The sequence below is a fragment of the Anopheles nili genome, chromosome 3, assembly GCF_943737925.1.
Source record: "Anopheles nili chromosome 3, idAnoNiliSN_F5_01, whole genome shotgun sequence".
In the NCBI taxonomy this organism is placed as follows: domain Eukaryota; kingdom Metazoa; phylum Arthropoda; class Insecta; order Diptera; family Culicidae; genus Anopheles; species Anopheles nili.
The window spans coordinates 45,369,282-45,433,234 of record NC_071292.1 but is presented as its reverse complement, the minus strand read 5'-3'; the positions used below and the strand labels follow the sequence as shown (position 1 = coordinate 45,433,234).

Here is a 63,953-nt window from a genome sequence, read left to right as displayed (position 1 = left end):
AGAGTGAAACAGAGCAAATGGTGCACATCCTTTGACATCCGCTCGTGCGTATGTCTGTTTGGTTTAACGTGCGTCTCCAGCTCGGCGTTCGTGCGCGTATGTGTGTGTGTGTGTGTGTTACGAAGGCACTCATGCCTCGAGGTAGTACAACATTTGTCTGTACTAGCCACCCCAACCACCCAAAGGGTAATGCTCCGTCAAATGCGTGACGGATGCTTGTTTACGTACCGTAGTTGAGTGCTCCCAATCGATCGAGGTCGCAATGGGACGGTTTATTCGGTGCAACGGGGTGTCCCGGTGGTGCATTTTGCCATCAATTCATATCACCCACCACCCCACCCCCTTCCACACCTTCAAAGGGAACGGTGAGTTGACATAAATAGTCCAAAATTCGAACCGTATGTCGGTCTGGGAGCCGCCCGAAGGCTCTCGGAGTTGGTTGGCCAGCTGAACATGTTCCGTGGCGCCAGTGACGTCGCGACCGGACCACATGGCCTGCCGGCATAATTGATGATAGATTTCTCACACTCGAAATGGTGCAACTGGCGCCTCGGCTTTGGCTGCAAATGTCACTGGCATCGAGATATGATCGTCATTGTGGCGGAGTTCGCTTAGCAAAATGGCCACCAAAGGGGGTCGCATAGGCTCGGTAGGCTGGATTCAGGTGCCGGGCAGCTTGGCATCCAACTACTGGCGGTGTGTCAACCACTATTCGCGTCGTGAACGCTTCTCGGACGTCAGCAGCAGAACCGTGCGGCCGTGTGGTTAATACACGTCCGGTAGGTACCAACGCGGTAGTGGTTTGTATATTTAGCGTGTGTACTGGCCCCCCATCAGACAGACCCGGGGGGGAGGGGGGGTAGAAGGGTGGCAGTGAGAGGCGGGCGGGAATTTCGCTATAAATAGAAATTACTCAATTTCATTAACATTTTTTTCCTACCACCCGGAGTGGGGTGTAGGGCGTTTTGCGTTCGAATGCTGCCCTCTTCTTTGGCTTCTTTTTCTCACTCCCCAAGACGGGCCATTTTTCCCGTACGTACGGGGTGGGATTTTCTCCCACAGTCGCGTTGCTTTTGAGGCACCATTTGATAACGCCGTTGCGCCACGTGGACCAAATCACGTGGTGGCTCGCGCAAGGTCTCCATCGGGGGGAAAAACGACTGGAAAATCGCCACGATCGGCATGATTGGAGACCACTGCCTCTTCCAGACGGGTCTATCCGACGGAAACGCACACCAGCACGCGGTAGGGAAAAAAACAACACACCACCGGAACGTGATGGCGGCTATTTTCGTCGTCAACGGCCAAATCGCGGTTTGGTGCAGTGGCAAACTGGCACCATTTCACCCGGCAGACGCTGGTTTCTCGCGACTCTGCCAGCCAGCGCGGCACTTGCTCCAAACGGCTGATGCTGCTGCTGTTGCGTTCATTGATAGAGCCCGAGGGGTGTTTCGGGAGATAAGCCGCTCGTAGGCTCAAAGCCACGCACACACACACGCAGCTCCGGGACAACCGGAAGCGGTGGTCGAACCGCAATTAGCGAGCGAACTTATCACACCCGCGGCCTGGAAACGTCACTCGCGGTTACACAACGTTACACACACACACACACACGCGTGCACGCGCTCGCGGGAATGAGTTGGCAGCGGAAGCGGACCTTTTTCGGGTTGGTGGGAAATTTCTATAAATAAGGCCGCAACACCGCACCGCATCTTGTGGAGTGGAGTGCAAATTGCGAACACCTTGAGGGGTGAAAGGAGGGGGGTTGGAAGAGTGGGGGAGGGGGAGGTGGATGGAGAAGTACCACCCACCCACCCACCCAAAAACGCGACCCTTACGCGTCCTTCCGGCGTGTCTCGTGAAAACCATCCAAACCGATCGCACAAACCAGACAGACAGAGGGTTGCTGGCAGACCGCGATCGCGCCCGTGTGTGTGTGTGTGTGTGTGTGAGTGTGTGTGTTATCAGTGCAGCAGGACTTCTCGTCTATCGCCATCTGGACGCGTAAATGCCGCCGGGAAGAATGAAACCATTGATTAGGGCTGCGATTTTCGAACTCAAAAACGTGTCAACACGCTACGGTGGACGCTCGATTTGGACGTGTACACTTCTGTTTGCATTTCCTTCAGCCGGCTTTTATTTTGTACCTTTTTCTTCTTCTACTGCTTTTCTTCAGCTTGACCCCCCCCCCCCCCCCGTCCCTCTGTCCCCAATCGCCTTAATGCCGGTTAGTTTGTTTATTTCGCTCGTACTTATTTTTCCTGCGCCTGCGTCTTGGCGTTTGTCGCGTGTTCCATTTGTCGCAGCTAGGGGTTTTGAAAAGGAACCCTTATTCTCCGGGGCCCTTTCGGTCAACGTGGGGCGTGCTGTTTGCCGTGGGTAAACGAGCAACAACCCCCTTCTGATTGTACGTTTCGAGATTGAGCCGTGACATTCGATGGGGAAGCTCGCCGAATAAATTGGGGATCGGCTGCGTAGTTTCCAGCGTTAATCGACGTCGAAGGCGTCGTCTTCAACTGGTTGATGAAAGGGAACGGTATCTACTGCTTCATGAGGTGGAGGCCTACTTTTGGGCAGCACGCGCAATAAGGAATGGGCAAGGAGCTCATGATCAGGCGCATCTGGCGCGATTTATTCTGCCCAAGAGCGAAGTCCATAAATACGATCTTTTGTGCGAAGTTTTTTTTTTATTTTGCAATGAAGTATCTTTCTGACGACAGACGACGGCGCTCGACCGCGAGCGGTTCCGGTTTCTCCTGGAGCAGGCCAAGACCGCCAAGCGGTTGTAGCGCCTGATAAGTAAGAAGTATCTTTCAATAATCTCAATAATGCTGTTTTTCCCATCCAAATAACGTCAAAATGTTTGGCTTTTCTTGCCCTAATCAGTTCATCGGGATCGTTAAAAAAATGCCATCAATTCCGTACCAATCACTAAAACTGTTAAAAAAGACGAACATTTCTATCAGCCAGTAGCTTTAAACCTGATCGTCCTACTCGCGATCGTTCTCCCTGAGACGATGTTACAATTTTGAATTACTTCGAGCCACAACCTCCTCCACGATGGGACAAATAAATCAAACTGCCCATGCTATTCCGGGCGGAAGTACAGGCGATAAAGCAAGATGTTCGCATGCCCGCGACAAACAGCGCCAGAAACCACGCGCAAAGTCTTGAATCATGCGGCATCCTCCACAATCAGCAACGAAACAAGCTCTCGGTCAAACGAGCACACGCATCTTTTTTTGGGTGCCTCATTTGTCTAACGGAGCTGTTTTGTTCCAAAATCAAAAAAAAAACAAGAACCTCGGTGAAAACCTCACCCGGATGGGTGTTTGGAGGTGTTGAACGTGCCTTTAATCTAACATCGTTAGTCTCCCTGGCGATGGAAACGCCAAGCGGCGTGGCATGGAAGCTGGAACCCCCGAAACTGGATTAACGGGTTGAACATTTTGTATTATTTTTCCCCCTCCCTTTCGTCGAAGGTTATCAGCGACTCATCGGGGTACTCGAGGTCGATCTTGAGTCTCGCGGTTTGAGACGCCCCGGGGGTACAGAGGTTCGTAAGGGTGGTGCATGTCTGGAGAACGACGGGAACCTGCGATTATGCGTGCGAGTTTTATTTTTGGTTCCAAACGCTGGCGCTCGCGGCTACGAGTTTGGTGAAAATTTGCCCTCCGCTTTTCCTCCACGAAAACCAAAATAGAAATGTGTAGCAAACCCCGGTGAGGTGTGGGGGAGCATAATTTCGTGCCCGTGTGTGCGTGTGTGTGTCCTTTTTTCTGTACCGATAAGAACCTCCCTTCCGGGGCGTCGCCTATTACCGATTATACCCTCTGATAGTGTGGCTCATTTTGGACATTTTAACTGGCCCAACTCTTGACAAAGATTGATTGACACACGCACCGGGGGTAGTGTAATAGATTCCCCAATCGCTCGTTTCCAGCATAAGTGTGTGTTTTCCGATAAGCAAAGAACGTGCCTAAGCCAGCGAGGGTTGTGATCAGCGCTACTCGGAATTCGAAATGAAGCCGGAAATTAATTTGGCGACAGTTTCCAGTTTCGTAAAAAAAAAAGAGGCCATTGATCGGTGGTGATGGGGCGATTCCTTAATCACAACCGCCCAAACTCAGTCCAAGTCCCGCAATCGACGGCCAGACGTTTGGCGTTTTGCTTTTGTTTTTTGGAGCACTTGCGTAGAGACACACTTCCTTTTCGGGACGTTTCCTGCGCGTCGTTCCAGCGTCGTGCATCACGCATATACGGTGCGCAACTCGTTCACGAGCTCAACCCTCGAGAGCTGGCACCTGCCATTTTCTCGAAAGTTTAAATTTAAACCGCGTACGCGTACGTTGTCCCTTCGCCGCGTTCACCGTCCTACGCCACGGGAGTTGAGCTGCGAAAAACGAAGCGGATCTGATGCGTAGTAGTGTTGCGCTTTCGCAGGAACTGAGCGGTTTTTGTGTTTTTTTGGGGGCGGAAGTGGGTGCAAGTGATGGTGATGAATTTTTGGCGTAATTTTCCACCACGAAGCGGTGAGTTTTGTTCGTTGCTCGTTGATCGAACGGGTGGGCTGGCTGCGTGTGCTGAAATGGGGCGTCAATTATTACGATCACAAATTCTAGGTCTTCGGGATGGTTCTGAAAATATTACGATTCGGGATGATGCATCGATGACGATTTACCTACAACATGGCTTATTTCGATTAAGCTCTTTATCTGCTTAGCTCGAACAATATTAATTAGATCAATTGATCAGTTAATTTAATCGCATGCAAGCAAAAATAATTATAAAGAATAGACACGATTTAGCTGGCGCCATTGACTGCTGAAGAAAATTAAAAATAAAACAATGAAATTACGTTACATCTAGAAAAAGAAAAAGATGTCTTATAAAAGATCTTATAAGTAATACATCATCCTTCTCACGTAACATAGTTGAATAACAAACCTTTGCTAACGAAGCAAAACTGTTGGATTAACACATGCGGCTCTCATTTATCAACAATTATATCATATGATTGCATAGGATAGGAGTTTTCCACCTATAACATTAATATAAAATATAAAAAACTGTGAACCACCTATAAATCTTAGTAGGTTTGTTGAGCATTAGAGTATTCCTGGAAAAGCTGGTACAACAAAGAAAGGTCCTTTTGGAAAAGTAAACATAATATCTAGCTCTAGACTGATTGAAATCAAACAATCCTTCTTTGCCCTGTCGCGACGCTTTCCCGCGCTAAACAAAAAAAGAGGGAATAATATAACAATCATTGAACACAAAAAAACACACACACACACGCCACCGGTTAGGAATTGTTTCCAAAACATTCGTCTACCTCGGCGTGCTCGTGAAACGATGCCGTAACATGAAAACGTGCCATTCACGGGAGGAAATGGGGGGTTGATTAATCTCCGGGCACGCCGGCGGTGATCGATTTCCCGCGATCACTTCACGACATGATCGAGTTCTCGAGTTCTCGAGCCGCACAATCGCGCATTCGTAGCTGCAGTTCGACCGCTCCGGTGCAATGAAAAACAGAATCGTCCATTGTGCCTTTGCCCCATCTCCCCACCCTCGTGGGAGAGAGGGGAGGGGAGGGGGGAGGGGGATCACTAACACGGAGCGCGTGCACTGACACGTCGACAGCCCGCGGGATACGTGGCGGAGTTCGCCTTGGAGCGGGGGCAAAGAAAAGAATTAGTTCGAACTCGAGAGGCTGCTGAGAGACAGAGAGAGTGAGAGAGAGAGTGAGAGATAGAGGGAGCTAGGGTAGTGTGGAGGATGAAGATCGAGGAAACGAAAGATGGGAGAGAGAGGGAGAGAGATCGTTGTGATCAGCAAAGAAATGAGCAAGCGAGATGCACGAAGCGACTTCCGACGGCAGCTTGAAATCGTTTTTCTTTTGCGCCACAACCCCCTCCCACCAAAACGAGGGTGGCTTTGTCCGCGGGGGGTGGGGGGGTGGGGAAGGGTGTCCTGATGGATGGGCAGGGGGTGAAGAAGAGCGGAGCAACGGTAGCGACGCCACCGGATCAGCAGCTACCGGGCTTCAAAAAACCCGATTCCCGAGTGACGCGACGATGGTTGCGATCGACTGCGATTGCGCCCCACATCGAGGGAGGTGAGGGAGGAGCGAGGAGGAGGGGAGAGGTGGAGGGTGTCGATGAGGGTTTACAGCCTCCTCCCCTTTCCCCCACCCCTTCTCTCCCCACCCCAACAACACGCACGAAATTATGATGGCCGATGGATCTGCGATGGTTGTTTTTGCTCCTGCTGTGGCTGATCGCTGCTGCGGCAAAACGGTTGTTGGCGATCGGGAGTGCGCCAATAATCTCGGAACAGCTCTCCATAGGACCTCTCTCTCTCTCTTTTGGCCTCTCTCTCTCTCTCTCATTCGTGGAAGCGTGCTTCGAGAGCGCCTTCCGTTGATAATCTTAATATTTCTCTCTTGGCGCGATCGTCAGGTACTCGGGAGTGATCTGCCTGATCTGTGCAAGGGTGTGCTCTACTGCCAACCGAAACATCCAGAGATCCATCCACTTTGTGCGGTTATCGATCATCAGTGGGAAAGCCTGTCTAGGGAAGATCATTTCGGTGTTGCGATCAAACATTGATCAAGCTTCTTAAAGAATTCAAAGATCCCAAACAGATTCGAAGATGCCTGCACGATCACATAAAAAAAGTAGAACACTCCCTTGCGATCGACGCTGGTAATCCACCGTACGATCAACCGTCCAGCTCTGAAACACCTTCTACAAAAACCAAACTCGACCGTCTCTCGGGAAAAAAAACGCCTAGACAAGGGCGATCGGTCGGTGTGGCGTTGGGCGTGTGAGTGCGCGGGGTCGTGCTTGTGTGCATACCTTGTATATATATACGTTTTTTTTTCTTTCTTTCGTTGTTGTTTTTTATCTCTCTCTCTCTCTTTCTTTCTCTCTAATCCGCTCCATCGAGTATTTTAGTTCGCTTCTCTCGCGCCCCACGCAGCATCCCAACAGGATCGCTCTGCTTGGCACACACACTCGCACCCCCCCCCCCACACACACACACACACACGTGGACGCACGGTGATCGTGTGCAGTGCACCATCCATTCACCAGCCACGATCGAAACCAGCCATCCAGCAGTGCCGGGTTTTTTTTTCCTTTTCGAGCCGCAAGGCGAAAACAAAACGCGTAACGCCGGTAGCCCGTGTATTTGATGTCGCGATCGCGAGCGCTGGTTTTGTTCGCGTCGCGCCCAAGCGGATGCGCGTGTGTGAGAGCGAGAGGGCTGCTGGTGGCTGCTGGTGAGTGAGAGAGCAGGACGGGTCACCAAACGACAGGAAGCATCGAAGATCGCGGGATGAGCGCTAGAACGGGATGGAGCACGCGATCGTTATACCCGGGGCATGCTGGGCAGAGATTTGGGGATTTTAAGCTCGCGTGGGTGTGTGCGTGTGTGTGCGTCGTTGATCGTGGATCGTGGATTTAAAGTACACGGCCCCAGACGCTCATGTCCTGTGTGTGTTTTTTCGGGGTTTTCTGAGCACTCTGTGTTATTGGAACAGGACGAGAGATGATCGAGACGTCGATCGACGTCATCTAAAAAGGTTTTTTTTTTGTGAAGTCAACAGAAACGGGAACGAGCAAACGAGAAGGTCACCTCGAAGAAGGAGGCAACCCACCAAAAGGGTGTGCCGTCTCGAGCAAGTGAAGAACCAACGGCATTGGGTCACCACCCGGACCGGAATGGAACTGGTTGGCCAACGCGACTGGCGTCCCCAATAATGGTCGAGTTTCCGTTACCTCGGTCCCACCGGTCTCGGGCGCGAGTCCCAAGCCCATACGCCAGCGAACTAGACACTAGTCACCCTTTCTGTTCGCAAGTTCTCCACCGCAACAATGTGGCTCCACGCCAGGTGCCTACGCAACGACGCAAGAGCTCACGCAGGAGGCCACGCGAGCACCGTTAGGTCGTCCACGCAACCACGCAAGAACCCACGTCGCAGGAAACGCACGCAAAGATGAAGACCCCCCCCCCCTAAAGGCCCGTGAGAGGCGTGAGACGCAGGTATGGACGGGAGGGATATCCGGGAAAACTTAATGATCGAAACTGGCCAGTAATTGCCAAAATCTCTCCATTTTCTGCCCATCATCCGCCGTGGGACGCGAATCCGTTGGAACTTGAATGAGGAGCTGAAGAGAAGCCCGAACACCCCGAGAACGTCGCTGGGTGGAAAGGCGCTTTACGGGGGTTGAAAATCGCTTCCCCCGAACCACGAACCTACACGGTGATCTCTCTCTCTAGCTCTCTCTCTTTCTCTCTCTCCAGTGCGAGGCTGCGAGCTTTCGGGGCTTTGGATGCGTGATTCATCGCGTTGGAATGCAACGAATTCGACATAAATTACCGACGGCAGGTCGCTTCCTCGCTCGGTTGGCGCGTTCTTCCTTTTGGGGTCGAGAATTTTTGCCCCCAAGGAGTGAACCGGTGCAAGAAGCTGGAGTTTGCTGGAGTTTGCTGGAGTTTGCCAGGCGATCGAGAACACCTCGTGGTTTGGGGCGCGATACAAATTCCTCAAAAATCGCTGCTGAGGCTGCTTTCGTAGCTCATTGCCTTTTTTTTTGGTGCTTCGCGGCAATTTATTTTCACCGTGGTCTTGGTTTTTTTTTTCGAGCCTTTTTTCGTTTCGCTTCTTTCGCACGAGCATGAACGGTTTTATCGGTGTTACCGCGGCTTCAATCTTTCCAGGTCGAGGTCTCGTCGTGGACACGTTCAAGGCTTTCTGGAACCCTCTCCCTGGGGAGTTTTTTTTTTGTTTTCTTATTTTGAGTAACGCTTCCCAACTCCCGACCATGAAGCTTCCTCGACCATGACTGTCTCGTGGACTCACGGGAGAAGCAAAATTTGGATTACAGATGTGGTCTGATGTCTGGAGCTGTCTGGAAGCTCATACGACCGATTGATATCAACTTACCTGCTTCCACGAGGGCTTCATTATGTAGGGCTGCAATGTTTTTCGTGAAATGTGTGTTTTGAGTTGCTGAATATTGGTTATGTTACACTTTAGCAACAGTAGAATCCCTAGTTGCCCGTGGATCTACGAGATCCTGGTAAGTTCTTGTATGTCTGACGATTTGATCATATATTTGTCTTCATTCAAATAAAGAAAATCAAATGCTTAACGAAGTGCGTAAGTTTGCTCCTTAATTGAAGAACTAATTCAGTAGATGCAAAGCCACATCAGCTGTTACAAACGATCTTGATTCGATTCGATCTCTTCCATTAAATTCTACGGAGTCCTTATATACTTAAGTAGTTTTGTGATAGTTATTCGCTCTACTATCTATCTATTTCTTAGTCCTTCATTTGATCCGATCGTTTATACAAGCATGTTGAAGCGTTTACAACAAACTGAAGAAAATGAAAATTCATTAAACCCATCAGGGCCATTCTCAGAAGTAGCTCAGCTCAGTACAATCGTTGTTTTTGAATCTGAAACACGTTCAGCCGTTACTGTTCTCAGGATGTTCCCATATCTACCGCTTACTACCGATCTATCTCCACCATCGATCGTCCAGAGTACCTCACTTTGCTGTCAGAGATGCGTGCGTGGCAAGTTCTTCCAACATGTACGGGTTGGGCCGTCTCAAGCTGGACCGGAAGTCGCACCGATGCCGATGGGCGAACGCAAGCCACACTGACCCCAAGTGGACTCGCTCTATCTCACTCTCTCTCTCTCTCTTTCTCTCGCACGCTTGCTACACCCCGGGAAGGCACTCCTTGGGCACGGGTTTTCGAGGAAAACGACCCAACCATACGTGCGGAGAAAACGCGACGTCCGCGAAATGTGAAGACGCCATCGCGACACCCGAAGGGAAGTGAAACCAGCGAAAGGGCGAAAAAAAAAAATAAAACAATGCAACCCCCGTTACCGTTAGCACTGGTTCTCGTTCTCGGGTGTTCAATTAATAATTCTTACACCGTCCCGGAGGAACACAACAAACACGTCCAGCCACAGGGCCACGGCAGCATATAAGCTGATTTCTCCAATTTCTAGCCGACCTTTCCTGTTCTATTGAATGGTGTGTAATGCAACGCCTTGGGTTCGCGATATGACACGCCCTAGGAACTGATTACGGGTCCAGTCCTGGTCCGGCATTGGGACCTCGAGTCTCGGGTGTTACGCGTCTTTATGCCAACGTCGGCAGAAGTTGGTGTTTCAGTTTGAATGAAGCGCGTTACCAGGGGCCGATGAAAGTACCGATAGACAGAGGGACAAAATGCATTAAAGACCATTATGCGATAGGTGCGATTGCAACAGGTTTACTATTCGTTTTCGTAATGATCCTTTAATTCATTAATATTGGCTAAACAGCTTAACACGTGTGTTTTACTGTACGCGAATGTTAGAGATATTTTGTAATGATTAGCCAACTTCTTTATTTGTTTTAATAAAATCCCTAAGATAAGATTTTGTTAGTTTAAGATCGATATGTAGACCGGGGAGGCTAAAGACTTGTAACAAACAATTTATATTAATTAATTAATTTATATTATTTTACACAATTGATTGTTCACGATGGCCTGGTAAGCTGTTTGATAAAAAGTTTATAAACCAGTTTTTTGAAACAATCTGTTAGAAATGTCGTTTAAAAAATCTCTAAATTATAATAAAAAATTATTGAAAAAAACTTAATCCATTTTATACAGCATGAACAATTGTCTTACCCTACAAGGTACAATGGAAAAATCAATTTGATCAGCATATACCTCTCCTATATCTATTCCTAAAAGTTTATTCTCTTGATCACCACCATGCAAAAGACAAGAATTATCATATATTTGAAAATTTCTTAAAAATTCGCTGGAAACATGAAGTGCTTTAAAATGCAATAAATATGTAAAATGCAACGATTCATTTCCCTTATTGATCACAGGTGTAGTTTATTGATCTCAAACACTTATCTACCATTATTTTGTTAAATCGCATATTTTAGAACGATTTAAAACACCATCAACTACCCATGTATTACCATAAACCAAAGATCTTTGAGTAAACCATCGAACTGGTGGGGCATTTCTGTGCCCCCTTGGAGATGCATCCAGTTATCGGCTTCGGGTTTTGATTCAATATTTCATTTACTCACCAGTCGCGGTACAAATTAGGTCGACATCCGTCGTGCGGCGGAAGTCATGCGCCCCCTTCCTTCCTCCCCTCCACTCACCCCTTGCGGCCCTATCAGGGCGAGCGCATCGGGGCATAGATGTGACTTCCGGCCGGTGCGCGGTCCGACCGGAAACCGGAAGCCACACACCGGGCTTCGTTTGCCGGGCGAAGGAGCAAACGCAAGCGAAAGAAAGGTGAAAAGGCCCCCGGAGGGAAGTGAAGAGGAAGCTCGGAGCTCTCCCAAACCAATTTTCCAAGTGCTCCGGTGCTACCGGATGTCACCAATTGGTACCTTCGACCGGTTCGCTGGCTGTTGGTCGTCTGCAGGTGAGTCTGCCAGGCAAGACCCGAGAAAGCCGAAACCGGGGGCTTCGAACGGATGGAAAACAGCACCGCAACAACCGCAGCAGAGCGGAGACATTGAGGCATTGGAAACGGCAGCAGTTCCGGTGGCAGGTTGTCGGTTTCTTATTTATTTTGTGTATGTGTGTTTGTGTGTGCGGGAGTTTATTTTTCTCCTGTTTTTTTCCTCCTTCTTCTGATGCCTCACTTACTGAAGAAGCGCGAGTTTGCGACATCATATTTCACCGTTCAATAGCAAAAGCGGCACCGGAAGCGAACCGAACCGTGAGAACCTGATCGCACCAGCCGGTGGAACGCTGGTGGGAAGGTGGGTGGAGGGCAGGCAGGATTTCCCGTTAGAGGAAAATTGGCCCAAAGGTGTAGGCTTCCGTCCCGGCGCCGAGACTTGTTGCGTTTTTCCCCTCGGAGTTGCTTAATCGAGTGTTGATCGAGTGTTTAACCTGCCAAGTGACAAGAGAAGAAAAGAACATGAAATGTGTGAATAAATCGGAGCACTTTCTCGCAGAAGTTTGCGGCAAAAATGCGCTGAAAGTAGGGCTTTGATTTTGTTTCATCATCATCCTTCGGCATGCCCACGCTAGATGAAGCCAAAAGCTCAGTCACGCTTCATAGAAAACTTTTCCATATTGCATTGCATTGCACGAGATTCCGATCCTTCCAGCAGTGAAGTACTCGACCTGTAAGTGTAAAAAAAAAAGGATGCAACACCCACGCTACCAGGTAGCCGATCTCTCTATCGATCACGGCACGCAACATCAACATCAGCGGCATCGCTAATCAACATTTAAATATTCCCATTGTCTGTCGCGCCTGTGGTCTGATTTATAAATGGAATGTTAAAAATATAATGAAAACACCAGGAAACCCGGACCATAAAAAAAAACCTCCCTCTCTCCTTCCCGAAAGCTATCCCAAAAGCAAGAGAAGAAAAAAAAATGGCCCCGTGCGTATCCGTAGAACGAAGAAATCGAGAAGCGATTAACGCATCCGCACTTAGCCCCTAGCGTTTCGAGCGTTTCGAGCGAACCAACCGAGGGCTAGTTTTGTGGCCTCGCCAAAGGGGCATTTTCGGGGGTGGCGATAGGTTGGGGGTTGAAATTTCTTTCTTGCCATACCTGCCCGAGCCAGTGTGGGTCCAGTGTCACGGACTGTGAAAGACAGAGCGGTTATGGCACCTGTAGCATCCGGACGCGTCCCCTTGGCGGAGTGGGTTTTTTGGGCAACACCTTCCACCATAAGCGCGGAGATTAATACGACCGGCTGGTAGCAAGGGGCTCCTAGCGGGAAAGGGGGAGAGAAGGAGGATCAAGGGTGTGATGAAGACGGGGGGTGGAAAGGGAGACATCGAAAACGGGAGATCAATGGCGAAGAAGGAAACAAAACATATCGAATTAATATTCAATTCGATGGCTCGAAATGTATTTAATATTCATGAAATTCTTTCTCGAGAGTAGATATTAATTAAATTTATACATTGATAGAAATGGGTCTCCTTTTTCCTGTTTTCTTTTTTCTGCTTCCTCACCCACCACCACCCCCCTTTGCCCGTGACTTCCTTTATCCATTTTGAGAGGCGAGGCGTAGACCTCGAGCGAACGAGCGCGCGCGCGCGCGCCATTTTCGACCCCAGAGTTTGTTGGTGCCACGTTCACAAATGTTTTATTTCTATTTATTTTCCCCGCCTCCTCCCCTCACCGATTGGTCCCCGCCCCCCTCCCCACAGGCGATCGTACGCATTTGAGACGCGTGCTTTGATTAGACGGCACAACGCGATCGCGCGAGCACAATGGGAAATCGAATGCCCCTTTTTGGTGAATGGACAGAATGGAAATAGAATGCAACCCCCGAGCCTCAGGGCAGAGGGATGTCAATTGAAGGGTCGATTTCAATACGCCTGTTACGCAAGGATTGGCCGCAAAATTTGTTTGGTAATTGTACGATAACTTTCGTGTTGGTGTTGGAAGTGGAAAGGGTCATGCATTCGTTTCCGCAGACGTTGTGCGAGATAGCATTTGATCTATGAGGTGAGATCACAATTTGAACCATAATTTGGCACACCATTGTGAAGTGAAAGGATTCAAAAATAAAATACAATTAGATTTTTTATCTAATTCTTATTTATTTATAAAACTTATAATTTCTTTATAAAACTTATTCTTTATTTTGAGCATGAAAATGGTATACCACTAGCAAGTGACGTGCACGTGGAGTAAAGAAAAGCAGGCTCTGATCTAAATGATAATATGATCTAAAATGATCTGATCTAAAGTAATAGCATAGTTGGCATACGCGAGGTGCATTAGGTCAAAGCTATAACCCTTTAGAACATTGTTGAGAATTACAATTTGAATATTTTTGTGGGTTTAAGGGTACTGAAAAGCAGTATAATAATTGTTAGTACATTTAGTAGCCTAATAGCTGGTGGACACTGCAATAAGCGATGAAGTTTGTTTCGTTCTAATTATGTCCTTTCATTTTTTTAATCTCATCATATCCTAACCTGGCTGCGATTAAAGCTGCTTCAGCACGTCGGTCTCTGTAGCTTAAATCTGAAATAAAAAACATCGTTCCTCTTCCGAGGTCTCCTCGAAAGCGCAAGTACGCAGGACTTAAATCAATCAACGAATTCCTCTCCAGCGTTTTCGTTACTATCAACGGCCCAAAAACGGTAGTGATCATAATGTTTGAAGCACGTCACTAAGTGCCCTCACTCACAAGGGCATCACGCACATGCACATGCACATTGCGTGCATTTTACGATGCTTTACGAGGTCTCGATATCGATGAATGGGTTCCGATAAACACATGTCATGGCGGCGATGATGAGATGAAGCACTTCACAAGCAAAACGGTGCTCCGCTTACTTTTATTCATTTTTAATGCCAGCCTTTTAAACTGTACCAGCATCATTAATGTGGTGCGACAAACATCCAGTGCCAGAGGATTCCGCCGGGCCCACAAGGCTCCTGTGAAAATGGGCTGAGTGAAACTTTACGCGCTTTACCCTCATTTATTATTCAACAGATTTTTTTTTTTCATCATCTTTCCCGTCATGAAAACATGTGCCCATCCCGCCGATGTCTGCTCTTTCCGGGACTCTCTCTCTCTCTCTCACTCACTCTCGCTCCACTTAACACCCGAGCTTCAGCTGCGCAATTGGCTGCATCCTGTGCCGTCCTGAGAGTGCTGCTTTGATCCTGCGAGTGAATTCTAAGGACTAACCCCGGACGCAGGCAGCGTGGGAAAGCGAAGCCGCTGATGGCTTTTTTTGCTCGTGCAACAAAACACCATTTGCCCGTGTGCATCTGGCGGAAGGATCCGCCGTGGTTGCGTTCGTGTGGGTGCCACAGACCGGAAATAGATCAAGCTCTCACTCCTTTCGAAGCTGCGTGTAGGTGGGAGCGATTTTGATCCTTTTTTCCCTTCCTGTGAAACGGTTGCAAATGGATTTCGGTTACCCATTTGCTTTGCTGGTTGATTAACGATCAATATTGGTGTAGTATAGCATGGCAGACACACGCGTGAAGGAAGACGATGTCCTGCGAAAATTGACCATTTGAAATTGACTGAAAATTCACGCTAAAATAAGCTTCCAATAGCTCTGCCTTGCCTGGGTCTATTTACCCATCGTATCGCGAGACCTCCAACGAGAAAACACCCCCCCCCCGTTTAGCGCTGCTTCTCCAGCCCTACTCAACCCTTCGACGAGCGGCGCTAAACCGCCACGATGCCGTTATACAATGCGCTGATGCGCAATCATTCGGTAAACTGGCCACTTCCGGTGGCGATAGCGGCCAGTTGCTGCTCCACGTCTTGCTAGTTTTCATCCTCTCTCTCTCTGTCTCTCTCTCACTCACACACACACACACACTCTGAATCTCTCGTCCCACGATGAAGCGTGCTTGGGTGCGATCGCGCAAACGCCGGAATGTATACGCAAGCACGCCACGCCAGAGCGCATGGGGATATGCGCGGATAGCGTGTGTGTGTTTTTTTTTATCACGCTGCTCCAGGGCGCTCCGAGCAGCTTTCCTTATCGCTTCGGTTGTGTTGGTTCTCTCTATTCTCGGTGGTTCTTTTCGTGGTTTTTCCCGCCACCTCACGGAAGCTACATCTGCGCGCAGGAAGGGCTCACGTATAAGCTACGCCCGTTTGCTTTCCATTTTCGGTGGTGGGGGGAGAGATTTAAAACGGCTTAGGGTTGCGGTTCAATTTCAAAAGCGCGACAAAATGAATGAACCTACATTATTGCTGCTTTACTTACCACGGATAGATTTGTATTCAAATCCGCTTCAGCCGGGAGCATCATTCGTTTTCGTTTATTCTTTGCCTCCGTTTCTAAGTCCTAAAGGAGTTTCAAAAAAACAAAAGGTAAATTCTTTGCTGTAAACCCCCCCCCCCCCACGGTTAGCTTCAAACCAGTCTGCATTTCATCGATTTAGAGCAACAAACTTAAGCTAATTCTACTACGTGTTGTGTTCACGCGAAACCATCCTCCTCCACCACGAAGGATTATGATCTTTTTTTTTCTTATGCTGTTGTTGTCGCTAAAAAGGCTTTACTGCGAATGTTAGCGATCGCGTTCCATGTGTTCCACCGTCGCATCCGTCTACGCACAATGTGACGCCTTTTGGTGGCGTGCTCGTGCGCATCGTGGGCCAGATTAACGTTCGTTTCTTTTTCTTTTTTTTTTGTTCAAATGGAAAATAATACCAGAAAACGTCGACTCGGCTCACAAACGGCGTACGCTAAACGATCATCAAAGTAGGCTCAGGAAACTCACTCACTCGCAGTTTTTAGCTGCTGCTAGCGTTTGGGAGGCAGGATGACGACGACGACGACGGCGGCGATGATGATGATGACGATGATGGGCAACAAATGGCAGCAAGCAGCGAGCGAGAAAGCAAACACGATCGCGCAGCACCCTTGGACGCTGGTGCGAGTGAGAAAGAGTATGAGCGCGCGCGCGCGCGCGTACGATCGCAGGGAGTGGCAGCGAGTGGAAGAGAGAGAGAGAGACAGTGAGGTAGAGGGAGAGTGGCCGAAAGAGGTGCGGGGAACTTGCTAACTAAAGCCGGAAAGTACATCCGGTCATGCGCGTATATTTTAATGGGTGTATATTTAAGAGTACACGCAGCACGTCGACTATCGGCCATCGAACGTCGGCAGGAAGTGAGCTGGTTTGAGTTTTGCCTGAGAGCGTGGCTGCGGGATGGAAGATCGAGTGAGTGAGAGAGAGCGAGAGTGATCACGCGTGAAGGTGGGCTGGAGGCGTCGTCGTCAGTCGATCGCTCTCTCTCTCTTTTTCGCTCACGTTCTGATCGTACATACGACGCACGCACGGATGGAGCGCTTTTGGGGGAAAGAAGGCTAGTAAGGTGGGGGGAGGAGTGGTCCTGCTTGTGGGTCTGGAAAGGAGGGATGGTACGGACGGACGTGAACCTACGCATACATGCATACACAATTTGTATTTTGCATAAACGCTCTCCGCAGCCAGCCGCACCACTTTAGCCTCCTTATTTAGGGCCTACGCATCCGTGCTTCTCGCTCGCACGCACGTCTCTCTCTCGCTCTCTCTCGCTCTCTCTCTCACTCGCTGTCAACCGCTGGGAGGACAATCTTCTCGCAGCCATTAGCGCTGGTTTTGGATTGCAAAGTGCCGGGAAGGTGGATCAGCGATGGAGCCGTGGTTTGTTTTTGGAGTTTGACGCAACAGATTTTGGATTGTTTTTGGAGCAGACATTCGCTTGACAGTTGAATGTGGCTCTTTGGGATGTTTACACGCAATTGTAGATTGAGGTTAACTCAATTCTGTGCAGTTTGGAATTGGAAGAAAATAACGCAGACATGGGCTCTCTGCAGTGCTGATCTAGTTGATGTATGATAAAAATAACATATGCAATTGGAAACGTATTGGAAGCTGACGAAGAACTGATTACAAGAGGGCAAAAGGGAAGAAAGTGATTTGCTTTCGATTATGATGTATGTATTGGGGAAATTAAGCGAGTGTCAATTTGAATTCTTTAATGGTACCATACACGGTTGACCTGTTTCAAACATAAAAAGCTACTCAGAAATCATGCTTATTTGAACAAATCAACCACATAACGCTCTTCTAACCACAGTCTTTCCGTGCATCGTGTGCAATTCTGATTCTGTTCCATCGCTTTGGCAAATCCTCGCTGATTTATCGCAATAACGCTTCGATTAGACCCGCCTCAGATACTTATCAATCAGTTCTCGCCCAACAACCAGTCAATTCCTTCCTCCATCCCTCCCACCCTTCCTACCGTGTGTGTGTGTGCTTTCGAAATTTTGTCGCTTGCTTTCTCACCCCACCCAGCTAGCCCCTTGCCACCCCAACCGAGTGGGGTGGTTTGCGTTTCCGTTCGCGCGCCACCTTCTCAGCACGCCGGGTTGTCTCCCGGAAAACGGCGTTTCTTTTTTTTCCGAACCCGACAATTTCCTGTCCCCTCTGTCCCGTCTGTCCCCTCAAGCCTCACCAGGCAGTCGCGTAAAGGAGAAGGTAGGAATGTGCGTAGGTGGCGGTGGCCCAACAACACCCCTCGGGCGTAGAGGCTAGGCCCAGTTGCGTAGGCTGCTGACTCGCGTAAGCAACCCCGGTGCGTGTGTGTGTGTGTGTGTATGTCACCTTCACCCACCCGATGCGTGTGGGTGCTGCGTGAGGTGGAAACGTGGCGAAACGAGAAATATGACGAAAAAGAAGTCAAATATCACCCCCAGGACCGGAAGTCCCACCGAACCAGATCCCCCGGAAACCATCCCCTTGCGCGCAAACACGCGGTGTGTGTGTGTGTCTGCGTGCGTTAGTTTACGCGCTCTTCCCATGCGCCATGCGTTTGGACGGTGTTCGAGGCTCACTAACTGGCCCAATACCAGCCGGAGCAGAGTAGTGTGCTCGGATTCATTCATGATTACGTCGCCGCGCAAACGTCGCGCAAAACCCGCGTGTGCGCGCGAACCCTCTGTCCCCACGTGTGTCTCTACCCTCTAGCGCGCCCTGGCAGCCACATTAGAGGTGCACGCGAAAAAGGGAGGGCAAAGGGGAAGAAAAAAGAAAAGCAAAAGAAAAGAAAAAAAGAAGGGCGTTAAACGCGGCCGCAAAGGCGAGGGCTGAAATCGGCACAAGGGCGGTCGAAGACGTCTCTTTTCTACGCCAACAGAAATTGTGTTTTGTTGCGAGCGGTGGGGCGGTGTGCTTCATTGAAATTTACATCTTCTCAATTGGAACGGACGACAGCGACTGGTGGAGAGGTCGAGCGAGGGGGATGAGGAGACAGAGAGACGCTCTGAAAAGCCGAGATGAATGGGGGAGCTCGAGCTGTAGCGTGAGCGCACGCACGCGCGCGCGCGCGCATACACACGCCTGTATGTGTGCCACTGTGTGTGGGTTGGGGTCGTTTGTTTGAACGACTTACGTACACCTCGCGGGTCGAGCGAACGAACAGCCCCCAAAACCCACTCCACGTTCACAGCCTACGTCGAGGGTTGAATGAAGCTTCAAAGCCCGGTTCGGTTCGGTTCTCGAACTCAAACAGGATGTGGTAGGACGTGTTGTAGGAGTTCAATGAAATATTTAACACATTGCACAGGTTGCTGCCCATTTGGGCCAGTTACCATTTACGGGTGGATGAAGAGAAAAGGAACGGGAGAGTGTCGGGAGCCATCCCCCGCAACAGCCAACATCCGTGCCGTTCCAGGTTTAGGCACTTCGGTGACCATATGGTGGTGTAACTTCAATTTGTTGGTTGCGTTTTTGAATGCCAACTGCAGTTGTGCTCGAAATGGCAATAATTAGGTCGAAAATAACACACACAAGTAATGCAAAATTGATTGTCGGGATAGTTTTGCTAACTGACTGACCATCAGTTCGATATCTCCCACCGCAGATGGGGAAACAACATTCGGATCTATCGACATAGCAAACAAAACTCACCAACGTAAAGTAGATTGCTAACGATCGAGATCGGTTTCGTCCGCGTGATCTGCTCGAACACGATCACGCTCTCGATCAATAGTGCCCGGCTAGCTCAGTCGGTAGAGCATGAGACTCTTAATCTCAGGGTCGTGGGTTCGAGCCCCACGTTGGGCGGAGGAAGAAACGTACTTTTTTCACCGGTACCAGTTTATCATTCTCCAAGGACATTCTCCATGAAAGTCGGTGTTTGATCAAATTTACTAAGAGTTGACGGGAGAGCGCTTTATGAACGTGGTGGTTACTTTCATGCATTTTATGTACAGAAACAAAAGAAACTGGACACTGATCAACGCCTTGACGTGTTTGTGTATGGAGAGAGAGAGGGAGAGAGAGAGAGAGAGAAGGACGTTGGCGAGTGATTTTACGCGTTACTTATTTATTTCATCGCACCCTTTTTACGAAACATCTCTCAAAGGCCCATCTCCCCCATCCAAAGGCTTTCTTTCCGGTCGCTCCGCTTCCTCGTCTTCCTCGCCTTCCCGCACCCACATCACCCATGCCCACCCACCCACCAGTGCGTCCTACGCGCGTCGATATTTATAAATAACGCGCGTTTGTGTATCTAAAAAAGTCTCAATGGCAAAAGTAACATCCGCCATCCAAAACATATCGGAACAGGGCTGGGGAAGGGAGATGGAGGCGGGGGGGGGGGTCAGAGGGGGTGGGGTGGGGGCATTCAAGACACCAGGGGCAACGGTAGCAGCAGCAGCAGAAGGCCTGGTGTTTTTCCTCACTTTTCCATGATTTTTGACTTCGACTCCGTTTCGCTGTCTCATTCCCTTCGACGCTCCAACAGCTTCTTTTCCGTCGTCTTCTTCGTGCTTTGCCCGCCACCGCGTATGGGTGGTGCATCAACACTTGCAGCAAAAGTTGCTGCCCCAATCTTCCGCCCCCCGGGACAGGATGCGTTCGTCAGTGGCGTAGAGAGGGTGCACGTCAGAATCGAATATTAATGTACGCGAGCAACGTGCGCGAGCTAATGGAGACGCATGTTCGACTGCGTGGCACACACCAAAATGGTGGGCTTCTTCCCCCTCCAAAAAAAGGGCTAATGTTTGCCAAAGCCCTACACCTGCACCTGGAGTGTTGAGTGTTCCGATGGCGATGGAATAGGGAGTGAACTGGCGAAAGCCAAAAAACTAAAGCTTCAAACCAACGGACTAAACCGCAGGTTAACAGGTAATGCAGCTCAACGAACAGCCACATAAACACGCTGTAGGACATCTCCTATCAACAGGTTTACTACCAATGGGCTTGCATAAAAATAATGATTAGCAAAGGGAAGAAGGAGCAATCACGTGGGCGTAATTCATGTTTCGTGCCCATTACACGGATTTCTGGAGGTTGCTTGTTTCAAAAATAGTACATCTCCCACGTGGATTGCGGTGTGTGTATTAGATAAGGTGCTTTATTTTAGAGCAATAATTGCATCAATAATGGATTTTATCGTAAATGGCTCTCACCCACGCCCACAACTGTTAAACGATAAAACGTTGTGACAGTTCAGGGTCGCTTTAGGACAGAAGCTCAATAATTGTGTGGCAATACAACAGCGACAGCGACAGCGCCAGCTAAAAGAACGATAAACGGTCGGTGGTCATCACACGCCAGGTGCATCTCCGCAACCCATACACCCAACGTAATGCTCACGAAAAGCGTAACACAGAACAAGCGCCATCCCACAGAACAAGCGCTTGCAAGACTTCACATCAACCCTGCAACCAGCCCCGCCCGTAGGTGTCGCATAGTAAGAAGAGGGCATTTTCATTCGAGCGCTAAAAATACCACCAATCCCATTGATGCCGACGCGAGCGTCTTGAATCCGGGGCGTCCGTGTGGGCCGCGTGTCGTTTTGTGACGGAAACGAGCGAAAAACAGCTCCACTTCCGAATGAAGTGAACACAGAACGCGCCACCGACGCGTCGGTTCTCGTGGGCGACAGGAAATGAGCCCGGTCCTGCTCCGGACGGAAGCCCACACGCAATGGACGATGACGGGAACGACCGAGATGCCAGATGGTTTATTATTAGAGTCCCGCGCGTGATGGCCGCGAGGGACGTACAGGGAAAGCCGCTTCCATCGTGGAGGACCCACCCACGTGCGGTGTTCGCGTTCTCGGCTTTCAAGGGGGTCGAGAAAACCGAACATCCGAGGGTGCGCACGCGCTCAGTCCGCCCACTGGCGGGAGAAGAAGCAAAAAAAAACGTGTTTCCTTCCATGGTGGGCTGGTGCGATGGTCTGACGTGGGTCAGACTTCTTTTACCCGGTGCTGTGTGATTCGAGAAACACCCGGCAGACAGCTGACCAAACGGACCATACCCCCCATTCGGGGTCGTCTCCGTCGACACACGTTCGCACAATATTCGCGTTTGTTTGCAGGTGGGAAGATTTCCGACAGTGCCTGAACAGCAGCAACGAGCAGTGATCTCATCTGGCACGCATCTGAAACTGTATCCATTGAGGAGTTGTTAGATCAGCAATAGGTGTATAAGTACAATTGGGGACCCTTGGTTTGGGGGATTATTTAATTTATTTAGTGACATTAATGTAATGCCTAATCATCTTGCATTATTCTCGGTTCACAAGATTATTGCTTCCAATAAAATACAAATATCATTACGAATGACTTGTATTGCTTCTTTTATAAACAAGCCATGCTTGTTCTACTACCCAACTTTACTAAATCAAGTTTACCGTGATATTGTCCGTCATAAACGATTACTAACGAAATTTGTTACTATATCTTTGGCTAAATGTTATTAATTTATTCTCAATTAAATGTTGCCATTTAAACTATCGCAAATTTTTATATACAACTTATTACTTCACATGCTTATCACTTTTTTCAATAACCCATAGCTACTTAATATCTCTAGAAATGTACAACGATACGATAGAGATCTACATGTGGTTCTAAATTCACAGCTGTCTGTGCACTTGAAGTATAACCGACGATTTAGTAATGCCTCGAATTATTGAGAAAATTCACATTCCGTAACCCGATTCCATTGCATTCGATGATAACGTTGCGTCCGTTTTCTTCGATAATGTTAAACTTTGCCTGTGTTTGTAAAAGAAATATTAGGAAATCTCTTAACGAGCCGATTAAAAATGGAAACAATAGTTAAATACCTTTGTCATCAATTCTGTCACGTAGATGGCTGTTTTAGTGTGCAAAGTCAATTGTTCTGTACGTATGCGACTCTGGCCATCAGCTAGTGCCATCAGGATTATCATCATGTCCTGTACATGCCGATCCACACATGCACCGGCCACGAGAGCGCTTTGTATTTCTTGGGCAGCCATTTCGCCGCTTTGGCTGTTTCTTTTTTTAGCTTCCCCGAGGGCAGAGCCTCCTATAATGGCTCCAGAGCTCGTTTCACAGCCCAAGCTAAAATGATAAGTGAGCATGACAGTTTTTTGACCAGTAAATGTTGACATATTAGAATGTTGAACTCACATAATGCCGGAACAGTTACCTTCCGGTGCCATATCAATGCTTTCCTTATAGACTTCAATATCGGCTCGGGTGTTGCAAATTTGATTGAGAACCGTCTTAGCCCCACTGGCCATTTCATGTGCAATCTACAAATCGATACAATCACATTTGAAAAACAATACACCCACACGTACCGATTCCTAGTTACCTTTATCGGAAGCACTCCAGCTACGAAGCTCCATCCGAAAAATCTTTGCACCATTCCCACCTCAGTTAGTACGATAGGCCTTAGGGATTGTACTGGCTTCACTTCCACGATGCAATGCCCTCCACCACTTGGAAAATATCCTCTACGCATCAGATCGAAATCGAAGGTAGCTCCAAACCGTTCCATATTGGGACGAAAAATTTCCGTCAGAAAATCTATCTGTGGCGCCATGGCGGCGTTCGTTCCTCCTCGCAAATCTAGCGTGATTTTATTCGAGCTAAAAATCGCTACCGGAAGAGCTACTTGAAGCAGAAGGCTCACACTTCTGAAAAGATGAAAACTCAGGTATTTGGAGTCGAGACGGGCAAGCAGCGAAAATTTACCCCGCTGTTTGGACGTGTCCTACAAAACGGCCGTGCCCGATATGTCCGGGATAGAAATCGATATCAGTGGATCCTAGGGCGGCATTGTGCACCTTGCCTTGACAAATATCACGCATTAGCTCGACGCCAGCCAGGTGTTGTGCTGCCAATCCTGGTTTTTTCCGACCTTGTCGAATGTTTCGAATACGAACCGGCGTTTTGGTGAGTACGCTAAAACATAGAGCCATTCTCAGGATCTGTCCTCCCTGCAAGAGCAATACCACAACCAGTTACAAACGTATGATAAAAGACAATGAAAATTAATGAACGAACCCCTTCCAAGACGCTTCCATCTATATCGAACAGATTGCCAGATTTCCAGTCCATGTTTCAAGAAAACTTATTCTCTGTTTCTGCTGATCCAAACTGCTGACAGATTTGAATTTCGTGATGTGTACAGTTTTGTAGATTTATGTTAAAGATATTCTTCTACCGTCTGGTGCAGATCGACTTCGATTTGCAGCTTACAAGATTCACGTAATTTATGCTTATTTCACTTTACATTGCTGCTTTTAAATCAATATTTTGTTGTTAGTTTCTTGTTTTGACTTTACTTTATAAGGGCTGACAACAACCCTAGTAATGTATATGAAGGTTTTTTTCATGGAAACGATTTCATGCAATAAACTGCTCGACATTCAGATTACTAATATACAAATAATATTATTAGGACCTAGTTCGAACATTCAAGTCAAATGAGAGAATACAGACTTTCTCATAGTGTGAAAAATTCGTTTTTGCCACAATTTTGAACTGTATGTTTATAGAAAGGATTCAGCATACGTTCAAAAATGATACACGTATAATTATAGTTCATCTTATCAATAAGTAGATGCACTTTAAGCAGTATACCTAAAATAATACATCAATGTTGTGAAATTGTGCTAAATACAATGAAATGGACAGGCAAGTGTTTGTTGAGTTTTCGAGCAGAAAAATTGCCGTTGGAAAATTACTTGTTTGACATTTCTGTTCGAAAACTCAAAATCGTTACGTTTTGAATTCAAATCAAGCGGATAATTGTTTTTTACACTAAATTCTGTAATGTACTAGTTCATATATTTACTTAATTCTTCGTATCGCATTTGTTTCAAAAGATTACTTGAATTGATATTTATACATCGTCAATATTTGAATTGTAATATACGCCTAATACATGCGTTTTTCTCTATATGGATTTAAAAATGGTAATCAATCTTTAGGATAAAACAATAGATTTTCCGTTAATTTCACGCCAAGTCTTATGATTAATGGAAAATGCATTGCAAATATGTGTGGTGTGAACGAAGAGCCCTGTGAAATCGGTTAGACGCTTAACGTTCGTTACCGTATCTCGTTCAAAAATGCCTGCGTTTCGAAGTAAAACCATTGTGTCACAGTAAGAAACGTCAAAAAGTTGCGCATTCCACAACCTGGTCTCCTGCAGTAGCTTCGATCGCGAGTCACTTCGTTTAAAAAATTGTTAATATTAATTCGCAAGCGTCGCGGGTCGAATTCTGAGGTAGTTCAAGTCGTCGCAGACAGGAGCAGCCGGTTAAATTCTCGTGTTCGTGCAAGGGGTAATAATTCACGGTGCTATTCGTTTGTGTCCATCAGGCGGAAATTGCTTCACGTGCGCACTTTTCGCGAAATTGTTCCTTTTTGTTCGATCAACGAAATACGCAGAATTCCTGCATTCCGCCAACTGCATTTGCTTGTCGCCAACCGTTTGCCGTAGTTAGGACGCTCTTGATTCTTTCTAAATTTAGGCGTTTTTCCCGTGGATCCTTCGTGTAGAATGCGTCAGTCAGGCGTCATTTTTTTTGTTAGTCCGGATGGCGCGTCCTTGAAACCACGCTCTAGCGGTTCCATTGGGTTTGCAAGCCATTGCGTCCCTTACTCCCTTGCCCTTGCCGTAAAACTGTTGCGTTTGGCTGGTGTGTCGCATTACGGTGACATTTATTTCTGTAATACAGCTTATCTCGTGTGCAAAAAAAAAATTATCCACCGATAGCAGCATTAAATAAATGCAAACTACAAGCAAATGCATGTCGCAAATTTTCATAACACACATGGTCGTGTGAAATTGATTCTACGCCCCATTGCAACGAAACATGGAGAAAGTTATTGTTTTACTTCCACAGTTAAATTGTTTTTTTTTTGCCCAAGTTGCCGGCCCCACAATAACGCACAACCTATTATTTTCTCCTTTTTACTTTCGCATTTGTGATGTGGTGTTTGGTCCTTCGATGACATTGACACGTTACTCCCGGACGGATTCTTCCGGTGGTGTTTTTACGATAAATATCGTTACATCACATAATGCGAATTATGCTGTCGTACACATCAAATGCCCCTGTGTCAGGTGAAAGAGGAACCGGTGGAACACAATCGCCATGGCAAATAAGGTCGAAGAAATCCGAGGATCGATCGAGGCGTCGCTGAAGGATGAGTCGAAACCGTGGACGCAGTTCTTCAAGCTGGCCGAGGAGAAAACGAACGTTCCACGGCTGTACATATTTTTGGGTAAGTAGCGTAGTTAGTAATCGTTAGTACAAAATTCCCAAGAACACCATCGATCGTCCCTGTGACCGCCGAGCTTAATAATACCGGGCTAGCCGGGAAAGCGAGCACTCTTTCGAGCGGCGAGATGCGAAGGACGGGGATTGCACCGCCCGGATGACGTACTTGTGCGGTAGAGCAGAATCAGGGAGGATATTTTTAGTCCACGAGCCAGCCCACCGCCAGCCGACGCGTTTTGCCGGAGGAAAACCCGGTGTGTGCTTTTGGATGGCATTTGCTGGGGGATTTTTTAACGCAAAGAGCAGGAGACTACCGCAATATCGTTAGGCGTCGTTTATACTGCCAACGAACATAGAACACATTTTCGATTACATTAACCGGAATGTGTATTACAGAATGAACGTCTCGATGTAAAAAAAGGAAGCAAGAATCAATTCTATAGAGCGACAATTCGTGGGTGGGAGACCTTTTATTGTATTGTGCTGCGCATTGCCTACTTGATTTAATATTCATTATCGTCACCCGTTGGACACTGCCTACCCGTCGTTAGTATGCATGCATCCGTGTTATGTTATACAACCGATGAAAATTGTTAGCAACACTCACATGCACCCAAAAACACCCCATCTTGTGTGAGGTGTTTCACGGGGAACCAGCGAATGACGAACATTCTCAACGGCAAATCCAAACCCTGATACTGGTTTTTATGATAAATTCAAATGTTTTTTTGCGACTGTTTCTCATGTACATGCAAGTCATTTTATGTGTGAAACACAGGCGTCGGAATGAAGGAAAGATTCGATTGCTGGTCGTGGAATATTCTGAGCCTCACCAGAGAAAGGAGACAATCGCTGGGGTTTCTTTTTTTTCCTGTCGTAAAAAAACCTGTATTTTAAAATGGAAAGCAGACCACTTGTCCTTGAAACAAGCCGACCACTTGTGATACCACGATATAAGGGAGTCAAATCCGGTCCACTTATGAGGTCTATTTTTGGTGTATCAAGCCGGCTGTACGATCCCGCATGTACGTATATGTACGAAATGATGTTATTCGAGCAAGCAAAATGTTCAATTCTAACGCACTACGTTATGCTAGCTTCCTTGAATGCCCAATGCTCAATATTTGCACAAATCATATGCATTTCCTATCGTTCTAAATTATTGTAATTTTCTTTTTTGCTTTTGTGCTATGGTTACGCGATAAGCCAAACATTTTTTCTGCTGTAATGTTTTTCTTCTCTTATCATCAAGAACAAGTCGATGCAAAAAACTTTTTCTCAAAAATTCCATTCTGATGAGTCCATTCTAGAACTTTATTTCAACTCATGGCACAACATGACAATCGATAAAACGCCTAAGAGGCATATTACTGTCAGCAGAGCTTGATGAGAACAATCATTTGCAATGATGACACCACGCTTACGTAACAAATCACACACATTTGCGTGGCGTAGAATGATCACGAGAATGCAAACGTGCATCAAAGCAAGCCACTTCGGTAATAGTGCGCAGTTGGAGCCATAAGTTTTATAACGGTGTGTGACTGTTATCATGATTCACCTGCAACCACGTGCTTTTAGTTGCTGGCAGTGCACCGTATTTATAATACAATACGAGCACCACCACCGATCGATGCTAGGGGGAGAGAATTGCTTTAATGTACATGAATGCATTTTTAAACGGTTCCAGGCTGCCTTTTATCGATCAGTTGTGCACTGCCCCTGTCTGGCATGGTTTTAATTTATTTCATGTGAAGTAAATTACTTGCATCATGCAATTACTTGCATTATCGATTAGATGTATGTATTGCAATTAGTTGGATAACTAAGCTGTACTAAAATGTAATCGTTAAAATTTGCCATATAAGCATATGTTACTTCAATCAACTGAACGTTGAAAAGACTACTCTGAGATCATGCATTTAAAAAAACATAGTATTTGTTTTTTTTTTATTATTATTCAATGAAAGAAGCCGTTTGTATGATGTAAAATAATAGACTTGCATTCATGGCTGTGCTGTTTCATGATCATGATCACTTGACCTCAGCTTTTGGTCCATGACGGCGTTCAATTTCCTTCATGCTGACCCATCAACGATGTGTGAAACGCAGTCATCCAGACAGAACCATGAATCATCTTTTAAGGAAACGTGTCTTCCCATTAGTAAGCCTTTTGCAACTGTTACAAGGTTCAACTGGCGGTGCACTTTTCCATAGCAGACGTTTTAAAACAAAATTGTTCGTCTGCGCGTGGTCTCCAGCGAGACATGCAACGTGTTCGATGCCAACACACCGCTGAAAACAGGCCTTGATAACGAGAGTAAATACACCTCGATCCAAAAGCCACGAGGCGGAACTCACCGGCGCCAACCCAGCGATGTTGATATGCGTGGCAGCGACGAAGTTGACGATGATATGGCGATGGCAACAACAAATACGTACACATGGCGGCGATGGACTGCCAAATCGGCAATCGATTGTAGCCGCCACGACGCCGAGAAAAACTGATACTACGCGCTGTCCCGAAGCCAGTAGCTTGTTGTGTACCATGTCGTGCGTGTTCGCTCCAGGGTTTCTTCCCGTCTTTGTTGCACACACGGCTAGATGCACTTGGTAACAACGCATCCATTTTCCATGCACGCAGCTCTCTGCTGAAGTTTTCATGCACACGCAGACAAGGTCGATGATTTAATTATCGCTTTGTACGAGTTGTGCGCCATTGTCGGAGCAACACTGTGGCGTTTTTGGGGTACCAAAATTGCTACACGAGCTTGACTTGACGCGCTTGTGGATAATGATCGACGATCGTTTTGACTTGTGTGTGTTTGTCTGCAAGAGGCCTCGAGCCCTCGGATCTCAGAGGTTCCCAGCCTCTTCGAATGATCTTACACGAGAGTTTCATCCTTTCATCGTCGAGTCCAGGGGGAGCTCTATCTTTGGAGATTGGAGTCCTTTTAATTGTCAACTTTTGTGTCTTTATTGTTTTTGCCACGTTATCGAACCTAATTTAGACTATTTTCCGAGAGATGAGTTACGATTGAAATGAAAGATAAAGAACGTCAGCATATAGATATTGAAGCGAGGTGTTGAAGATTTTTACCAATATCATCATTTTCCATTGTTGACCTTTCACTGTTGTGCAGCTTTTGTACGGTATTATCACCATTGCTGATAATCAGCTCGAGACATATTCCCAGTTGAACACACCCTAACCACCAGTTGCGTGTGTAAATGTACGCTGAAGCGTTGAAAAGTTCTGCGATACACCGTGGTTCTCTTTCCATCGTCCGTTCCGTTGTACCCTGATATTGGACCGGTTTGGTTTTTGTCCGTGGAGTGCCATCGGTGAGGTCTCCGACGATCGTACCACGGTTAGGGCTTGAAACGACCCCGTGAGAATTCGTCCGTTAAGCAAAGCACGCTAGCCTAGCGCTGGGTGAATAGAGCAGAAAGAACAAACTGTGGAAAACCCGACGGTCGCGTTTGTGTAGAATAAACGTATGAAGGCTGCTTTGTGTGTGCTGTTGGCTTGGTTTGGCCGATTTGGCTTGGCTTTGCTGCGGTCAGCGCGTACAATTTATGCTGAACGCTAAGGTTCACCGATAGTCAGTACGCAGACTTCGAGTAGAAAAGATTGCTTCTGTGCGAAAATCGGACAACTAGCAGTAATCAGCCGATCTGTTGTTGTTTGAGCTAACATCCGTGGCACTGTGCTGTGAATGTTGTGCATTTTGGTTCGTCTTGTTGAGTGTGCGTTATCAACACTGAGTGCGTCATTGTTATCCAAAGGAATTTGGAGGAATTAGTGCAGACGACTAAGAAATTATCCACAAATTTAAAAGCACTCAGTCTCGCAGCCTAAAACTGTATTCGAATTCATGCTTACGAAACGTTTAAAGCACATTGACCCATTTTATTTGGTTCGTTAAGCTTTGGTGTGTAAAAGTCACTTTCATTTTTGAAGCAATATGGCGGTTTTACGAATCACCACCACGGTCGAGTGCCATTTAATTGTGTTGCAACCGAATTTTGTCTCGTCATCCTTTTGAGAAATGCTACCGATGGCTAATGATAGGCGGTAGAGCCTGTCCGATGCATGGCTGGTTGGCAATTAAAAGTGAAATGTGTGCATAAACATCTGAGGGGTTGAACGCGCTTGTGTGATAGTTCACTGATAGGGCAGGCAGATCAGCTGTGGAATGAACGGTGGTGCACTCATTAGCTGATCCTCGAATGCTCTCATCCCAGCGGTGCAATCACGAACACGAGGTGCTTCAAACGAGCTAGCGTGCGAGGCTCAATATAAAAAAATGTTTGATGCATTTCAAGTTCAAGTACGACCGATAGAGGTGCTTTGTGTGTGACGTACAGTAGGCCTTCCCAGACGACAGGTTTCTTTTGTGTGCTGTGCTTCAATGTCCTTGGTTGGGTGTGTGTTTATTAAAACCCTCGTAGGCGAACAGTTCCACACACCACCTTCTCGACAGTGCATTTTTAAATTGTCTTCGTTTTGATGAATTCCTTTTTTTCATTGGCGAATGCTATTAATTAATATTGTTTGGATGGGATCAGAAGTGCTATATGCCGGTACTTGGTAGGGTCTATTTTTATGCATTTGCACGCTCTTAAACTGCGACGCTAACGGGACGACGACGACGTGTGTGAAAGGCATTAAAATGCATTATTTTACGTTCAACGGGTACTTTCGTTTGGTGAATCGATTTTTGCCTTCGGGATTGTTGTGCAGTGTAAAATTAATGCAGCTTGACGAAAACAATAACGTTGATAGTGGCCGCTTTGGCAGATTGGCAAACACACATTACACCGATGAGAAGGGAAATGAGCGCCACTCTGAACGATGTAGCGTAACGCGTTGTTAAACCGAACTCAAGACGGTTTTTTTGCAGAGAAATTGATTTGATTATATTATTAGAAATTTTATCGCAAACATCTTACAACGTTGAATCATTCGAGCGAGACATAAATCGGGTATCGTTGAATCGAAAGGAAATTTAATCTCACCTCAGGGAACAAGAGGTTTCAATTTACACATCTATCGTATTAGTTACGATTTTTTTTTATATTGAATGAAATAGTGAAAGCAAACCCAACGAGATTGAAAAATGAAATATGTTAAGTAATCTCTTGTAATGTATTTCCTTGTCAGTGAAAAGGCGCCACTTGAAACGTTTTTTTTCACGCTGATCGATCATGGAAAGTAGAATTTAATTTGATCAATTTGTCTGTTGACTGAAGCTATTTTAACCAACAAAAAAAAGACATCTGTTACAGAAACTTCATTGATCAGATAGCACTTAGTTGGTTGCGTATTTAAAATCAAAGAACAAAACCATATGGCATAAATGTCTAAAAGATAGAATATTTTCTATGAGAGGCGTTCAAAAGATTATCAGCTGTATCTTTTATTTATCCTTGATCACCAAAGGCGGCAAAATATCTTTTGTCTTTCAACAATTCCTCGCCCAAAGACGTCCTTCTCAAGCCCCGTTCGTGCTGTGGGAAGTTTCGTCACTCATCATTTGAAGATCAGGGATATCTTCTCCCCGTATCAAGGCAATTTTTCACGCAAACAAGGAGACTTTTGCCTTATGGTGATGGCAAACAGCAGCCATATTATTAGAACGGGAAAAGCGTGTCTGAAGCGTTGCCATGCCACCTTACCTTAATGTGCTTCTGCTCCTAACGTCAACTGTGGGACTAACTTTTCCGCGTTTCTGATGGGCGTAGCAGCTGCTGAAGCAATTTTGCCATGTCCCATGATGCTGTCGGGGACAATATGAGCAAATAAAAAGAGTATGAAGCTAGCCAGTGGCTTTAATTATCAAAAAATGTTAACCTTTTGACGCGAAGCTAGGTGTGTTTCTCATTCTTTTACACTGTAACATGATTCTTGGTGGTCGTGCATGGTCGGAAAATTCGGAAAAAAATTTGGTATGATTTCTGCGAATCTCGGCCTGTTTTGTTTTGTTCGTATGTGTGACCATACGTGAAAAAGTGGAAACGGAAAGTACTACTAAAGTAGATGTATAATAAAGAGCAAACAAAAAAAACAATCATTATTTAATGTTGCAGTGTGTCACACGTAGTATATGTACGTGCAGAACTCTTGAACCGCCTTGTGAAAAGCGCGAGGTACTTAGCTAATTCAATGTCTTGGGTACGCGTAGTAGCGCATCATTTCGAGTCACGAGAGGTAGCATTTCCTGCCAGGTACTGAGGCAGAAAAGACTGATCTAGTAGCAAAGTGGGCTAGTGATTGGGTAAATGCTAGTTAGCAATTGTCCAAACTAATCTAACAATTCTTTTCCTAGAATGGTTTGTGATATAGACAAAAGACAGGAATTTATAGCGTAAGTTATCTACATTCGCGTTAGTGGAAACATTTGCTGTGCAATTGTGCCAATATTGGAAGGCTCACAACTAAAATCGAATAAAAACGATTGAGTGAACCAGTGTGTATTACTACAGTCAAAATGCCATCACAGAGCGGGCGTCGTGGCGGTGCAGAGGAAGGCGAACAAAAGAATAATTCTGGCTATATTGCATTAGGTAAATAAGAGATCTTTCGTCAACTAATGTTTGTATTTAAAAATCTACGTTTCTTTGAGAGAGGGTTTTAATTGTTTATTGCTCAGAATATTATTAATATTGGAACCAAATGGTGTAAAAATAATGATGTTCAATCGTACAGTGCTATGCCGGTCCCGGCAGGAAAGTATCGTACGTATGGTAGTTTGATTTTGATCTGTGGTACATGCCATGCCGCAGGTCCCTAGAATAGGCTATTTATATCCGAGATGGGGGTTGGCTTCACACGACCGGTCTCATTGGACCTGAGAACGAGACGGGCGTTAATCCTTGTCCCTTCGTGCCACTACCCTGTTGAAAGGAATGTCCACCATCGGAATATAATAGGCGCGATGTGCAATGCTCGTTATTAGTTATGGGGAAATTTTTGATATGCAAGCAAGCGTGATCATAAACGCGATTTCAAAAATCGTATGACATTCATCACTGGTATTACCTGTCCATGCAACGGGATCTTTGTGCGTCTTGTCTTGTATAAATAAAATATCAAAAGTGCATGCATGATATGTAGGAGGCTGGCATTAATGTGAATTATTAATGGTTCATTGATGATGAATAAAAAACACGGAGTCTTGTTTAGTTGCGCTTGAATGCTACCGTGTCATTCGATACTCGATAGGATAAAAAGAGAGTATATGATAATGGAAATGAACCCCATTTAAAATGAGTTTGATTACCTTTGTCGGTTTAAGTTACTGTTTATTTATAATCGTATTAGTCTCGATAATGCGAAATAATAAAAACTAATCAAAAATGTTTCTCATAATATTGATTGCATACTCATGGATGGTTTGTCGTTTGTGTTTTTTTTTTGCTTTTTTTAGGAGGCGTAGCTGTCGTGATTCTGTATCTGGCCTTCGGATATGGAGCTCAGATCCTCTGTAACGTCATTGGAGTTGCCTATCCTGCATACATCTCGATGAAAGCCATCGAAACACGCACCAAGGAAGATGATACGAAATGGTTGACTTACTGGGTGACTTTCGGCGTGTTGTCAGTGTTCGAACACTTTTCTTTCTTCCTGGTTCAAATCATCCCATTCTACTGGCTTCTGAAGGTACGTCCAACGATGCCATTCAAATTGTTGTCGTTTAATTAGCGATATTATTTATATTATCTTTGTTGTTTAACTACAGTGCTTATTCCACATCTGGTGTATGGCCCCGATGGAGAACAATGGTTCCACGATCATGTACCACAAAGTTATTCAGCCGTACTTCAAGAAATACGAAAAAGGTAATTGAGCGAAGCAACTCTTGCATAGCAATGTCGAAAATTTTGCTAGGTACACAAATGGGATTATACCAACTCATTCGATTTGATCTCTTCTTTAATAAATAAAAATTTTTCTCATTGTAGTTGCCGACGATTTCATCAGTGACACCACGGACAAGCTGAAACAAACGGCTGGTGAAATGATCTCTAAAGTCAAATCCACCTAAATTGCATATAATGCATATCTCTCAGCAAACACTAACATCCACATACACGTAGCTATAAAGAATCCTGCCGACCTCTGACCCCTGCGATGACGGACAATAGAATTTTGCGACAATAGGAATTTTGTTAGCAAATGGACGTACAACGGGGTTCAACAGAGACAACAAAGAAATTATATACGTCATTTGCCATCGTGAAACATTTTGTTTTGATTAAATTTGCACATGAGAACGACATATTTCCAGTTTGTTTTTCGATAAGGAACTGGGACGATAGCTTCGGTTGAGTTGGCTTGTAATTTAATTTTTGAATTGTATAAATGATTTTATTCTTTCCGTCTCTAAATTTATCCTTTTTTCATACGAACGCATTAGATATATTCTTGTGCACCTGCGAAAATAGAACGAAGAGAGAATGAAGAAAGCGAGTGAAGATGCATGCGCGAGAAAAAAAGAAAATGTAGTATCTTAGCAAGTAATTAGAGAAACAATGAAATGGAATGGGAACAAATTTCCGAGAAGAAATCTACATATGCATTGTTTTTTTCTTTTTCTATTTGAGCCGAAATTTCACAGCCATGTGAACCATGATGAGGTATTTTAATAGAAGCGCTGGTTTCACATTTCAACATTTAATAGATGGTAATGGTGAATCGTTTTTCAAAAATTAAAAAATTCTTCATAATTATAGTACATTACATTTTCTTTAACGTTGAACGTGCTTGTCATAATGAATTAAATGTAGATCTCAGCCTACCAAACGAAAAAGTTCTAGGTAAAAAGCACCATTCCAATTCTCAGAAAAGCTGCACATCCAACAGATGCTAATGGTTTAATAATGTTCATAGAAAACGGAGCTTGAATCTCTTCCAAAAGATAAACTACATAAATGTTTTTACACGAACGGAAAATTCGCAATTCTATTTACTCTACTACAAACTACAAAACTTTATCTGGTGTTCAATTATTGGAAATTTCTTGGTTTTCTGGATTTTTTACAGCTTCAATTTGAGCCAACTTTTCCTCCATTTGTCTATTTCGCCATGCCGTCATGTAAGTGCGCGGGTGAACAGGCAGCAATCCAGCAATTCCTAAAAGAAATGGATGGGTGTTATTCGTCGAAAACATAGTGCCATATTATTTATCGATGTTACCTAATAACTCTGCTACCGGCTTTGATATGTGAGCGCCGCTGCCAATCCAGTGTCGAAGGCGTTCGTAATTAAATGATACAAGCTGCTCATTGTGTTCATTTGGAATAGGATCGTAGGTTCCCAACTGCTCAATCACTGGTTGGTATTGATCCCTTCGGCGCTGTGAATAAAAACGAAGTTGCATTTTACGCATGGTCATAGGATTCTTCATAGGATAATATACTCCACCTCTGTAACAACGATATGATAAAATGGTCGATTTGTGCATCCCTGGCGTACAAATCGCAAAATTTTAGCCGATCGAGCCCAAAATCGTCCCGTACCACTTGCAGGAGTTAGAGACATTGGACTGGGCGCAAAATACAGCTGCTTAACTAATTCTTTCCGTCTTTCAATATTTATCTCACACTCTTAGAAATCCCTGACAAACCAAACAATGTTCAAGGATAATAAAGCTAAGGTAAGCGGACCAGAAATTGACAGTTCTTTGATATGGATTTTTTGACATTCATGGTTGCCTTGGTTCGTAGGTGATTGTGGAAATTTAAATTGATAGTAATCGTTGACTCTTCCATTTTCTTTCTTTTTTCACGTTTTGCTGATTACCATCAATAGCCATTTCAAACCTATCATCATTATTTTTTCTCATCTCTTAAGGCGCAATGATTTATACCCGTTATGCTCGTAATTGTAAACGTAAGTAGACCGAAGAAAACATATTAAATAAACATGTATATTATTTAAATCCTTGCTTGCAGAAAAATGTATCTATTTTGTGATAGCGCCTCTGCTGCTAAGGATTTCAATACGATCCACGCCTATACACATGTCTTATTTTTTATGTGTATTACGAAACTTGGCTTAGTATGTCATGAGTGTATTGTAAAATATTACTTTTTAAGACTGAAATAAGTAAAGGACATTTTACATTCCAATTTGCAATAAGAGCTTTGAATTTTGCATTGGTTTAAAATGAATCCTTCAGGAAATAAAAATATAGCCCGTGTTTCAAACCAGCGTCGTACGGATAAAAGAGATTCACGTGTTCTTAAAGAAGAAGATAAACGAATGATTAAAATAATAAATGCAGATCTTCGCCAAAAAATTGCAGCAAAGCAGTCGAAAATAGACTGCTGGCAAAATAAAAAATAAAGCATTATTCAGGTATGTTTAATATAAAATGGAGTATGAGAAATTTCAAATGAAAATTTATAATGCAGTTAACACTCGACTAGCAAATTTCCTTGAAACCATCATCCAAAAATGCAACTTATATGCTGCAAAATTTTTGTATCTCCTTTTGTTATATAACAAAATATTGATGCAAACCATTTAGCAAGAATCAAGGAGGCATTTGCTTGAGCAAACGGAAAATAATTGTAATTTTCGAATATTCTTGCATCTTTTCTTTGGCGAACAAAATGGACGTCTTAATTGATAAATTTTTGAATGATGTTGGTAACGAATATCAATTAACATACTATACCACAGAATTGCAACTTTATTTTGAAAAACATCATATTTTTGAAATATTATTTGTAAGTATCGGATATTTAGTCAGGTGTCGAACGTAATTTTAGCCTAAAAATTAAATAAACTGATTGGAAAAATAACATGCATTTATTTTTCAGGATTTAATGTTAATTTTAGCGAAGGAACGTCCGCTTGATATAAAGACATTCATCGCAGCAAATATTATAAGCATCTCCAAGAAATATTCTCAGATCAATACCTTTATTAGCGTTCCGGATGATGTTGGTGAATATTGATTTATTAAATTGAGTATCATTGTGCATATGTATCATAATGTGTTTATCAATATCGTTTGCAGATACTACATGTGTTTACCGCTCTTTGATACACGATGGCTATAATTGTCCTGTTATTGAAGTGAACAAATCTTTTAACAAAAGAACTGGCATCAATCGCTTAAAGGAATGGTTAAAAAATTTGAAGTTGGATGGAAAGAATCTCATCATGATAGGTAATAGGCAAAAATTAAATCATGCTAAATCCGCATTCTACTTTCGTCGCCTGGCAGCTGCCAATGATGAAAAATCACTACAGAAGCTGAGTAGCCGTATTTGCGAAAACTCGAATTTGCTTAAGGTCGATCCTCATCACTTCGCCATTAAATATGCTGAACGAATAGTTCTTCTTGGTCGTCCTGGCTGTGGTAAACATCGAATAGGAAAATGGCTTGCCGAGCGATTGAACGTTATTTTAGGTATAACTATTAATTAGCGTGATTTCTGCGACACGGTTGAATGCAATTCATAGGCACTGCTTATATTTACAGTTTCTGCTTCAGAATTAAAAGCACATCACGAACGACAATTCGATTCTTTCGGCCGTGCGCTTAGTATTGGTTCGCTGGAAAATCTGCACACTTCCGAGCTAATATCATCAATAGTGCAACATCGGCTATTACAATTGGACTGTCTGAATTTCGGGTGGGTGCTGATAGATTATCCTAACACGGCTGATGATGTAAAGAACTTCTATCAACTGATGATTTCACCAAAAAAGTATGTATTTCGATAGGGTTGCCCAAAGCTCATGCCGCATTTTAAAGTTCATACCTGTAATAAATTGCAGAGTGATTTTCTTAAATACCGATGAAACAATTTGTCGACGTCGAAAATTACGTCATGAAACACGTGGCCAAAAAATATCTGATTGCTGGAAAACAATGATGTTGGACACAGAGGTAATTTCATTTAATTTGCTTTCAAAAGTCCTTTTAGAGTGCTATACTTTATAACACATTTTCATTATTTTAATTTAGATGATATTCTACGACATTCACTATCAATCTTTACTTGAAGCCTTTCAAAAACAAGAACATTGTGCTATACTACAAATTGATGGAAATCGATCATATCCTAATATTCAAAAATCTATTGTTGATAAATTGATGATCAAGCACAATATGTAGCAAATTGATCATTGAATATAATACAATAAAATTATTCCAAAAGCCACTGGTATATTCGATGAAAAATGTAGCCAGCAGATTAATATTGATAAAAAGTAAAATCGGCAATTTTCTAAAGAAAAATTAGACGTATGAGAGCGGGAAAACGGGTGGAAGTTTCATTCGTATGTTTTTTTTCTCCGATAGTCTTTTTCGCAATCGGGAGAAAGATTAGGTGATAAAACTGAAAAATACTCATTTGTTAATGATCGTTAAGGTTTTGAAAGTAGCTTAACTCAAGGCGGAAGAAATTTCGTCCAATAGTTTTTTGAACTAGTATTTATTGCCGTAGTACTTGTATCCTAGCAGCAGCTATTATTGGATACAGTAGCTTTTGTAATATTAGAAGGAGTACACTTTGATCTTTGCCTTTAGGTCGAGAAGCGACATTAGAAGGATTAGTTATTGTAGAAATTGTAGTAGGATTAGTATATGCAAGCCATGAATATGAGCCCTAAAAGCTGGACGCTCTATTGGACTGGATTGGACCTTGATTATTAATCATCTATTTTGCATAAAGCACTTGTATTATTGGAACAATTACTAATAGGCTTTACGTGGTGAAAATGTAAGCGAAATAAATGTTGCACTCTCATTAAATATAATGGTAATTGGATCCTGCTTTTGTAAACTGTCAGTGTTTTACATCCTCGTCGAAGAACTTAGTAACACGCAAGACTCTCGGAGCTGACAGTATAACTATATAACAAACATGAGCTGGTATTACTCGCTGACACATCATAGAAACAGCTTGACAGTCAGCAATCTGATAGCTATCTGACTTCCCAGTTGTCAAAGATGCTCACAGTGCTCGACGGGCTTCTGACTGGAAGCGGCCATCACTACTTCATACCTTGCGTTAAACAAACAGCATTCTCAGGTACTTTTCTCGCCTAGCAAATAATTTGTTTTTACGTTCAATTATGAAGAAAATTTACATTGGAAAGAATAAGGATCATTTTGGTTGTCGAGTGGCTATTTAGGTTGCATTAGTTTTTCGTGCTATCGTCTTTTTGCGACTGTTGGATTCATCTAGGTTGAAGGATTTTTCATTGCCTCCGTCGGATGTCTTCTACGAGTGTTCTCTTCGTAGTCTTCCGCTGGTTCCTATGGGTAATTTTCGCTCCTGCTAGCGAATCCTCTCTCGCGTTAGCTGCTCAATTGGTGTCAATCGCACCGCGCGCGCTTTGTGCTGGCTGTGTGTGTAATGTAAGAAGAAAAGGGAGAACTTTGACGGAGGCTTGCCCGCGTTAATCGAGTAGCGAAAGCGATAGAGTGAGAGAGCAGCACCCAATGCGCAAGTGAGAAAAAAGATGTGCAATATATGATATTGCGTGAGTGTGAGTGACATCGATTTGCTCTTGACTGCGCGACGCGTCGTGAGGCGTAGTGTGCGTGTGAACTAGTGTGTCGTGTATAGAAAGCAAACTGGGCTATAGGTGTGTGAGTGCAAACAGCCAACGCGTTTAATCGAGAATACGCGACGTTTTGCCGCAAATTTGTGTCGAATACGATGTTATAGAAAGCTTGCTGGATTTGTAACGGTAAAGGATGGGTTACGATTAGGTTCTGAATTTTAAATACGATTGACCGTCGACGTTTGGTTTATTGAAATAGCGTGCTGTGGCCAAAAGAGATTCGCAACATGCGGCTTTCGGAACAGCTCTCGTACATAACGAAGAGCGCAAGCAGTAAAATAGAGAATTTGGCTCTTACTCACACACTGTAATGTGAGCGAGCTAACGCACACATCCAGTCAGACGTATATGTCTCTCTCTTTCGCTCTCGCAGTCGTCTGTAGAGCTACTTCGCATTCGTTTCGTTTTCGACAAATGGCGTCCGGTTTTGAGCAAAGAAGTTGAAGTACAACGACAGAGGTAGTTTGCAGAAGAAGCACGGTCGACGAGTGTAGAATATACGCATAAGTGGTGAGCAGCAAAAGCAGCAGCAGCATCAGCAGGCAGGCAGCAGCAGTAAGCGAAATTTGGCACATGGTTCTTGATTTTGAGCGTTCTTTGTGTAACCACTCCGAAGCCGTACGCAGTTATTTCGCATTGGAATTATCAATAGAAAGATAAATGCGGTACTTTGGATGTAAAATCGTGGGCAAGCGGTGAATCATGTCGATTTAGGGCCCTTCCTTACTGCTGGTGGCCATGTCTCATTTTCTCCTACATCTCCTGCATTGAAGTATGCTGGGGTGGAAAGAGATGGTCAACTGGATCATGGTGGACCCTTTGCTGCCGCGGCGGAAACATTACGGATGGAAACGGAACTTAAGCTACCGATGCGAGTGACGAAAGCGGAAGCGGCCGGTTTTTTGCTTAGTCGTTCCATTATTTCCTTCTTCAAAGATGTATGTGCTGTCCGGTTTACAGTGTCATCGTGCATGTAGGCGTAGTGTGTGCACGGGTGCTGGGAACCTTTGTTAACAAGGAAAAAAGGGTGGTGTTTGCTGTTGCTGGAAAAAAGTCAGATCTTTTGTGCGCATAAGGAGCTGGGAATTTTAGAATCAACAGATACACTTTCTACCGTATTCACGAGTGGTTTAAGGCCGATATCTGTTCCTATTGTATGGCTAAGCAAAGGAGTAATTTAATGTCTTCGATTTAGTCGATTTAGACTGGATAGTGGCTTGCTATGGCACCGTCCCGAGTGCTAATAAAATTTGTGAATGGTTAGGCGTGTTTGTGTGTGTGTACGTATGAAACCTCCTCGTGAACCTCAATAATGGACAGAGACATGTTGCAGGCTCTAAATTTGTGTCGGGTGCCGGTTCCGACATTTAGCTCATCGTTGCTCTTGATTTTTTATGCATAAGAAAATTTCAAGCAACCGATAGTGAAGACGTACACTTTCGAAGCATATAATCTAGCTATCACCTAGGAAACGGCCCGTCTGTTGTAGAAACACACTTCCTTTACTCTACGGAAAAGGAGTGTTAATGCTCTGTGTAGCAATCGTTTGACTGACACATTGCAATATGCACACAAAAATGTGATGAACAGCAAGAATTGGGTTTTTGTCTCTACGTTAACCGGCATTTTTGTCAGTTCCGGCATTCTCTCTACGTACGAAACAATAGGCGAAGGAAGCAGCAAAATATCGTCATAACCTCTACAATCCGCTCCAACTACAGAAGCGCTCGCTCTCTATTTTTGCCATTCCGACTCCTGCTTAGGATATTCTCTTTTTCACGGAAACGATTTCTCTGCTGGCTTGCACATCGCAGGTTCGAATCAACGACGACGAGTGTGTGTTCGTGGCCAAGGGTACCCCGGATAGGTAGTGTTGAGTCAATTTTTTTTATAAGCACTCGGTGTCTGTCCATCAGTTTGGATATTGAGAACGAAAGTGTTGATTCCGCTTAAGGATGAAGTGTAATTGCAAAGGCGAAACTGCGGCTACGTCTGAATAATATTTGCATCCTACGTAGAGTTTAATTGTGAATTCACTTCCTGTATAGCATAAGTCGCCTGCTATCGACACTTTGTTGGATATTGCGCCTTTCAATTTTATGCCAGTATTTATGGGAATATTTTTTTTTCTTATGTTGGTGAAGTTTTTCTGGAGTAATAATAATCAAAAATTACAATCTTTGATAACAAGCTGCGTACACTACAAAGGACGGCGGAAGAGATTGAGAGAGTAAGAGAGAATGAAAAATGCGGAGAGAAGAGTGAAACATGGAGCGAAACGTATTAGCAATTGCGGAAGACATATCGTGATTTCCAGGGTGCAACGAGAGCGTCATGCATTAATTTTGTGCGAGTGTGTACAAATAACTGCACTTAGTTGCAAACTACGTTGCACCCAAGCTAGGAGGCTTAGCTGGCGCATTCGCCTTCATAGTTACATTTGATCGGTGTGGTGTTATGATCGCCAAAGGTTGCACAAGCAAGAAATTTAGCTCCTAATAGATTCTCAACATCTTTCAATGAATGCTTAGATTCCCTATTTGGTGGTTGTATACAATTGAGGCGGTGTCTTCGATACAATTATTGAAAAATAAGGTCCATTATGCGGAGCATGCACGGTGGTTGCTAAGCAGAAATGCTATTTAGACACGTCCGTGAATTGAAGCTAAATAAGTATGACCGAAAAAAATTTAATTGTTTTTTTTATTATAATATTTCAGCTACTTTGTAAATACATACTGTATATATAGCGAAATGAGCACACAAACTCGTTCCGGAGGTGGCGGCGGCGGTGGTGGTGGCGGTGGTGGCCGTAACAAGTCCAAGGCCAAGCACCATGAAAACAAGGAAAATTTGGCCAAGGACGAAGGTCAGAACCAACCACAGCAGCATCAACATCCGAAAGGAGGATCCGAAAGGGCCCCGAATGCCAACAATGTAAGTGGAAATGATGGGTCCATGACTGCGACTGGCGTGTCAGTTGGCGGAGGTAAAGGAGGTGACCATCAAAAACAGAAGAACAGCGGTGGCAACAAGGGCACAGATAACACCGGCCCCAAGGTAGTTGATGTGAAGGAAAAGCCGCAGAAAGATACCGGCGCCAGTGGTGGGGCCACGGGAGGCAACAGCGAGAAATCCGGCGGAACAACAGGAGCATCATCGGGCGGAACCGGAGCTGGCAGTGGAGGAGCCACCGCTACCCACACCGCGGTGAAGGCCAAACAACCGACCGCCGAACAGATTCGCATTGCCCAGATCACAGACATCAAGAGTGGAATGGACGATCCGAAGATCCAGGAGAAGATCCAAAGCTTGATGGAAACAACGCAGCGCTCGGAGGAGGAGGTGTGCTGCGCGTTGCAGGAATGCGACAGTGATCTCGACCGTGCGGTGATCTTTTTGCTGGAAACACTTCCCGTGGGAGCCTTTGCGACGACGTCCAAGAAAAAGAAAAATAAATCTCAGGCTGCTGCTCAGAAGGACGGTGAGGATGGCGATTGGGAGACGGCAGGCCCGGTGACGAGCGGTAGCAGCGGTGTCCAGCTCGGTGGCATCAATGTGGATCTTAAAGAGCAGCAGCGTCGTGGTGGCAACCGTGGCGGTCCTGGAAATCAACGATCCGGTGGTCCGGGACGTGGTGGTCGCGCCGGTGGAGGCTATCGCGAAGGAGGTGGTGATCGTGATCGGGACCGCGACCGCAACGGGTACGATAAGGGCGGCGAGGGAGGCGGTTATCGTAATCGGGCAGGTGGTGATGGTGGTCGCATGCGTGGAGGCCGTGATGGTGGCGGTCCGGGTGGACCAGGTCGTGGTAACTACGGATCGCGGGGAGGTCGTGGTGGAGGCCCGCGTCTCGGAACACGCGGACCGGGTTCTCGGGATCCGAATCGAGGCTCTCGAATGGCTAACAACGATCATCAGGAGATCGATTCGTGGGATCCGGTTACCACGCCGGCGAACGCGAATGATCTCAAACCGGAAGAAAGCTCCACCTTCACTGACACGTGGGGTGATTGGGACAACGAGGAATACACGGGATCGTTGTCGGATACCAAAGTTTTTACGGCAAGCTCGACTACGCCAACCTCGACTACGTCTACCGCCGCTGCGACGCAACAACAGTCGCAACCAGCGCAGCAACCGACGCAGACTGGAGTTTTACCGGTGGCATCCAGTGAGTGGAGAATGTTTGATAGTTACAGTTTCTATCTGCACCGAAAAGCCAACGAGATCGATCGATATGTCTGATGTGTGCATTTTTTCTTTCTCTGGTGGATCTATTTCAGATTCAGCTGAGCTGACGGCACCACCTGGACTAGAGCAACAGGTACTAAATCCACCGCAGACTAAGGAACCTGAGTTGGTGCAGCAGTACAGTACGACCGTCGTGTCTAGTACGGCGACGGCTGCGGTAGCTGCGGGAGGTGCAACCGGAACGGCAACTGTCGTACCGCAGTTTCCGGATCTTCATCCAAGCACTCCAAACACGGCAACTGCTGCTCAGCACCTGCGACAGGCTCTTGGTGACATGCCAACGATGAACACGTCTTCGTCGCTGTCCGCGGAACAAACACAGTATTTTAGCACTTTATCATCTCAGAATTCCAATCTCCAGCCGGTGCCGAATGCCGCCGGTGGCTATCAGCAGCAGGCACAGCCAGTCGTGGTACCTGTTGCCGTGACGCCGTCAGCACCGCAACCTCAGCAACCCCAGCCTAATTCCGTGCAATATTCGACAACTTACGGTGGGGCTGCCAACGAGGCTGGTGCTGGTGGGGCGCCGACTAGCTACGCGGCTGCGGCAACGCAACAACCGCCCGTGCGACGACAACGGGCTCGTGTGCCACCGCCGTCCAAAATCCCGTCCACTGCGGTGGAAATGCCTGGTGATAACATGAACAATATCGGCTACTTGGATGTGCAGTTTGGTGGGCTCGATTTCGGTGCGGACGACTCGTTCGATACTGTTGTGACGGACAAATTTAACTCTACCGGTGGAAGCACTGGTGCCGGTGTGATTGATCAGCAATCGTCGTCGGCACAGGCACCTTCTGTTGTATCCCAAGCGACGCAATCTGTCGGCCAAACGTCGCAAACGCAGGCCTTGCAACAGCAGGGAACGCAGGTGCCGCAGGCGTCGGTGGGCGGAGTGCAACCTCAAGCGGTTCAAACGCAGTTGCAGCAGCAACAGCAGCAGCAAGGTGTTTCACAAGGACAACAACAGGCTCCACAGCAACAAGACGTTAGCGAATATCAGTCTAAGGTGGGAGTGAGCGGAGGCGTCGTCACCGGTAGCGTTGTTCCAAACAATCTCCAGTCGAAACCGTCCAACCTTCCCGGTGCACCTGGATTGACTTCGTCGCAAATTATGCCTGGACAGGGTCCTGCAGAAGCGCTTTCCTCTCAGAGCGACGCCATGGCTAACAGTTACGCGCAACGTAACAATGTGACTGGTTCCGTTTCGTCGTCCGTTAGTGCTGGAGCAAATTCCATGAGTAATGCTGCTGCAGGTAAGCGTACAAATTGCAAGCAAATTGAATTCTCTTTACTCTCTATTATTATAATTACTCTAAAAAATTAATATGTTTATTTGTGTATTTTGCAGCGTTGGATCAGCTAACGAAATCGGACCCCTACGGTCCCTCGGCAGGTACGAATACGGCCCTGAGTGGTGGTTATCAAAACGCACCATACTCTTCTACACAAGCCAACAAAACTCCTTCGTATCCTCCTTCCGGTGCACCGCAAGGCTACAACAATATGAGCTATTCTAGCAATCAGGTAAATAACGCGTAACCAACTTTGCTATATTATATCAAAGCCGAAGAGAATTGCACATTTGTCCTAACGTTTACTGTCGTTTTTAAATATATTTTAGGTGACTAATGCCTATCCACCTTCGACGAACAACTACAGTTCGTATAACCAAGGCAATGTAAACGTGTATCAACCGCCGAGTGGAGGCGTCACGAGTAACGTACCGAATAACAGTGCTGGAAATTCGGTTGGAGGTGTTTCGAATCAGTCAAACCTGCCGGTGAATAACAACGCAGTAAACAATAACAGGTTTGTATTTAGCTCCCGTTACTCCTTTTGTCGTGTTTGTACTTTTAAAATTCATCGTTTTGTATTACTGTGGCTAAAATTTGAATTCCTTTCTATCATTTTTCCCTTGGCACTTGAAACAACGGAACTATCGAAATATTTACTTTACCCACTGTTTATTCTAACACAACCACAACAACTGTCGTGTGTGACACACGTACGTGGGACGTGTCTGATGGCGTTGCAATTGTGTGTTGGCAGCTCGAACAATAATTCTGGTGGCTACTTGTCTAGCCAGTATCCGGTTAATCAGACGTCGTCTGCGTTCCCGTCGCAACAAAACTATCAAAACAGTTCACAGAACGTGTACGGAAATACCGGACTGAACAGTAATACAGGGTAAGTGTGTGATGCCGCTTGCAATGTTTTCAAGTCGATATTTGCTTCGTTTGTTGTTTCGTGTGCACATTTTGATGATGATAACGGACTCAACTGTATGAAGGCTACGTTAATCCTAAACGGGTGTGGTTTGGGAACGGTATGGTATAGTGTGCCTGTGTGTATGTGGGGTGTCTTTGTACTTGGCTTATGGTTTCCGCAACATTTCAGTCTTGAAATGTACAACATACATAATGGCATTCAATTGGAAGATTTGAACTGATTAAAAGTTCGATCGAGTATCATAATATGGCCACTTTCATATTCGCTTGCAATACTACGGATACAATTTATAAGATAAAATTAATATAATAGGATTTTTAGTCAATTGTTATATCCAATTGATATCGTCAAAAGTTAAAAACAAGATTAAATAGCAAACTCAACTTTAATGCCGATTCCTCTAACATTTTTTCTGTGAATGAACGAGCATCAGATTAATTTTGCTTCATTGAAGAAAATGACACATTTAACAGCAAGCGCGTAGTTCAACATTCCATTCAAACAATTAATGTGTGCTGTTGCTGGATGCTGCTTGGTTAACGATGCTTTCTATTCGGGACGATCTAGAGAAAGAAAAGCTCTACTTATCGAAGTTGTGTCAAAACACATGCATATTTCTTTATAATATCCAGTTAGTGTTGTTACATCGCCATTTCCGTAAACGAACATAATTTCCTCAAACCACTTTGCATTAAATAATGCTTACAGCGCTTTTTTGTTCCGTTATTTTTATGTTTCGTTTGATCATGTTTTTTTGTGTCGCAACATATTGCGCTAAGTTTAATTCAGTCGCTTATGGATTTGTTATATTTTGGATTTATTGTTGCTTGTACACATTTGGCTATAATCATTTTGTTTCAATTGGAATTGGGATTAATGCCATTGAGAACAAAAATGGAGATGAAAAATTATTTCAAAGTAATTATCGCAAACAAAAAACGAATCATATAAATCTGTCGATCTGTGTTCATTGTACCCGCACAACTACATAACCACCTCCCTTCACTACAATGAATCGAAACCTTTAGGTATTCTGGAAGCACAAACACTACATCTGGCCAGTATGGTAGTAATTTTAGTACGTCGAAACTTAAGGACACGCCGGTGGTTTCAACGCCATTTGAAAGGTAGGTTCGTTGTCTCTGTCCTCAATTCGTCGTTTGATTGCTATCCTTTGGTTGATTACTATTCTCGGGTATGATATGTTATTCTATTTATTTTCCTGCTTTTTCATGTTGTATTTTGCTTCCACATCGGTATCCATGCGATTTTTAGCATCATTATATTGTTTTTGTTTTTACGGTCATCAATTTTGAATTGCATTATATTCTGTATTGTATTACTGTATTTTTGTCATTTTTTTAGTATCTAATTTCGGATAAAGATATCCGATATGTAGTTAAAAAAATCACTTTGTGTGATGGAGGTAATGAACTTTAAACTTTTGGGTTTAAATAAAATGCACTATTTCATGTGCATATTGCAAATATAGATTTATGTTCAATGATACACTTCAGTTGTGTTTTGCTTAAATGAAAATGAACACAACAAGAAACAAGTATCGCATTTCTTTAGATTAGCACGTATATATTTTTTTCAAATTGATGTAATATTATTTGACGTTGCAACTTTTAAAAACTTGTGACATGTGTTTTTTGTTCTGTTTTGCAGTGTGGCATCCAGTACGGTTTCGAATAGCAGTACGAATAATTCCAATAACAATGTGACCAGCTCGTCCTCGCTGCCCATCAGTTCCGTGGTATCCACGACAAGTAAGTGCGAAATAGTCGTTTCACGCCATACATGAAGTGTAATCGCTATGTTCTTTACGTTTTGCAGCGAAAAGCAGTAGCAGTAGCAGCGGAACGGGTGTACTCCCTAATGTGCCGATGGTCAATCCATATATACAGGCACCGGGACTACCATTCTATCAACAGGCCACTGTCTATTCGTATGAAGATCTGCAGCTAATGCAGCAACGTATGCCGCATGTGCCTGGTTTTTACGACATCAACTACCAGACGCCTACGAGTCTCGGCGCGGCCGGTGTACGCGACGCGAACCTTGGTTCCGTCGCATACTCGACCATGTCCGATGGTCGGTTCGCGCGAACCGATAATAACTCGTCACCAGTTAGTAGTGTTCCCAGTTCCTTGTCCCAACAAACAGGGTCTGGTGGTCCTATGTTGAACTTGCCATACGCTTATTTTTACGGCGGCAATATGGTGCCGGCCAGCGGCTACCAATATGGCACACCAGCAATTTTTCCTGTTAGTAGTATTTAGCTCTAGTACCGTATGATAGCGAATATGAACGTAGAAATGTTGACCGTTTTGTATCTTTTTTGCATGTCTTCCATACACCACAACTTCCCACCACATCATCTTTACTACAATAACCAATCAACGGAAACGAAACTCCATCGAAAATCGTGGATTTAATTGACTGTCATCAATTTGGAAATGGAACCGAACCGTGCCCCATCCTGTCCCATTCCATCCCAACCTTTTGGCTCTAATCCCCCGTATAAAATACAAAACGTGCACAACCTACCTTTAAACAACGCAAAATTACCATCCTTCATCCATAAACATCCTCCCCAACAGCAACAGATGGCGACCAACGCGGCAACTTCCGGTGGTCAGTTCCAAAAGCCAGCATATAATACGTACGGTTCTGCGACCGGATACGATACGCTAGGCCAATCGGGTCAGGATTATAACAAGAATTCCTATCCAGCGTCGATTGTGGGACAGCAGCAATCGAAAGGACAAACTGTGGCCAACCCTCAATCTGGCTCTGGCAGTGGATCCGATATGGCTCCGTCAATGTATGGCAAGAACCATGTCACAATTAACAAGGTCAATGTAAGTTGTTACGAAAATAGTCTATCCATTTCAATCTTACAAGCTCATTTATTGATAATTGCTTCTGTTATTTTCAGTATGACAAACAATCGTTCAACTCGGGAACTCCACCGCCCTATAACATCGCTGGAACCCAGACCGCGGGTGCTACATCTGGACAACCCTATGGGCAGCACTTGGCATACATCCCAACGATGCCTACGCATCACAATATCAATATGCATCAAACAATGCATCAGGTATATATCGATAACTTATTGGCATTTGGACAAAATTCAACACATTCACAAAATATACGACTCTTTTTCTATTGCAGGATTCCAACAGCAGCGGTCAAAGACCGCAGACAAATAACCAGGGAAAGACTGCTAATAAGCAAGGCTATTCTCCGTCTTATTGGGCTGGGCAGCACTAAACACGTAAGGAAGGAAGGCAGGATGTCGTCGGAAGAGCAAACAAGAAGCGCTATAATGTATAAACACGAGGTAGTGTGATTTCGATAGATTCTTTCCAATAATAAACAAAACGACACACAACAAAACAGGAAAACACAACATCCGCATACGATTTGAACAGGAAGGGACAGAATGGAGATTCGACAAGCAGTGAAAGATAGACAGAACAAGAGAGAAGTAGCGAGAGAGAGAGAGATAGAGAGAGAAGTAAAGAGGAGAATATATTTAGCGTCAACGGATCGACCATCAGTGTCCCCTGATCTCTTAAGGAAGGAATGGTTCCGTATTACGTTTATAATTCACGCATAACATACCATACGCATTGCATTGCATACACGACCTCGAGATAGTATCGTACATTAACAAAAATAAACACATTTTTCATACATAAGTCAAGTGAAAATGCAAACAAATACAAATTTAAATTATCTACATCACAAAGCAGTGATGATAGTGGCATGTCAATAATGGGGAGCTATGTATTTAATTTGTAAGCATCGTCTCTGAATCAGGATGGATGTTTCGGCAGAGGCAAGTGAAAACATGTGGAAAATGGTTGAGTATGCTAGTTAGGAGAAATAACAAACAAACAACAATTTTCGTAACAGGCGCTCTGTTGAGTTTCATTTGAATTGAAGAGATATCGATACATTAAATCATGGCAAAATTTTTCTCAAACCAAAAGAAATCCCATGTTGATATGCTTTTACGAAAGCAAACTAAAGAAATTTCTTGAGCAGATATTTCACTTTCCAAAGATTTATAGTTTGCATAAACTTTGTGCTTCGAACAATTTCACTTACTCGTCTGGGTGGAAGTACTTGCACGTGTGTGTGTTGTGCGTGTTTTTTAACGGACTTTTATTCTGTATCGCCACCTGCAAGCAAATTCTCAGATGTAAAACAACACCGAGCACAAACCTGACCTAGATAGAAACCTAATGTGCATGATGCGATTTGGGAAAAAAAAGCATTCATGAAGCACATTCTTCGAGTTGAAGAATGAAGCGAATGTCGCAGGCATTCTACATGATCTCTCTGTTGGGAAATTTGAATGGAACGAATCTAATCGAATGGTACACTATCCATCCTTACGTGGGATTAAAGAATGACATATAACTCAGAATGAATAATGATAGAATAATGACGAATCAAATAATGAAATTGGCGCTAAAATACAGACTGAATCGATGAAAACTAAGAATATGGTAATTTCTTTCTAATCTAGCAGTAGAAAGGTGGTACCGGGTTAAAAACGGTGGCTTTTTTTCACCCAAAATATTTTTATATGTTTAATTCTATCTTGAATAGCGTCGGAAGCTATAATGTAAAAGATACAATCAGTTTTCTTCTATGGAATATTAATTAAAAAAATGATTAACAGTTCCATGAAAATCGATCGGGATTAAAGAAAAATTTTGATCTTTTTCCGACGATCATTAAACTACCGTAATTGTCATATGGCTTCAAATTGATGCAAAGTGGTGCGTGCTATAAATTTTAACGACTTGTATGATCGTTGAATTTATCGATCATAGGAAAGGTAAGTATCCACAAGAAAAACTTAATAATTTTAAATGAGGTAATATTTTTTTTGATAACATTTGTTGTTTTTTAACCACACGCTTTCAAAGTAGCCTCGAATGTATGCTGAGGTCATTTTTCAGATAATTGCAGCACAACAGAGCCAACATCATACGTGTTTTTGGACATTAAGAGAATTTGGGCTCTGAAACATGCAAATAACTTTGCACACATTTGCAAAGTGTTAACAACAAATTTTTAAAGCAACATGCAAGCGACGCGATTTCTTTTCAATTTTTTGTAGCCGGCCAACGCATTTCATTAGAATTATGGAAACTATAGAGCGTGTTGCAGAAACATACAATGAAAATAGTAGTAAAAAAATATAAATATTACATAAAAATAATTCAGCATAATAAAAGCACGAATATCGGCCAACGCACAAATAATATGTAAATTTGCGACGTTCAGATGCTCGTTTATATCAATCTATAACCCTTAGGGTCTAAATTTACCAAGAAATGCAGTTTTCTCAATTTATAACAGCATTTTTAATTACCCATCCAATGAGGGTGCATTAAATGCACATGATGTAATCGTAATAAGGAATGAAATGTTATGAATGATCACATCAAATATGATGTATCGCTGTAAATTGTTCATTTGTAATATTGCACTAAAAACTAATGAAACATTCAAAAAATTGTATTGACAAAACACCAACATTTTTTTTATCGTTTCGATCTAAGAGTTTTAGTACAAGAATATAGATAATGCTATTAATTTTGATCATGAATTGCAATGAAAATAAAGTATCACCAAGGATTTCAAAAAACTATGCATAACACGAATACAGTTCGCATTAGGGAAAATTTAAAAACTACTTTAAATTAATTTGCGCAGAATGCACACATGAAAAAAATCAAACGGTTCATGCAAACGATGACGTCATAGTTTCGATTCATCCGTCAAATATCTAGACGCTTTTGCTCGTTCTATTGCGACCCTAGTACTGGTGGGAAAAGGTAAACAGCTGAGAAAGCGGCTTGTTTACTTTACTTTGTTACTGAACGGGAAAGCACCCGGAACGACATTAAATTTCTCTTAATTTGTAATCAGTGGTACTCTAAATAACTAGATACGATAGTGGAAGAAAGTGAGTATGCTTAAAAACATAAGAGCATTTTGTTTCGTTTTTCTATTGACATCCTTACGTTCTAGGTGACGGAAGTTTATCAAACATGGACGCCCAAGCACAAAGCATACTGGCGACAAGGATGTTTATCAACATCAGCATCCTTTCGATTGCTCTCAATGCATCCTTCTTCGGTTACCTATTGTACAGCAATCGCCTATACGATGTCGGAAAGTGTTGCACATCTTTCGTTCTAGTCATTCTTCCTCTCTCGGAGCTACTGAAACATTTCTACATAACGCGAACGTTCCTGCCGCACACCGGCGTGAAGTCGACCGCAGCATCATCATCCGGAAGAACTACATTACCTTCTGGTGCGAAAAATAACCGAATACGGGGAAAAGAATGGTTTGGTTCCAGTGTATTATTCATCCTTACTACACTGTTTTACGCCTTTATTTGTGTCGTTTTGGGAGCGCCGTTGGATCAGTACGAAGAAACATTTTCCCTGGCACTAACACTGACCACGGTGACCATTTTCCCAATCATGCTGTTATTAGGGCAGTCGCAGACATACCAGTTGCTTCTTTCTGAGACCCTTGAACTGAAAAACCATCTCGCTAACAGCTATTTGAACTTGCTTAAGAATAATTGCATTGGTGTGATTTTGGGAGCCTGGGGAGCATCGGTGGTAGCCCCGTTAGACTGGGATCGACCCTGGCAGGTGTATCCTATTCCAAATGTAGTCGGTTCGATCGGTGGACTGTTTGGAATGAACGTGTTTAATCTGCTGAGTACCGCTTATATTAATATGTATCGTAATCGGCGGACTAAATCACTGTAGAAGCCGTTTACTGCACAGTATTAATTCAAAAAGATTGCTCACATTTCTAGTCTTGTAAGCCAAAATAAACCACTTAATTGACTTAAACGTTGTACCATTAGAGCGATAGTGCATATGTTATCTTACTAGTCTATACAAAAAGTCCGAATCTTCGTTATCGTTTGCTCCATAATATTTTCTGACGCTATTAAGGGTGTTCAGATGAGGTTTTATTACATGACACATGCAACGATGGACAGCGTGGAGATGATCATCCGTTATGTCGAACGGCAATGGACGTCGATCATTGAATAGGTCGATCATTTAGCAATACAGCCTCAATCCATGCAGTGCAATTGCACTCAGATGCAGATACTCAGGTGCTATGTGGCTTAGGTCAGGTCCCTGAGTGTCCCATTCCCATACGGGGTGATCATTCAGTCACTCGAGTAATAAAACTTGCGATGATGCAGTTATTTGGAATTTCCCGCCGCACGTTTTGGGTGCGGAGTGGCCTTTGGATCGTTTCGCTGGCCATGAATAAAAACCCACCTTTTGTTTCTCGGAGATCAGGCACAGCTGATACACTCCGCCGGTGTTCCTGCAACGAGGCGCCATTTTTTCTGGAACCGACAATTTTACACATTTTTCACGCATACTTTCCCTCTCCTGCGTCCTCTTAGTGGTTCAGTAGGTTAGCAGGAGGCAAGCTGTTAACCAAAATGGTATGAACTCATTCACGATCTCCTGCGACACTTCGTTCCCTTGGCTCCCTTCCTGAACCCTTCCACCCTTTCTCTATGCCCGTCTCTCGCTCTCTTCCACAGCCCGTGAATGCCGGCTTTCTCCCTTTGACCTACAGCGTTGTTCGAGGCGCTGGCTTTATCTTCACTTTTCTTTTCACGCTGCGGGTCAGGCGCTTACATAAGTGCGTCTCCATACCTTAAAGTTTATGTCGGGCACGCTGCTCGGGACTGACCACTTTTTGAACGTGCTCGAAGGGCCACACGGACCGGAGTCAACGGGAAAAGACGGTGCTGCTAATCAACATTGTTCGCGTAAACGGTAACACCGCGTGGCCGGCCCGATTGTACCCGGCCACATGCTGCATCAGATAAGGGGTGATTCTTTTCTTCGATGCATTGCGTTTCGGTTACCTCATCGGAGAAAATGCGTTACTGTTCCTGTCCACGTTCGAACCCGCGGCCGTCGCCGAGAGTTGGATCGATTTCAACTGCAAAAAAAAAATCATCGGAACAAATTATGGCAGGGCGTGGGGATGCTGCTGGATGATGGTGATGATCATTTGTCGAGTTGACAGAGTTTGGAAGGTTGCATATTCAAAGACGAATTGTTGGCGGGCACCAGGGAGATGGAAGCACCTTCGAGGGGAAGATGTTGACCGGCCAATGGATTACTTTATTCGCCGCTTAGATCACCGGTATGCATGATAAACGAATCATATTTTGCACAAGGACGAACAAGTAATTCTGCCCCGAGGAGTCAGCGAATTGCCAAATGCAAATGCAAATTTTTACAGATGCCAAGGACACGTTTAGTAACGCTTAATGCACGAATAATTTCATCATAATGTGACAGAGGGGTTGAATTTTCAATTAGCTTTTCATTACTATTAACTAGAATTTTGTATCCTTCAAAACTTTAATTAATTTATCGGTAAATGTTTAACAGATAAGTTTACTAATAAGAACAGTAGGCAAAATGTGATATATTTTTAAAACATTATCATGAAAGAATAAATAATAATAAAATTAGAAATAAATAAAGAAGTTGTACATAAAGCAATCTTGTGTTAGTAGTTTATTTGAGTGGATTTTTTAACTCCATTTTTTTCCATGATTTACGCAAAGTTAAATATAATTAATTATACCGCTTTAAGTTGATCATTTGGTTCATCACCAAACCACAGCAGTTGATTTTGTTTGCCATAACAGTTGCAACGCTACGATCAGCTTGTATTCAGCCGTAGGCAGGCATATTGTGGGAGAAATTTCTAGACCCACCCAAATACGGGAGCATTCACTGCTGACACCTCGATCCCTTTCATGTCCGCAGTACCTGAATGATCCATTGCAAGAGAAGGGTGCCTTCATATCGATTAGATTCGTCTAACTTACAGAAGCCCATCGGCTTCTGGTATCTTTGGACCGGTTTGCCATCGATACTGGTCATCCACCTCACGCCGTTTCCCCTGCGTTCTCGATATCAATTGCCATGACTCACAATTAGGAGTGGGGTTGTGATCGTCGTGATGCGATAATTTCACTCTGCCATGCTGTCTGGGCTGGAATGGTGAGCAGAATCGGCGAAATTATATGTTTGCTTATATTTCTTCATACCATTCAAGCCTCCTTTTTCTATTATGTGCTTACGCATTATCCATATAGAGATGCTGTTGAGAGTAAACATAAACGCATAATGAATCATTGGAAACTATTACCTTAATTGCGGAAATTATGTGTATTCGCTAAAAAAAAAACAATGGAAATGAAACGAGGCTGTTTTCATGTAACAGTTTTTAGCATTTATATTCGACAGTAAAGCCGAATGCCGTGAAATGGAACATATGCAGCTTTCACGTTGAATGTATTTTCATTTATTAATTAGTCTAAGCATGAAACAAATTGAAGCAATTTTATATTGTAACAAAAATGACCTCCCGATTGAGATTTTCATTAAAAAGAAGTGTTCGATTATTCTTCACATAAGTACAATATAAAAACGAATTACTATTATAAATGATAAACATATGAAAGCATCGAAAAACTAAAGTTACGACAGTTAAAAAAATGAGAAGCATAAAGTTAAACATGTTAAATTGAGATTTTGGTCAAACGTTTTTTTTATTTAGGTTAATGCAAAGATAGCTCAACACGTGAGCCATCCAGCGTGTCCACTCATCACGTTCTATCGATAAGCAAACGCATAATGGTGGTCTCTTTCCCCGCCAAAGACGCCCAAAAGGGACGGTGTTGGAGCACTTGCAGGGTACTTGCTTTCATCCCTTCTACGTTGGCTTTCTTTTTTGCAGACTGTGGGGGATGCAGGTTGCGTAGCGTCACATTACGTTGCGATCTTTTCTTCTTTCTCTCCTTTTCTTGCCTTCTTTGTAATTACCAGCTTCGTAGCTCCTAGTATAAAAAGTGTCAGGACTCGTACGGAGGGCATCAGTAGAGCACTGGCAAGAGTTACCGTTTGTCACTAGAGAGATAATCGATCGCGCCACGGCAAGCACCACTTTGCAGTCTACGTTGACTAAGAGAAACTAAAGTGTTTGATCACGATGAACACCAGATTGATGGTAAGTTGAGCGTGAAAGTGTACAAAACTCATCACTGTTCCTTCTAAATCCATTTCACTATTCTATTCTAAACAGATGCTCGTTTTGGTGGTCGTAGCGTCCGTGGCTGTTGTCCTAAGCTTACCGGCATCACAGGACGAATCTTTGTTCGGACCGACACTAGAGGTACAGGAAGCTGATACATTCAACCCGCAGGATCCGCAAGCATTCATCAGATGGCGCCAGCTGAAGAAACTGCTCTTCTTGGGCTAGAAATTGAGCTGGAGAGAGAGGGTGTGAGAGAGAGAAAGTTTTTAAACACTAGAATTTAGCGGTGGATGCTGGTATCCAAAAACAGCCAAATTGTTTTTTGCTAAGCCTTATCTTATCTCTTTGCAGCAGATTACTGTAAGATGTTTTGTTTAACAAGTTTTTACTACCGCCATGATATTCTCTAATGTAACGAAATAATTGAAAAATAAATGTTACCCCATAGTTTTACAAATACATTATTTACTGGTTAACTTATTTTATTACAAACTGTCACAGAAATTTGGGAACATTCCAGTTACCAATTTGTAAAATATAATTTATTTTGCTTTAGTAATGCATTGCATATTACAATCGTTACAGAGAATTGTAATGATAGTTCGGAATCAATGTGTTTGTGCTTAAGTTACTTCATTTTCTTTTTTTATTTGATTGTGGAAGCCTGAAGTTAGACAAAGGAAAACTTAATATTGAATGCGTTATTTTTACTTAGTAAATATATTATATTTCGAAACTACAGGGATCAAAAACAAATTTAAGAACAATTAAACTCTTTTTAGTAATTACTTCAGCGCTAAACCACATCATAGATGTTATCAAGCAACTAAATAGCATTGCACAACACATTTCAGATCTGGCACACATTCGGGCACATTCGGACTATGGGTATTTATCAGTATTAATAAAGCCAATTTACTCGTGATATATCATGCCATATGAAACTTTGATCTAATCAACTAATTATCGTTTCACTAATATCAGTTTCTCTACTCATTAAAAAGTTAAGTTTCCTTAACGCTTCCTGCAAGGGAAAATCTTCCAAAACGTTTAAAAATTTTAACGGTCGACTGAACAATAGGCAACGATGCGCCATCACATGAACAAGTGGACGAATTTGTGCGGATATTGCATACCAAATGGAGGCCATGAACCAATGAAGTGAAAGTATAATTATACTAAATAGGGAGTTCTTTTTTAATTATGAAGTGTTTGTTCCTTTTTGCCATCGTATATATTCTTTTAAATTATCGTATAGTTTATGACAATAGCGCTAGAATGGGTTTAATCGCAGAGATTTTAATACGCTTACTATTGAAAAAGAATAATATTGCAATATATTTAAAAATTTGGCTATTTAGGAACAATTAAGTGCTAACGTGACATGATTTAACGATAGTTAAACAGTGTAAAAATCATAATAATTATTGCAATGGCACGCAACGTGGAACATCGGCAATTGAAAGTGGATCACGGCGGCTATTGAAATGATGGAAATGATTACATTCTTCAACACCCTCACCAAATCATGGTTATATAACGGTGTAAAGGCATTTGGCTGCATGATCTCATTTGGGATTTTGATGCCAGAAACCCACATTTGTCGGGCAGCAAGAAGCTACGTGATTCGTCGTCACTTTGCAAACACTGTTTGATTTCAGATAGGCAGAAGCTGTTGCAATCGAATTACAGCATACGCCCCCGCCTATGGATGTACGGTAATTTTTGGTGAGTACAAGACTCATTACCAGTAAGCAGTAAAGGCCGAAGAAACTACAACATAATCATTATACGATGTTAATTACTGCGAAGCGTGTCAGCAGAGTGGACGTGATCGAAATATAAAGTTATCAAACGAGGGTGGAGACCCAAATGCGTAATTTCTTTTCTCATAAGCAAATCCTTGTGCTCATCGTCGCTCAGAAGTTCAGCGACTTTAAAAGTAAATGCTGGAACGGCGTTTGTATATTCGTTGAAATCGTGAGTGACGAATTTCCTCGCCTAATGGAGCTAACAGGTGAGTAAAGAATGTTAAAAAAAACACAAAAGTACTTGGTTGTAATTTTGTGACTTTGCGGGTGTTTATTTGTTCGATTTTTTAAAAAACTTGTTTGAAGTAGATTTCCATCTTCGTACTGTGCATGTTCACTGTATTTTCTCGCATAGCAGCGATGATCGCGGGCAAGAATGCACACGAAACACCGCAAAGAGCGGCTGTGCAGTAAAAAGTCTTCCTTTTTTTTTTTTAATAAAATTACTCCTCTTGCTAATAATAGTAGTAGCGTAGATCCTACGTATTGCACCTTAATAATAAACGCTCGCATCGTTTTTCCTGTTCCCGTTCGATCCGCGTTGCCATTTGTGACTGATTCGGCAGTTTCGTTTGGGGCTTTTTCGCAGCCACACCGAGTAAAGCGCGCGATTTTCGAGCCGGTTTTGGGTCGTTTCCGACGAGCAGGGTGGGTGGGTGGGGAGTTGATTTGGGCAAACAGGTGTTTTTAAGGCAAGGGAAAGACAGGCGGTGTGTGTTTTCCACGAAGGATTCCTAAACAGCTCCTTCAGTGGGGCATTGGTTTCCGATTTCTTATCGTTAGAAAGACTGGGAGGCGATTGGGGAAAAAAAGCACTGGGCCGTTGTGATCGTTCTTAACCGAGCAGGAGCAATTTCTTCTTGAGCAGCAGCTTCTTCAGCAGGAAGGCCTGCGGATCCTGAGGGTTCAGGGTTTCATCCGCAGCTCCATCAGCACCGAAGAGACCTTCGTCGTGCACGGCAGGGATGGCTGCCACCAGGGCGAAGGCCAGCACGAACAGGCAGATGGTCTGAATGGAAGCGATTGGGAAAGAGAAACGAAAAACTGGTTAGCATCTCTCGAGTACTGATGATGGATCATATTCGTTTATGGTGCTAATGGTCGGAGATGTTGTAAAATTGATTGTCCTAACATTATCGCGTCGGTAAAGAAGCATAAATCGATTTGGCACGCCATTCGTAGCTGCGATACTATTTCTGGTGAGTCTCTGCCAGTGTGATTTTGTATTAAAATTATTTTGAGAAAAGTAAGGTTAAAAATTTTATCCAACTTGAGTGAATGCCTCTCGAGATATGGCTACAATTTGCCTCAAAGCTGCTGTGCGGGGCATTAAACCAACTGATTTTTTTCAAACTGTTACATATGGAGCTAAGTCCACGGTTTCATTGATCGTTTAGTAGCCCAGCGTTACTAAACTTTTTCTAGAATCGAATGCTTTTGAGCACAAGCATGTCTCTTTTGGTAGGATTATCGTTATCCACGCAAAAATCATCCATTCGGGCTAATTGAATTGCAAATCCACTGTTTCACAACTAACGCATTCAAATTTTACTTCCGTGAGGGAAAAGCTTTGTTTTGCAACTAAAGCAGTATCCAACCTCTCTCTATCTCTGAAGGTCCTTCGACATGGTCTAAAGAACAGAAGGCTAACCGCACTGAAGGCACTTCAGCTTTGAGAAGCCCTTTCACGAATTCTTAACCCACTTCACATCACTTCCAAAACTTTGCGACTGCTTTTTGAAGCGGACACTTGGGTTTGATCAGTCACCAACCGTGAAACGTACCATGAGCAAGAATTTCATTTTGGCGATGGGATTTTGCTTTGTGCAGTTAGCTAGACACTTTCCAAAAATTGGACGAATCCGCGCAGAAGAACTGTCTACTGTTCGGTGAGCTGAACACAACTTGATGCCGATGGACGGCGAGCTTGCCACTTTTATATGATTTCCAGCCGCGAAGCCACCGCCTGGTTCGCGGTGTGAATCTCTGTTTGCTTTTGTTTTCCTGCGCGATCGCGACCCTACCCCCCCCCCCCCCCCCCCCTTGGGTCCTCATGGTTGATCCTCGACCAACCCATCCGAGATATCGCGTTGTCAATTGTTGCGAAGCAGCGCGGTTCCGCGTACGGTACCACATCATCGGTTCTTCTCGCTTGCTCCACGCACGCACGCATTGGAGCTCCTTTTTTGACGCACTCGATCACGGCTCTACGACTCACGACACTCTGCCCACCTGGAGGTTGGAGCCTGTGGGGCCCAATTTGGCGGGGGGTTGTTCGAATGGCTGATCCACCCTACGAAAGCTCACCCTGGGGCGTGTCACGTCAGACGTCGGATGCCGGTGCGGCAGGATGTTACCACAATGCCCAATGCCAAGGGTTTCTCCTCGGCTCAAGCACACTGATAAGCCTGTCCAACTTTGATTTTTTTTTCTCTCTCGAGATATAGCGCCTGCTACGCCACCTTGTCGCGGTGATTGTTACGCATCGGCATAATTTAACCCGGCTATCTGTCGGTGCTGGTTTGAGCCGCGTAAAAAGGAGCGTTACTGTGGCGACCTTACAATAGCTGCCAGGTCTAGTAGGGCCTGCCACGTGCAGTAGCTGCGTTTAAACGGCACATACAGGTGTACGAGGAAGCGTCGCTATGGTGACGTTATTCCTTTCAAAAGGCGCTCTCTTTCTCTCCCTTTCGTTGAACACTCGATTGCAGTGACGATCGTGCCGAAAACGAGCGTTTGTCACGATTTTCCGTTTGTCAACGGTGTGCTGATCGATGATATGGCATTAGAGTGCTATTATTTTATGCAGAAAGCATCACAGCACGGTGCGCAGCGTTGTCTTTGGGAAATACCAGAACATCTCCACCATTCAGCAGCAATGTGTGTAGTTCTGTTTGCATACCAAAATACTCGCCAAACGAGTATTGCGCAAATGTGGCGACGTCGTGCAAAGTTGAACGTCACAGCGATAGAAGCAGGAAGATGTGTTTTTCATAATCAGAACATACAAAATCGCGCGAATAATAATATGCGCGGTTTTTTTTTGTTCTCTTCCGGGTTTGGAATCTTGACCCGACGTGATTCCATGGGCGAATTCCGAGAGCGAATATAATTTCCTAAAACGATAGTAAAATGCAAATCTTCTGCGCGCCGCCGGTGCGTGATCTATCGGCAAGCTGAGACGGGATAGTTTTTTGCCAACCGGCCACCGCGAGAAAGAAGTTTGGGACCAGTTCCAGTTTGGGGCAAATATTTATCAATAAATACCAACGGCGAACGAGAAAACTCAAAAAGAAAGAAAGAAAAAAGTGAAGGCTGAAAGCAGACGAAGCTTTTTTGAGGATGGTTTCACTGTTAGGCAGAATTTCTCAATTTTGGTATCTGTATTTCTTTATCTCTGTATCTCTTTATCACTGTATGCTTTGCGTTCAAAATAGTAAGTATGGAAATAGCCCAATTTTTCGTTCTCTAAAGTTTGGTATTTGATTTCTGTTGTGATTCTTGTCGCCATATACTGCTATACGTTGTTCGTTTCCCTCAATTTTATGATTTTAAAGTATTTTGATCTTCCGTGAATATATTGAAAAATACTTTAAATTGGTAAAAAATTGAAAAAAACAATAGAAAGGCAACACTTCATGTAATTAAATTGATTTCTCGTTCGTTGCTAACGTGTCAATAAACAAACGACTTCAATGCCGAAAAGCGACGAACCCGTGTACTCGGAAGTAAATGATGGTACTTTACCACCCGGAGAGATCGGACACCTCGCCGTAGATTGGGGGTCGTTAGAAAACCCTACCCAGAAGTGTGAACCAACAAATGATCTTCCGCAATAAGTAAAAAAAAAACAAATCCCAGGATCAAAGCAAAGTGATGTCGTGTGCTATATGGCGGTGGTGGGGTGTACATTTCGTGAGTAATAGAGCTCTTGTCATGGCTATTCATGCGTAAAAGCTCAAATTTTCCGCGCAAGCTCCGGTTGTACTGTGTATACCTACTAAAACACGAACAAATATTAATATTTAAATTACAAAACTATGTACGCCACTTGACATGTCTGGAAAAATTCTGTACTTCGTATTGATTGTGCATTGATAGTAATAATTAAGCATGGTTGGACATATAAAAAATTATTCATACAAGTGAGAGAACGATAAAGAGTTATAACGAAAGAATGGCAGAGAAAGAGAACAAGAGAGATAAAAGCTACGTGATTTAATACCATTTTTGATGAACTAAGGATGTAAGCTTGGAGATTGAGAGGAAGTTGATGCTGGGACCCAAAAGCCTAACATATGTCAAGGGCCTTTTTTACACTCTTCACTCGTCAAATTTAAATAATAAATTACTCTCAAGCATGACGTGAGGATAGCGGTAAGTGTGCGTCCAGTGGATCGTGTGAGGTTCCTAGCGATTGTTCAATCGCTCTTCTCGAATAGACCGTTACATCGTAGAGCATGGCCAAGGTTAGGGTAGCAACCCATTCATAAAGCCTGCAACGTTTGAGAGCAAACGAACGATCGCAGTTTGATTTATTCAATTCGAATAAACGGAATTCACACACAAATTGAGGCGGAAGCAATTGGCATCAAGCAAACGATCGCAGATTTAAATATTTTATACGATTAACCATAATGCGTAAAGAAATAGAGCATAATGCCTCAATATGAGCAGTACAGTATGCTACGTTGTCTGAAACCGATTTTTATGTTAAAATGTTATTTGATCAATACGTTAAAAAATTACTTATGAAATTACAAATAAAAAACGTGGCTAACAAAGACCTTAAAGCCACACAGATTTAGCGATGGTATTGCTGACATTAAACAAAGTTTTTGGTAGCAGCATGGGGTTAAAACCAGATTACATCTTCTAAGCATTGATTGATCGTACTGATTGCAACACTGCACAAGTGTGACAGCGATCGTTTCCATGGGATCGATGATGAACACACCATAAAATTCGTGTATTCGTATACGACACTTGAAAACATGCGGTTATCAAACGAAACAACTCCAGGCTAGCGGGGTACACTAATATTTTCATAAAAGTAACATCCATTCTATACATTGGCGGTTTTATTAGCCACATGGCAGCGTGTTATACCCTGCAGCGTTTCTGCGAGGCTTTTAAAAACAGGGTCAATCGACTAGAAATCTCCCTGTAAATTCCTTTACGTTCCTTTATGGTTATACAACAGGGGAGAAAGTGGTGAGTTTACTAACGGATCAACGGTCACATTTGAACATTTGTTCACAATCTAGCTGATTAGATGCAGGCCCAGTTTGAAATCACCCATGGGTAGTTGTGTAATCGCCTTCAGATAATAAACTACAACCGTGTTTAGTAGTTTTAAAATAAAACACAACCCCCTTTACCTGTTCGAAAGTAACTTTTCAAGGATGTCACAAGTCCTTACTAAATCCATCGGCATACATTTAGGCTAACCTTCGGGGTTTTCTCGGGCAACCGATTTTGAGCCACTGAACTGCGGCGAGGTCTTATGTATTGCGGCATCGGTGACACTGACCTTCGCCCACCGTCAAAGCTACACCCGCAGCGATGTTCCGTTGGCTTCAACTTTGGAACATTGACCACGTAAAGTCACATCCTACTGTAGCTGTTCGTCAATTTACATGGATCTGTGAAGTATGCAAATATCTTATGTAAATGAAATCGAAAGTGCAACTTTAGGGACGACCACTTTTTTGGTTGGTTCGTAGGTTGGGGTTTTTGTGCAGTTAGGCGCAGACATGCCATGACACGTAGATGTAGGTTCCATAAAGGGCATGGAACGCTAGAAACCGATAGCCAATGGCATTG

General features: G+C 44.0%; 7 protein-coding genes and 1 non-coding gene across 12 annotated transcripts; 5 read left to right on the top strand and 3 right to left on the bottom strand.

The window, feature by feature from the left end:
* Window positions 1–19,552: 19,552 nt before the first annotated feature.
* Trnak-cuu (transfer RNA lysine (anticodon CUU)) lies at window positions 19,553–19,625 on the top strand. The gene has a single exon. It is a non-coding gene; the product is annotated as a tRNA-Lys (tRNA).
* A 2,675-nt stretch (window positions 19,626–22,300) lies between these two features.
* On the bottom strand, window positions 22,301–23,907 carry LOC128726344 (RNA 3'-terminal phosphate cyclase). Its single transcript, XM_053820147.1, has 6 exons — window positions 23,854–23,907; window positions 23,542–23,786; window positions 23,159–23,483; window positions 22,972–23,096; window positions 22,644–22,902; window positions 22,301–22,572 (listed from the first exon to the last, which is right to left on the bottom strand). Exons 1-6 carry the CDS (start codon window positions 23,905–23,907, stop codon window positions 22,468–22,470), a joined length of 1,113 nt encoding a protein of 370 aa, XP_053676122.1. The 3' UTR covers window positions 22,301–22,467.
* A 1,108-nt stretch (window positions 23,908–25,015) lies between these two features.
* On the top strand, window positions 25,016–34,814 carry LOC128727023 (receptor expression-enhancing protein 5). 4 transcript variants are annotated; one of them, XM_053820880.1, is made up of 5 exons: window positions 25,016–25,139; window positions 25,925–26,085; window positions 33,515–33,747; window positions 33,827–33,926; window positions 34,050–34,765. In XM_053820880.1, the coding sequence occupies exons 2-5, from the start codon at window positions 25,956–25,958 to the stop codon at window positions 34,130–34,132; spliced, it is 546 nt and encodes a 181-aa protein (XP_053676855.1). In that variant the 5' UTR covers window positions 25,016–25,139; window positions 25,925–25,955; the 3' UTR covers window positions 34,133–34,765. The 4 variants fall into 4 exon arrangements, with proteins under 4 accessions (XP_053676855.1, XP_053676853.1, XP_053676857.1 ...); XM_053820878.1 differs by having other exon boundaries at window positions 25,042–25,081; window positions 34,050–34,766; XM_053820882.1 differs by having other exon boundaries at window positions 25,042–25,081; window positions 33,827–33,975; window positions 34,050–34,140.
* On the bottom strand, window positions 34,758–35,656 carry LOC128727024 (probable 28S ribosomal protein S16, mitochondrial). Its single transcript, XM_053820883.1, has 3 exons — window positions 35,512–35,656; window positions 35,284–35,443; window positions 34,758–35,220 (listed from the first exon to the last, which is right to left on the bottom strand). Exons 1-3 carry the CDS (start codon window positions 35,626–35,628, stop codon window positions 35,090–35,092), a joined length of 408 nt encoding a protein of 135 aa, XP_053676858.1. The 5' UTR covers window positions 35,629–35,656; the 3' UTR covers window positions 34,758–35,089.
* A 1,045-nt stretch (window positions 35,657–36,701) lies between these two features.
* LOC128724422 (uncharacterized) lies at window positions 36,702–38,221 on the top strand. Its single transcript, XM_053818147.1, has 6 exons — window positions 36,702–36,821; window positions 36,915–37,041; window positions 37,115–37,510; window positions 37,583–37,811; window positions 37,882–37,993; window positions 38,072–38,221. Exons 1-6 carry the CDS (start codon window positions 36,705–36,707, stop codon window positions 38,219–38,221), a joined length of 1,131 nt encoding a protein of 376 aa, XP_053674122.1. The 5' UTR covers window positions 36,702–36,704.
* Window positions 38,222–42,405: 4,184 nt separating this feature from the next.
* On the top strand, window positions 42,406–50,677 carry LOC128727297 (protein lingerer). Of its 2 annotated transcripts, XM_053821191.1 has the most exons (11): window positions 42,406–43,852; window positions 43,965–45,188; window positions 45,284–45,459; window positions 45,557–45,744; window positions 45,985–46,122; window positions 47,193–47,291; window positions 47,836–47,936; window positions 48,004–48,434; window positions 48,771–49,031; window positions 49,109–49,270; window positions 49,348–50,677. In XM_053821191.1, exons 1-11 carry the CDS (start codon window positions 42,433–42,435, stop codon window positions 49,444–49,446), a joined length of 4,299 nt encoding a protein of 1,432 aa, XP_053677166.1. In that variant the 5' UTR covers window positions 42,406–42,432; the 3' UTR covers window positions 49,447–50,677. The 2 variants fall into 2 exon arrangements, with proteins under 2 accessions (XP_053677166.1, XP_053677165.1); XM_053821190.1 differs by lacking the exon at window positions 47,193–47,291 and having other exon boundaries at window positions 42,433–43,852.
* Window positions 50,678–52,170: 1,493 nt separating this feature from the next.
* Window positions 52,171–53,053, top strand: LOC128726283 (phosphatidylinositol-glycan biosynthesis class F protein). Its single transcript, XM_053820083.1, has one exon. The coding sequence runs from the start codon at window positions 52,251–52,253 to the stop codon at window positions 52,986–52,988; it is 738 nt and encodes a 245-aa protein (XP_053676058.1). The 5' UTR covers window positions 52,171–52,250; the 3' UTR covers window positions 52,989–53,053.
* A 5,457-nt stretch (window positions 53,054–58,510) lies between these two features.
* LOC128725371 (uncharacterized) lies at window positions 58,511–60,021 on the bottom strand. Its single transcript, XM_053819111.1, has 2 exons — window positions 59,912–60,021; window positions 58,511–59,136 (listed from the first exon to the last, which is right to left on the bottom strand). The coding sequence occupies exons 1-2, from the start codon at window positions 59,927–59,929 to the stop codon at window positions 58,963–58,965; spliced, it is 192 nt and encodes a 63-aa protein (XP_053675086.1). The 5' UTR covers window positions 59,930–60,021; the 3' UTR covers window positions 58,511–58,962.
* Window positions 60,022–63,953: the final 3,932 nt, after the last annotated feature.

Excerpts from the sequence above, each read along its gene's own strand:
- LOC128726344 (XM_053820147.1), bottom strand. The coding sequence starts at position 23,907 with ATGGACTGGAAATCTGGCAATCTGTTCGATATAGATGGAAGCGTCTTG. Across the intron at positions 23,484-23,541 it reads GGACACGTCCAAACAGCGGG|AAGTGTGAGCCTTCTGCTTC; the intron begins GTAAATTTTCGC and ends TCATCTTTTCAG. Across the intron at positions 22,573-22,643 it reads TGACAGAATTGATGACAAAG|GCAAAGTTTAACATTATCGA; the intron begins GTATTTAACTAT and ends TTACAAACACAG.
- LOC128727023 (XM_053820878.1), top strand. The coding sequence starts at position 25,956 with ATGGCAAATAAGGTCGAAGAAATCCGAGGATCGATCGAGGCGTCGCTG. Across the intron at positions 26,086-33,514 it reads ACGGCTGTACATATTTTTGG|GAGGCGTAGCTGTCGTGATT; the intron begins GTAAGTAGCGTA and ends TGCTTTTTTTAG. Across the intron at positions 33,927-34,049 it reads CTTCAAGAAATACGAAAAAG|TTGCCGACGATTTCATCAGT; the intron begins GTAATTGAGCGA and ends TTCTCATTGTAG.
- LOC128727024 (XM_053820883.1), bottom strand. The coding sequence starts at position 35,628 with ATGTCTCTAACTCCTGCAAGTGGTACGGGACGATTTTGGGCTCGATCG. Across the intron at positions 35,444-35,511 it reads ATCATATCGTTGTTACAGAG|CGCCGAAGGGATCAATACCA; the intron begins GTGGAGTATATT and ends TTTTATTCACAG. Across the intron at positions 35,221-35,283 it reads GCCGGTAGCAGAGTTATTAG|GAATTGCTGGATTGCTGCCT; the intron begins GTAACATCGATA and ends CATTTCTTTTAG.
- LOC128724422 (XM_053818147.1), top strand. The coding sequence starts at position 36,705 with ATGGACGTCTTAATTGATAAATTTTTGAATGATGTTGGTAACGAATAT. Across the intron at positions 36,822-36,914 it reads ATATTTTTGAAATATTATTT|GATTTAATGTTAATTTTAGC; the intron begins GTAAGTATCGGA and ends TTTATTTTTCAG. Across the intron at positions 37,994-38,071 it reads CAATGATGTTGGACACAGAG|ATGATATTCTACGACATTCA; the intron begins GTAATTTCATTT and ends ATTTTAATTTAG.
- LOC128727297 (XM_053821191.1), top strand. The coding sequence starts at position 42,433 with ATGAGCACACAAACTCGTTCCGGAGGTGGCGGCGGCGGTGGTGGTGGC. Across the intron at positions 45,460-45,556 it reads TGAGCTATTCTAGCAATCAG|GTGACTAATGCCTATCCACC; the intron begins GTAAATAACGCG and ends AATATATTTTAG. Across the intron at positions 47,937-48,003 it reads TTCCGTGGTATCCACGACAA|CGAAAAGCAGTAGCAGTAGC; the intron begins GTAAGTGCGAAA and ends TACGTTTTGCAG.
- LOC128726283 (XM_053820083.1), top strand. The coding sequence starts at position 52,251 with ATGGACGCCCAAGCACAAAGCATACTGGCGACAAGGATGTTTATCAAC.